At 44.9% G+C, this 72,089-nt stretch overlaps 1 protein-coding gene across 1 annotated transcript; it reads left to right on the top strand.

The window, feature by feature from the left end:
* The first annotated feature begins 43,510 nt into the window (after positions 1-43,510).
* RPL34 (ribosomal protein L34) lies at positions 43,511-50,854 on the top strand. Its single transcript, XM_083178535.1, has 5 exons — positions 43,511-43,594; positions 46,011-46,084; positions 46,165-46,264; positions 47,979-48,082; positions 50,726-50,854. The coding sequence occupies exons 2-5, from the start codon at positions 46,020-46,022 to the stop codon at positions 50,808-50,810; spliced, it is 354 nt and encodes a 117-aa protein (XP_083034661.1). The 5' UTR covers positions 43,511-43,594; positions 46,011-46,019; the 3' UTR covers positions 50,811-50,854.
* The last annotated feature ends 21,235 nt before the right edge of the window (positions 50,855-72,089 follow it).

The raw sequence follows: 72,089 nt of genomic DNA, 5'->3' as shown, positions 1-72,089 counted from the left end.
TGGCATCAAGCATGAAGCCCATAGCAATGAGCATTTAGGTAAGCGCAACTTACAGTATGGGGCATAAAATGGGAGGTATTATATGTAATATACATTGATGTGTGGCATAATCGGCGATGAGCATTACGTTGTGAGGAATAATATGTAATGGGCATTATGGCATGTTGTAAAATATGTAATAGGTATTACGGTGTATGGCACAATGTTTACTGCCCACTATGGTGTGTGGCATAACATGTAATGAGCATTATGGCATGTGGTTTAATATGTAATGGGTGTGTGACATGTGTAATAGGCAAATTTACAAAAATAGGCAAAATTACAAAAATAGGCAAAAATGGATTTTTGTCCCTGTATCCACCTTGGAAGCAGTGGCGTAACAAGAGTCCGCAGAGTGTGCGGGGAGCTCCGTCCGTGGGGGCCTCACAAAATTGTTGTACCGGGGCCCAGGATTTCTCTTGGCGGCCCTGCTGATGCCTGTTGGGGAGGGCAGTGTCTCAGGATGCCAGCGCCCACCATGTCTTTGGCGATTTACGGAGGAAATAAAAGTCAGTTCAGACTCGGCCACATGGTACCGAGGGGATTTGGAGGCAGTGTGTGTGTGTGTGTGTCTGTGTGTGTGTGTGTGTGTGGCGTTTGACCGGGTGGTATTTCAGGGCTTGCTTAGCAGCGTGCAACCTCTTGCTGAATCAGGCCCACAGTGTTATGCTGTTAATATTGAGCAAGTAAACTGGTAAATCTGCTGGTTTTGCATTTGGATGCGTCTTGTGGTGGCAAATAACAGTAGAATGCGTTTTAAGTATTCTTGAGTGCCCTGTCCTGTATATCTATATCATATAGAGATGAGCGTTCGGAATCCGTGGAATCCGAACCGCTCCGAACACTGCCCCGCCCGAGCCTGCCGCGCTCGTGAGTTTCTGGCTTGGCTTGGAAACCCGAGCGCAGCCGAACATCGAAGCCTCGTGTCGGATTCTCACGAGACACAATCTTTAAAGGCTCGGCATCCAGAGAATTCGGTGCCATTTAGTTGCAAGCTTCTAAGCTGTGCAGAGCTCTACTGTGTAGTTAGTCTCTGTGGGGTGTGTTACTTGCCTGGCAGGGGTCTGAATCAGTTGGGGGTGTACTGGGCTGGCAGGGGTCTGTGGCAGAGGGGTCTGTACAGATGCAGAGGCGTGTTGTTGTGCATCTGTAAAGTGGTCAAAATTGTCTGGAAAGGACTGGAAATTAATGTTATTGAGGTTAATATTACTCTAGGGACAAAAAAAAACGCAAAAATTAAGTGATTTAGGAGTTTTTTGACCATTCGAAAAAGATCCAAATCCAAAGCTTTTCACCGCCGCTTGACAAAGCCAGATCCAAATCCCGGCGACGAATCCAAATTCAAATCTTCGGCCCCGGCTACCATCTCTAATATCATATACAGTGTATAACTGCACATAAAAATAAAATGTATATACCCTAAGGACGGTCACTGCACTGACTGTTTGACTGGGCCAGCCTCAGCATATATATAGGCAGAGGATTTTGGGGATTGGCTGTGATGGAGTGATGTCAGAATGAGTAGTTCAGGGTTGGCTGAAAGGAATCTTGTGAATGAAGCCAATATGACTGTGCCCATGCTGGAGACCGAAGGGAAGCTTGGAATCCACATGGAAAGGCCTGAGGCCTGTATAGGAGTGAAGACTGGGCTCTGGACACTGTGGTGCACTAGGCCGTGGATGTGACTTAGCGGCACCTACAGGGATGACATCGCAGGAGATGCTGACTGCACGCACTCGGCGCCAGCTGGACACGAGCATCACAGCGCAGACATGGATAACAGTTTCTGAGCAAGCCTAGAGAAACAGCTAGATTGTAACAAAGAGATATAGATCATGGTAGAGCGTTATCAGAGCATAGAGAGATACTTTAGAAAGAAAGTACTAATCAATATAGCTTCTAACAGTAATTTTACAGGCCCTGGGGCAGATATATTACGCCTTAAACAGAGATGAACGCGAGGCTGATAAAGATTGATAAAAGTCCAGTCAGTCAGCTCTATTTTTCAAACACAGCCTATAACATGACAATTAGAAGCTGATTGGTCTGATATTTATCACTCTTTATAACCCTGGCGTTTATCTCTTTTTGGGGCAGATGTATAAAGCCCAGAGAAGAGTTAAAAACTAAGGTAATAATGCAATAGCCAATCAGTACCTAAGAGACACACCCTGAGGGGTAGATTTATTAAGCTCGGAGAAGTGATAAAGTGTCTGGTTTTTAGCACCGGCCAATCAGCTCCTACTTGTCATTTTTCAAACCAAGCCTGTAATTTTACAGTTAGGAGCTAATTGGCCGGTGATAAAAAAAAACATCCACTTTATCACTTCACCGAGCTTAATAAATCTACCCCTGAGTTTGAAAAATGACAGTTAGCAGATGTATTAAGCCCAGAGAAGAGATAAAATTGGTACTTGTTTCCTAGAACGGCCACAATCGGGGGTAATCGTGTACCCTGATGGACCCGATTTCCTTTGAAATCAGGTCCATTTTGCCGGCAAAGGCAAAATCGGGTCCATCGCGTCGGTCGGGTGCATTAACATGGCACGCGACGTGACCGACGCGATGCACCCGATTTTGCCATAGGGTTCAATGTTAAAATATTTTTAACATTGTAATTGGGAAAAAAATGGGAATTGGGCCAATATGGCCCATTTCTCATTGTATATGCCCCCCCCCCCCCCCCATTGGGAACGTCACCCCACGATTGACGCCAACCCGAAGCGTGGCGAGCGTAGCGAGCCCGCGTGTGGATGGCGGTACGCATCCTCCGACCTTTTCATACCCCTACTATCCACGTCGGCGTGGAGAATATAAAGTGGGGCGAGCGCAGCGAGCCACCGAGCCCGAAGCGTGGCGAGCGCAGCGTGCCCCGCGAGGGGATGCGTATACCTGTGAAGTTATACGCGTCCCCTCGCGGGGCTCGCTGCGCTCGCCACGATTCGGGCTCGGTGGCTCGCTGCGCTCGCCACACTTTATATTCTCAACTCCACGCCGAAGTGGATAGTAGGGGTATAAAAAGATCGGAGGACGCGTACCGCCACCCCTCGCGGGCTCGCTACGCTCGCCACGCTTCGGGTTGGCGTCAATCGTGGGGTGCCGTTGAGGGAGTTAAAATTGGGGTCTGGGGAGACTTTTACATTGAATCCAATGTAAAATAGGGTCCCAGGGACCCTATTCACATTTCAATCAATGTAAAAATCGGGACCATCGCGTCGGTCGCATCGCATGCGATTTGTTTGCATGCGATGTGATCGATGCGATGCGGCCGTTCTAGGAAACAAGTACCATAAAATTGAAGGTGATAATGCACCATCCAACCAGCCCAGTTGTCTGGTGTGTTATCACCTTCAATTTTATATTTTCTTTGGGCTTAATACATCTGCCCCTTTAAGGCTTAATACCTCTGCCCCTGTGTTTGAATGGTTACTGTATAAATGGTAGAGAATGTCTAAGTCGAAAAGGTCGACCCCTAATGGTCAACAGTGACTAGGACAACAACTTGAAATTTTTGACATACCCAAGGTCAACATTGAGCAAAGGTTATGTTCAACATAGACATGGTCGATATGAATAAGGTCGACATGAGTCTTTAAAATATTTGGTGTCTATGTCCACATATGTCGACATGGACACTGTATAAGTGTACCGCAACCCCTTGCGCTGCGCTTGCCATGCTTCCCACTCTATGGGGGTTATTCTGATTCACTCAGAAAGGCACTATAACTCTCTAATAGACAAAACCATGTGCGCTGCAGGTGGGGCTGATGTAACACGTGCAGAGAAAGTTAGATTTGGGTGTTTTATTGTTTCTGTGCAGAGTAAATATTGACTACTTTATTTTTACACCGCAATATAGATATCAGTTTGAAGTACACCCCCCACCCAAATCCCACCTACAGTGCATATGGTTTTGTCCATTAGAGAGTGATTGTGCCTTTCCGAGTGCATCAGAATAATCCCCTATGCCCACTTGCATAGTAAAGTATGAAAAACCACCTTTTTTGAAAAAAGTGAAAAACTCATGTTGACCTTTTTTTCAATGCTGACCTTCGGTAAGCTGACCATTTCAAGGTGTTGACCTAGTCCCTGTCACCAGTAGTGGTGGACCTAGTGACTGTCTACATTGTCTACCCAGTGACCACATACGGTGTTTAAATAAGACAATATTTATAGGTAATGTTGAGTTTTGCTAAAAATGTATGTAAGAAAGAACAACATAAGAACAGCAATGAAATATGACAACATCCATAAATAACTGATCTGGAAAATATGCATATCATTCAGGTGTGATGTTAGATTCTCAGCTTTGATAAAATACACTGAATGTAACTACCAAATACGGTCAATTTTCATAATATCCTTCATATTTCAAATAACATTAATATTAATATCTAAGCATTGGTACAAATGTAATATTATTACTCTGTATTTTGTTAATTGTGATAATGCTGTTGAACTTGTAACTGTTTCATATGTCATTTTATTGAAATTCATATTTACAATCATTTTCCATGATTTCTTACTATTCAACTTCCATTAGCTGCATTCTGTTTCATATATATTTCTTCTATTCTTTTTCTTAAAATAAATTTTCCCTAAGAGAAAAAAATTATAGATAACTACAGAAATGTACCAAGCAATTTGTTGTACAAGAGATGTAATTTGTTCAATAAGGGATGGCACAATTTCAGCATGCAAATACCTCAGACTTAAGATGAAAGAGTGACGTTCAAAGAAAATAAAATTAGTTAACCGGGATCAAAAACAGTGAAATACATGAGAAGTATGTCACATGCACTACTGCCATCTTGTGGTAAGTTTCAGAACTGCAATTATTATTACTATGATGATGATAATGATGAGATAGAGGTTGACACAATTATTATTTATTTATTAACAGTTTCTTATATAGCGCACGCATATTCTGCAGCACTTTACAGAGAATATTTGAACATTCACATCAGTTTCTGCCCCAGTGGGGTTTACAATCTATACTCCCTACCACATGCGCACACAGACATTCTAGGGTTAATCTGTTGGGAGCCAATTAGCCTACAAGTATATTTTTGGATTGTGGGAGAAAACCGGAGTACCCTGAGGAAACCCACGCAAGATTATACAAACTCCGCACAGTTAGGGCCATGGTGGGAATCAAACCCATGACCTCAGTGCTGTGAGGCAGTAATGCTAACCATTACACTGTCCGTTCTGCCCATGAAATACACAGACACATGAAATAGGTAGACATGCCTAAGGATGACATGTATGAAAGTTTGACAGGCATTAGGATGCCGGGGCCTAGGTTGACAGTCAAAATATCAACATGGGTTTTCACTTTTTTTGTCTCGAATGTCGACATAGTTGACAAGGACACTGTCTAAGTGTACTGCGATGTTGCCTCGCTGTGCGCGACACAATATTTTATTCTCCTTCCACGCCCTATTGGATGGTAGGGCATGAAATGTCAGCTAAAATATAGAGAAAAACCCAAGTCGACCTTTTGACTGTCGACCTAGCAATTATGTCGACCTTTCATTCACGTCAACCTTAGGCATTTCAACCTATTTCATGTATCGACCTAAGCCATGTCGACTTTCAGTGGTCGACCCAATGCATGTCAGCCTTTGCTGTGTCGATTATTGGAAATGCATGCACACTTCAAGACAATAGCTAATCCGTTTTGACAAGTATCAAGCATTAGGTCAGATCTGATCATGATCACCACTATAATTGCCATGGGTGCTGTGCGAACACACTCCGAGATGATCAGACTGAGCAACTGAATATAGGGGGGTTATTCTGATTCACTCGGAAAGGCACAATCACTCTCTAATGGTCAAAACCATATGCACTGCAGGTGGGGCTGATGTAATGTGCAGAGAGAGTTAGATTTGGGTGTTTTATTGTTTCTGTGCAGGGTAAATACTGACTACTTTATTTTTACACTGCAATATAGATATCAGTTTGAATTACACCCGCCCCCCCACCCAAATCGAACTCTCTCTGCACATGTTACATCAGCCCCGCCTGCAGTGCATATGGTTTTGTCCATTAGAGAGTGATTGTGCCTTTCCGAGTGAATCAGAATAACCCCCATAGTTTGTTTGGTTTTATTATTGCATAGTGTGCATTTACAGTATGGGTACAGTCTTGGTCTTAAGATATTAAAAGCAGATTCATCCAGATTTCTGGAACTTTATTTTAACTTTACAGTAATTGTATCCTACTTCAAATCATAAATTCACCATCGGTACTCTCATGCTTAAAACCCTTAACACTTAACTTACTAAACTTATCTAAAATAACGACACGGACACAAGTGCTGGCGTTTCAAATAATGAATGTCAAATTTATTTTGACAACATACTATGACTATAATATTGGTGGCGGAACTAAAGAACGGTCAGAGTAAAGAAAAAGGGGGGGGGGGGGTAGGATCCCCTTAGCATTCGCACACCGCTGGTGACCAACTCTCCCAGCCAACCACCCGGGTCGGTGGTGGCAGCCATCTTCCGTGCAAAGAAGTATGGCTCGTGGCAATCGATGTCTGGAGATCGCACCCACTAATCTACACACATTCCATCTACACAATTGACCGTTCTTTACCGCCACCTAAAGGAAGAAAATTGAGACAGAAAAATAGGGATGGGAGGGTGGGGAAAAACTTCCAGGGAGGAAGTAACTTCCTGATCACAAGACTCCTCTCTCCTCCCAACTCCTCCCTTTGCACCCATTGGCTGCCAGACACAGCACACTGTCTAACCTAACAATCTGTTAACTCCTGCAGCATGATCCCCCTTCGGTGATTTATGTCACCTCCAGCTTAATCAGCCCTCTGTGTTACTGTGGCGTAAGTTTGTCCCAGTTGCCCAGAGGCAAGATGAATATTGGTGCCCCCCCCACACACACACACACGTTATTCAAAATATATATAGCCTGTTATGAAATATATATTGTATACTGTATGTATATACAGAAAGAGAGGGAGAACACATATATATTTCAGAACTCAGCCACAGAAGAGATTTTGATGGCTTTCAATAAATAGATTTAAACTGGCAGTGGAGGAGAGGTGCCCCCTTGAGGGCAGGAGCCCGGCGGCAGATGACTCCATTGCCTCCCAGAGTTCTGCCTCTGCTTCAAATCCTAAATCACCTACATAATTTCAAATGCAGAGGATTTTGTATCAGGATAAAAGGCTGTAGGCAAATGTTTTTCGTTTGATGTCCGTACCTTAGTCCCTCCAGCAATGAAGGAGCAAGATACACATTTTCAAACACTAAGCATCCCTTTGGCTTTGAATTGATCAACAACGTTGAGATGTAAGCAATGTGTACGCCGTGAATAACAATGTAGATGGGTGTATACATCAGTATACAGGTAAACATAAAGTACCAGACAGAGAAACCTCTTTCCTTCACAGGTAGGTTAAACTTTAATCCTATAAATGTGCCTTTAACTGTTGCTTAAATATTGACAAATAGCCTCTCTCCATGCTGTGCCAGATCCCATGCTTCCTGGCTGTTCTGAGAGTCTTTGTTATTTGCATAAAAGATCTAGTAGTGACAAAACATCATTGCTAGCACACTGACCAATTGGATGTGTGACATTTGTAAATCTGTGTGTGACTGGTCTGAATCTGCGTAAAAAGATTTCTGATGAGAATGACTGCGGGTTTTCAACATGCAGAGTTCCGTAGTGCTTCATCATCAACTTTGTATCATTGTACCAATTTCTTTAAGATTAAAGCGGCAGCCCAGTGTGCACTTTGATTGGTTTTTGATACTTCCAGAACACGACTAAGATACAAAAGGAAAATGTGGTATGCTTCTCCACTCACACCATCTCAATAGCCCTAAAGCCTTGTGCCCTATGGCACACGGACAACCAATAATTGAGGAGACATCTTTATTTTTGTTAAAATTGGCACTTGGCGCACCACAGACTTTGTGAATTAGCCATGCCAGGTGACATGCCAGAGACTTCTTCTAAAATATTTATCTTATTCACATAACTAACAAAGAAAGCAAGATGTTGAGTGCTGATTGCTAATTTATTCTGCACTGCAGCTGTTACCCAGAAGGGGATTTACCAATACCCCTTATTGGTAGATAGAAACAGCAAAAAACAGATTGGGACAGCGCTGTGCAAATTAATCTATTTATTAAAAATCAATTACCGTATATACTCGAGTATAAGTCAACCCGAATATAAGCCGAGGCACCTAATTTTACAACAAAAAAAACTGGGAAAACTTATCAGGGCTGTCTTAACAGCAGTGTGGGCCCCTGGGCAAAGCAATGCACTGGGGCCCTTACCCATTCTCCCCTCCTAGGGGTGGGGGGTTCTATCAGCAGCAGCTTTGATGTCCCACGGGTGGCAGGGGGTGCTCTATCTTCCATTCGACATGTAGGACCTGGAGCAGTAACTCCTGCTAATTTACTGCACAGGTGGTGGGAGGGAGAACACTAATGTGTGGCAGGTGAATGAAGGGTCCCTTGTAAATGACTTCCAGGGAGGTAGGGGGTGTTTTATACGCAGAGGAGGGTTGGATGATGGAGTGGGCTTAATATCCGTCATATTCCGGTGGAAGGGCAGCTTGTTTGACTGAAGATATCGCCATTATCTGGAACTAGATTTCTTAGCCTTCAATAGTATAAAAGCCTAGAGTCCCAACTTTCAGGAGGTGCTGGGGACTTGGGGATCAGAGATAAGGAGCCAGAGCAATCCATTGACAAAAATATAAAACTGTACACCAGATGTTTGGAGCTGGAGCAGGGACCGGCTGCTGGAAGGCTGATATCTCTGGTTCTGGGCATGATAGAGACAATCCGCTACTGTCCACAGAAAGGGGAGAGCCCCAGCTTTTGGAATATACTCTCAGAAAAACTCTAAGTCAGAGAGAACCTGAGAAATATGACTGGGAAGTGCAATTAACAGGTCGGATGTGGACGGCTGCTTTGAAGTTGGGTATCTCCAGTTTCCCAGGGCCGGTTTTCAAAATTCTGGTATCCCTGGAAAAAGGGGATACTCAGCTATCAGAATAGGGCCCTTATACACCTGGGGACCCTGGGCAAGTGCCCATTAAGCCCATACGAAAAGACGGCCCTGAAACTTATTGACTCAAGTGGGACCCTCACTCGAGTATAAGCCAAGGGGGGCTTTTTCAGCATAAAAAATGTTCTGAAAATTAGGCTTATACTCGAGTATATATGGTATATACTGGCCAACAACACAGACAAGACAAACACACATAAAAACTGAGTACATAGGTGGGGGTCTTGCAATTAAAATACTAATCATTGGATGGACTTGCATGCATATTAATTGTCCTAATTGTAGCTATTAACCTGTCTGAGTATTTACTCAGTTTTTATGTGTGTTTGTCTTGTCTGTGTTGTTGGCCAGTATATAATTCATTTTTAATAAATAGATTATTTTGCACAGCGCTGTCCCAATCTGTTTTTTGCTGTTTTTATTCACATAACTAATGCAAAAATGCCAAACAGCCATTTCAGAATTTTGTTCCAGTGGCTTTGAGGTAGCACAGATTATGTGCCATTGAAAAAATTTGGAGCCATCCTTCAGTCGCTAGGTGTTGCCATAAATTAATCCATTAACAGACCAATAAACAACATATAATGGCCCAGGTAAATGACTTACAGTAGACATGCCTTTTAAAGATATGCCATATTCTTTTGGGAGGTATGCAATATTTTATTGTTAATATTGATTGTTGTACAGCATACTTTCCTACCCTTCCATACACTTTAGAAAAAACATGATAGTCCTGTCCAGTATAAAGTTATATTTGTATAATTCAATTACACCTGATACCTAGAGGAGAGGGGGAGACAGTGAGGCCCACCAGGGGTTTCCCCTGTACTCTTGTAGGTTTGTCCAACCCTGGGTGGGGACTAATGACACAAGAGCACACCCCCTTTACACACACACCCCACCCCAGCTAGCAGCATCTCCTCTCCAGGATTCTCTTATATTCCTCGGGTTATTGCCGGTTTGGTGATGTATGGACCAGTTATGGTATACTAGATCTAGGTCTACAGTCATATGGTCAACCACTTTTGGTCGACAGTCAAAAGGTCAACAGTGTCAAAATGTCGACAGGGTCAAAATGTCAACTGTCAAAAGGTTGACAGGGTCAAAAGGTTGACGGACAAAAGATCGACAGTCAAAAGGTCGACATGGTCAAAAGGTTGACATGTGTTTTCATGTGTTGTTGGTGTCTATGTCGACATAGGTTGGTATAGACAAGTGCGGAGTTTGGGCACAGTATTGTTTTAAAACTCTTTGGACTACTACTGGACAAGGGCACCGACCTGCGGGAGAGCATGTGGCAAGGTAAGTATGCATGTTTGCATGTTTGCATGCGTGTATGATGTATGTTATTAAACCTGTATTTTTCAGGGTGTCAGTGTCTATTTATTTTAACATTGGTCATGCTGTCAGACTTCAAGTCCCAGCGGGCCATTTAATGCCCCGCATGCTGGGACTTGTGGTTTTCCAAGTCCCTGTATGAAGGGGAGACTTGCTGGGGCTTGTAGTTCAACAGCACAACCCAATGCTATTTTTTAAGTCTATTTTTGACACACACAAAATCAGCCTGGCACCCACCACCTAGGGGTGCTGGGGACAGTCCTTGGCTTAAGACCAGGACAGGTGAAGCCTGGGTGGACCCCTTTATTGGGGGGTCCCCACACCCCCAGGAACCCCATCCAAGGCTGACCAGCCAGGGGGGTGATATTTTGGCTGGGGGAACTTATATAAAAAGTCTCCCTAGTATGTGGCATCACCCTGCTGGCTGCTGGAGCCCGGTGCTGGTTTCTTAAAGACTGGGGTACCCCACCAAAATTTCCCCTGTATTTGGGAAGCCAGGGCTGGCTCAATGAGCCCAGGACTGGTTAGGCTCGGGAGATGGATGGACCCCACAACATTTTTTCCCTTTAATTTTTAAATTTTTACACTTTATTTTGACAGAACCATGCACAGATTTCACTGATCTGTGCATGGTTCTGTCAAACTCACCTGCCAGAAGCAGGTCTATTTTTCTTGAGATTTCTGGTCATGTTTTAGGGATGTGATTTTTAATTACAATTTCTATGTTTTCAATAAGAAAACATCTGGGTGCAATTTTAGAACTGCAAATTTTTGGGCTGTTTTTGACCAAAAAAAATCGCATATTCTAAAAAATTGCAGTCTATAACATCTCAACAGTTTTATATTAATATTAATTCTGAATATTTCCCAAGCACTTTGATGAATATGGACATTTTTCAGCTATGAGTCTGACAATGACATTATTTAAATCCATAATATTAGGGGGATTAATGCCTGTCTGCTGTGGAGCAATAAGTCCATTCCCACCCTTATTCATTTGGAAGAAGATGGCTTAGCGCATTATGGAGGAGATGGTGTAATGTAAAAGACCTGTGGCTTCTTATCTCCTGGTTTATTGGCATGAATATCAGCAAGCAGCTAGTAGATACTATATATACGAAGCCCATTTCTGCATCTGTTCTAATCTGCAAATTTAAGCAAAAGCAGAACTCTCATTAGAAAAGATAAAATAAACAGCCGAGCAATGCGATTCATTTACACTTCAAATAGACTTTCAGTTGGTTATTGCTCAAATAATCAAATAGCTGGTGTGTCCCTAAAGTAGTGTAAAGTGACACGCTGTGTGAAATCAATTTTCCCTTCCAAAATCATTAAATTCAGATGCTAGAGCCTCCATCCCAGCTAATTCTGGGAGTCAGGCTTTTCATCCACCATTAACTTACTGAGCCTAACAAACTGTCAGATATAATTTCCCAGGACGTAAATAATTTAGAAATTAAAAATTAATAAATAATAACAGTGTGCTCCTGGGAGAGAGAGTGGGTCAATTAGGCGGCTCTGCATTCTGTTTCTTCGCAGCAGGGGGGGGCAGCCATGTTCCTTGCTAGACTCTCTCCCTCCATTCCAGGCACTGATCTGCGGCTCTTCATTACTGGTTTCAGTCAGGCACAATTACCTCCATCACATTCTCCATTGCTAACTTCAAAGAAACACACATTTTCCTAGTCTGCTTTTTTCCTCTTCTCCCTCTCTCTTGCAGAAGCCACAGCTTGATGTCCCAGAAAATTTCTTCCACGCGGACTAATTAAATAATAAGACTTTGAGTTATCATATTCGTTTCTGCTCTTTGATCTGCTACCTTTGTCAATCATCCTCTTTAATTAGAATTCCGATGATAACTTCACTTATCTTGTAGCAAGATGTAAATTATAATTTCCTGACAAAGATGATGCAGGAGTTACAGTCCCGTTCGCATTGATAGGATTAAGAAATAAGGAAATGGATTATTTTGTTTTCATTGTGAAGGAACATAAATAAGATGATATAATCAACATAAGCAGCTAAGTAATGGTATGTGCTGACTTAATTGACAGTTACTGACACGTACTTAATTAGCCCCGTAAACCATAATTGAGATGTACAAATCCACCCTTTCCCCTTTGTACATATATTAGAATTGGCATAATGTGTAGTGATAATTTTATGCATTAAACTAATTGGATGTTGCTTACTTAAAGCAGCAGGCTTCCTAAGACTTAAATGTGTTTAAGAAATGCAAAAACCCAATGGATTTCATTTTTCGAGCAATCTCATTTCTTGTTTTCTTTTAGAATGGTCCATCTCTGTACACATCAGGAGATGAATACAGGGAACGCTATATTAAACATGTTAGAATAACATTATCATAGTAGATGCAATAAATAACTAGGAATCTGAGAAATACATAACACCCAGAAATTGAATATTTTAGAGCATATGCTCTAAGAACAGGTATTTTACATACTGGGGGTTATTCTAAATAACCCCAGCCCACAGCGCTCACACAGAAGTCCGGGTGGGGGAGCGCGGAGGGTGGCAGACCCGGGGAATTTGCATATGGGAACGGCCAGCATTGCATGGGCGTTCCCATGAGAATGCTGGGCGTTCCCATGGTAATTCCTTGATGACGTGGGTGCTGGGGGAGGGGCAGCTAACGTCAGCAGATGTCAGTTGCCCTCCCTGTCCTCGCACAGGGCAGACGCAGGTCTGAGACACCATAGAGGTGTCTCAGATCTGCGAGCACTGAAGAAATTTCTCCCCTGCACCCAAGGCTGTGAATGGATGATTATGCAAATCATATACATTGGTCAGTCTGGGAGAAAGGCAAAGTATGCCGAAACGGATACTTGTCGTATTCCACGGTTTGTATGAGCAGCCATGCTTTTGATCAGAATCAGCATAATTGGCCAGGTATACTTGCATATACTAGGAATTTGTTTTCGGTTTGCTGTGCAGCAGCCAGGTGGGTAACAAGTAAACAGTATACAGTATACATAATATAAACAGGTGGGTGAACATGTACAGTCATACAGAAAGTTATTCCGAGGGGACACCGTGTTAAATTATGTGCAAAGGGTTATGGCACGACTGGGCAGTGAAGTGTTCATGAGTTCACGTGTCAACAGGTGAACCGCTTGTGTCCCACCTTGTATTGGCTGCATTTGCTGAATTGCACTGTTGGCTCATTAAGCATTAAATGCATTCAATTTCAATTTGAAAAAAGAGTGCTGCCCATTTTGTACCGTTAAGGATATCCGATGGACAGTGGCGGAACAATACATTTTTGTCCCCACCCCAGTTAAAACACCCCCCTGGGGAGCGGGCAGGGGGGTCCGTGCGGCGCGGGTGTACCTGCGGCACTGTGTAGAAGCTGCGGTAAGAGGGTTTCCTGCGGCACTGTGTAGTGAGTTGGCGCCGGGTCCCTGCAGTGTCTTGGAAATAACCGGGCGGCGGCGTGGGAAACGCTTCTGATTTTGAAAACACTGGGCGCACGCTAATTGGCTGAATCTCAGCCAATCAGCGTGCCGCCAGTGTTTTCAAAATCAGAAGCGCTTCCTGCGCCGCCGCCCAGTTATTTCCAAGACACTGCAGGGACCCGGCGCCTACTCACTACACAGCGCCGCAGGGAACCCTCTCACCGCGGCTTCTAGACAGTGCCGCACGGACCCCACTGCCCGCACCCCGCTGCACCTGCAAGGAGGGTGAGCTGGGGGCGTAACAATAGCGCCCGCAGTGCCCCAGGCGCCCACACTTAGTCAGCGCCTCCCCGCCATCGCCGGGGCTGTGGCGCTATAGTTACGCCACTGACAATGGATGACATGGGTCCAATTTAAGGGCACTCACCAAACTCGAAGAAAAGATAAACTTGTTTATTACATCACCATTTTAAAGAGAGTGGTCTTCTTACATACAGGTAAGTGATTTGGTCAACATTTTGGCCACAAATGGCCTTTGCCAGGACAAGACAACTTGTACATCCATTCAGTGCCAGAGACCAAGGTGCCACGTAATTATAGATGATCTGATAGTAGAAAAGCCAAAGCTATTACGTGGATTAATAAATTCAGCACTTCCAGTGATCGTAATAATAAATATCTTAAGAAATTCTGGCCAATTATTAATTCTGATCGGGATCTGCCAGCTTTGACCGATACCCATTTAATGCAGGCTTGTTCCCGTGGATCTAACCTCTGTGATCTGATCACTTGGTTAAATTGGATGTTACTGACTTAAAGAAGATACCAGGTTAATTTCCTTACTAAAGCCAATGGGTACTACTGATGCACCGGTTGTACCATCTGTGGTTCACTATTAATGGGTGATCACTTTATGCACCCATATAGTGGAAAGAAATATGCCATTAACCATGTCATCACCTGTAATACAAAATTTGTCTATTTGATATACTACCCATGTGGGTATCTATATGTGGGCAAAATTGAAACCACATTATGGGAAGATATAGCCAGGGGCGGATCCAGGATAAAATGACAGGGGGGGCACCATGATAAAAAAGGGTTTGGGTGGGTGAGGGGCGGTGTTAGTGGTGCCAGTGTACATGCTAAGAGAGCGGCATGAGAGGGTGGGAATGGAATTAAAAATAGGCCCTGGCATTTAAAGTACGCAGGCCCACCATGGCGACAAAAGTGAAGGATGTAGTTGTGCGCGCGCCAAAGGCGCGCTCCAGAAAAGGGTGTGTGGCCACTCAACAGGGGGCGTGTCAACACCATATACAACTTCTACACATTATGCAACAAAATACTAGACCCCATTATACTTGCCCCTTACACATGATGCCAAATGGAATGAGCCAAAATTGACATAATGCCACATGGATTGAGCCAAAATTCAAATAATGCCACATGGATTGTGTCAAAATTCACATAATGCCACATGGATTGAGCCAAAATTTACATAATAACACACACGGATTGAGCCAAAATTCACATAATGCCAAATGGATTGTGTCAAAATTCACATAATGCCACACGGATTGAGCCAAATGCATAAAATGCCATACGGATTGAGCCAAAATTCACATAATGCCACATGGATTGAGCCAAAATTTACATAATGCTACACGGATTGGGAAAAAATTCACACAATGCCACATGGATTGAGCCAGAATTCACATAATGTTACACAGATTAAGCCAAAATTCACAATACACTTCATAAACAGGGACATTGTCCACCAAAGGCGCGCATTAAACATTTACACCATAATGTCCATTACACGTTAAGTTACACGCCATTATGTCCATTATGTGTTATGCCAAACACCATAATGCCTATTAAAAATTATGCTACATAAGTGCTGCTTCTCTACATGCTCATTGCCAAGGGTTCCATGCTCATTGCCAGAGGTTCCATGCTCGTTGCCATGTGGGATTACATGCTCATTGCCAAGGGGGAATACATGCTCGTGGTAAATGGGGGACAGCCGCCACCAGGCAGAAGTGATAGCCACTGACAGTGGCAGAGCCTGGCTGTATTCAGAGCACTGCAGGTCCCGGCTATTTGAAATAATACCCCTTTCACACCAGAAAATGCATTCCCAGGTTGGCCCCTTTTACACCAGCCTAGTCCCTGCATTTTCTAGTGTGAGGGGGAGAGAAAACCACCCCTCCCCTCTTTAACCAGTTATCTCATTTAACCGGCTATATCTTCGGAACCAACTGACCCATTTACATGAGACAAGTATTATATTGAAGAACTTTTGAGTGGGCTTTGAATGAGTTTGGTCCAGTGAAACTGGAACGTTTGGTTCCAGAGTAATCTGCCCTCAAAATCATGAATAGCCATGAAATTACATTTCAAAAATAAAAAAATCTGTTTACACGCAATATCTCTGGAACCGATTGACCAATTTGGACCAGCCTGATATCATATTGAAGGCCCAGCGATTTGGAATTGAATGATATCAACCACAAGCTTCTGTGATGCCAGGGCGGGAACTGGCAGCCGTCGGAACCGGGTGGGGGTCAGAATTGACGGGTCCCATATTATCCTATGGGGAAAAAACGTTAGAGGTTTGCCAGGCGATATCGCCGGTTCCCGGGGGGCTAGAGACACGGGGCTGGGCTCGTTGGAAAGCCCTGGTCCTCAGCTTCAAAATAAATGACAGGGGGGGCACGTGCCCAGGTGCCCCCCCCCTGAATCCGCCACTGCATATAGCTAATCATAGGACTGCGGTATGGGCAGCCATTGCGGCTGGGACTAGTGACCAGCCGGTGGCCCGCCACTGTGCGATGGCTGGGCACACAGTGGCCAGCCTGCACACTAAATGAATGGGTGTGGATTGTATGGTTGACTTAAAGATGGTCGACAGTCATTAGGTCGACACCACTAGGTCGACATACTGGAAGGTTGACAGGGGTCTAGGTCAACATGGCACAAGGTCAACAGGTCGTTAGGTCAACACAAGCATTAGGGCGACATGGTCTAGGTCTACAGTCAAAAGGTCGACATGGGGTTTTCACTGTTTTTTTACCCGAATGTCGACACTGTCGACATGGACACAGTTTTAAGTGCAACATGTCCACAAAAAAATATCCTCAAAACACCACCACACACATAAGGGTATATTGCACAGGATCCATGATGGTCTATACTATTTGTCACACACGGGCCGACATTCAGGCATTTTCTGAGCGATTTTACTAAATCACTCAGAAAATGCCTGAAAAGGCATGTAAATTGGTGTGTGTGTAGAGCAAACAGTGATTTCAATGTGCGGCCCCGCCGGTCTGAATTCATCGGCAATAAATAACCTGCACGCAGGTTACTCATTGGTCGGGCCAGTGTTATCAATGGAGAACACTGAACCTGACACCTCGCTCAGCACACAGCGCTCTGCAGCACTCTGCAGCGTGTCAGATTTGAAATGGCAGATTTGAAATGGCTGAGGGCCGCTGCAGGCCCTGTAGCTGAAGCGCCATTGTGGCAGGGAGGAAGAGCCGGCCCTAGGCATAGGCAAACTAGGCAAATGCCTAGGGCGTATGGAATGCATATGGACACCAACAGCTTCTGCTGATTAAAATGATATGCAACATGCCTATATTCTGTGTGTGAGTGAGGCTGTATCTGCATATGAAATAGTGTATTCATGGAAATCACTGTAACATAGCATTCCTTATGCAGGTACAGCCACAGTCGCACACAGAATATAGGCACGCCGCATATAATTTGAATCATCGGAAGCTCCTTGGGTGTCCTGGTCACCCAATGTTAGCAGAACTGGCCAAGAGCTGCATGGCCTTTTGAGGCAAGATGTAAGCATCTGTATCCAAGCAGAGGAAGAGGTCACAGTGTATGTGGCTGTGCGAGTGCTGTCTAGGGGTGGGTTGGTTGTGCAATAGTGTTCAGCATATGTGTAAGGGGCATTATGTGTGTCATCTTATAAATGCATTAAATAATGTGCGACATATGTGTAACAGGCATTATGTGTGTCATGTGTATAAGGGCATTAATAATGTGCAACATATATGTAATGGGCATTATGTGTGTCATTATGTGTATGAATTGCATTAATAAAGGTTGGCATAATGTTTAAGGGGCATTATGTTTATAAGGACAATAATGTGTGTCATGTGTAAGGGGCATTAATGTGTGGTATTATTAGGGGTGCTGAGAGAAGGGGGTATGGGGTACAAATTACCCAGACCAAAGTCTGATGAAAGGGCCCAGTGGGGGCCCCGGGCCCCCTCCCCTTAAGTGACAGCAGCAGCTACAGCTCTTCTCCTCTGCCCAGCTCACACTGCTTTGTGCTGGGTTTGCAGTGTGGCCATGGAGGTGCTTGAAATACCTTATTTTCTCAGGATTTTATAAGGGTATAATGTGAATAATGTGAGTAGTAATGTATATAAGGTAAAGTGGTACTACTGTGTGATGTAACGTGAATAGGGGACACCATTGCATGATATAATGTAAATAAATTTGCACTACTGTCTGGCCTAATTTGAATTGGGGGTACTATTGTGTGGCCATGGCCATTCCCAGCAAGAACACACCCTTGTTTGGGCTGCGCAACAAATGTGTGTACTGCTTCTATTTAAAATATTGCGGGTAGGAGCACCAAAATGATGACTGCTATAATGAGGGTTGATGGTGCTGGGAAAGGTGGAGCAGGGTCAGAGGCAGAACTAGTGGCGGTGCTAGGGGGCACCAGCCAAAATCTTGCCTAGGGCATAATTTAGGCTAAGGCCGGCTCTGCAGGGAGGTGTTCATTAAGGTGTGCACTGCATTTGGGTGTGCCTGCACACACCTAACACTCAGGGCCTTATTCTGGTTGAAGCGGTCCGTTCCAAATTCTTTTGGACGGCAACTTTTAGCTAACTGCGCATGCGTAAGCAACGCAATGCACATGTGCAATGCTGTGTCTCCGCACTTGTTCTCAACAATACAGTCTACAAATGTCCACCGAAAACTCTCGGGAAATATGGGCGTAATATGGGCGTCATGTGGGCGTGTATAAGGGCACGGTTTCAAAGTGGGCGAAACTGGGCATTAATGTGGGCGTAGATGTGGGAGTGCACGAACAGTGGTAGGCGTGCATTCGGACCAGACACCGAGCGCAAGCGAACCAACACAGCAGAAATCTTTGGTGAAAACAAGCAGCTTTCACTTCTCGGAAGGCAATGGTTCATGCGCTAGGCATTCGGATTGCCCAATTAGTACGGCCGCACCTTAAATACTCGCAGCTGAGCACAATACAATCCAGTCCTCTGGTCATTAGTGATTAATTAAACACTTTCCACAGGTTCAATTGGAACCACTAAGTCATTGCTGGCTAAATGGGGCAATACAAAATAGTTGAATATATGGTGCAAACACATTTACATTATTGTTGGTATCTGGCCCACATTTACACTGCACTCAATGGACATAACTGTGTTACCCAAATCTATATGCAAATCTGGCGATTACATTTATGTGAAACAGTACAAACAGATTTGTGAGGTGGGCGCAAAAACGCCAACTCGGTGCGTATGGTCAGCTTCCCGTCCGTCCGGACGCAGTAGGACCGTGCAGAATCTTTGAGTTCCGACCGCACACGGATGTGTGGATGCATTCCGAAGACACTCCCTCTTCTTTGAAAGTCCGTCCGAACGGATGCGGATGACATGTAGGCATGTGTTCTTTGCAGGTCCGACGTGCGTTGCGCATACCCTCCAACTGTACCAATTTGGCCGGTACAGTACTGTTTTTTAACAGTCTATACCGGCTAAAAACGGATGTACCGATTTTCAGCCGGAGGCAATGGAGTCGCCACTCCTCCATTGTCTCCAGCTCCATGTGTTTGGAGTAAAAGTAAGGAGGAGCGGAGCGCTTAACAGCGTGCGCTGTTACCCCACTCCGTGGCTCAACCTGTAGGTGTCGGTGCTCTAGTTATAGGTCGCCGGCGTGATGTGTCATCCGCCCGCGACCACAGAGGGGCTGGGTGGCAGTCACGCTGCCTGTGAGGGCTCTAGTTTCTGGTCACGGACGTGACATGTCACCCGTCCGCGACCACAGAAGGGCCCGGGTGGCGGGAGCCTTGTTCCAGAAGGAGTCCACCTATGAGTTGCAGTGCACTCCTCCAGAGTCCAGACATCCACCGGTAAGCAGTGGAAGGTGGGGAGTGCCCACAAGGCAATTACACATTTCGAAAGGGAAAGTGGCCACACCCACCTTCATGTGGCCACACCCCTTTACCAGTGACCACTCCCCCTTCCCCGAATATGTACCGATTTATACCCTACAAATGTTGGAGGGAATGGCGTTGCGTTCGGTCATTTCCGAACGAACGCGCATCCGAAAGAGTGAACTAGAATAAGGGCCTCAATGTGTGCACACCTCTGGATCTAGCATGCACAAGAAATATGCCTTAAAGATCGCCAGTGGAAAGGGTTGACATGTTCTTTCACTTTCTTGTGTCGACTTGGACACTGAATGAGTGTACCACGTCCCCATGCTTCCATTATTTTCTTAACCCTCTATGCCCACTGGGATGGTAAAGTATGAACAAGTCGGTTTTAAAAAAAAATCATGGAAAACTCATGTCAACCTTTTTCCATGTTAAGCTTTTGCTCGTGTTGACATTTTGATCATGTCGACTTAATGCATGTCGACTTTTTACGTGTTGCCCTTTTGGCTGTTGAACAATAGTGGTTGACCTTTTGACCTTTGACCTAGACAAGGCATGTCCAACTCAAAATCCCAACAGGGAATCTGGCTGAAAGCAGATCCATCTGTATATGCAACTTTCAAAGGGTTATTCGAAAAACTAGAAAACACATTTTTTTTACTGTTTTCTTCCCGATACTTGACATCTCTTTTACCGCTTTCACACTGCCAAAACGTTTTAAAAAAAACGGTATTTTTAAATGGTATTTAAAACGGGTCTGAGCCTTCACATTGCAGTAGATTACCGTTTTAAATACCGTTTAAGTACCATTCACAGCAATCAATCCGTTTAATCCCCTGAACACGTTTCAAGGCAGAATGCAGGGGACAGCCTATCACAGGTCTGTAATCTGTTGTTTTTACTAAATACCGTTTCAGAGCCATTCTCACTGCATTAAAAACGGCTCTGAAACGTGTAGGACTCTGATTTTTAACCCCTTCCCGACATTTGACGTATATATACGTCATGGCCGGGATGTACTTCCCGACACATGACGTATATATACGTCATGACTTTAAACTGTCACCGTGTCTAGGGACGCGGTAACAGAGGGACGATGTCTGCTGTCCCTGACAGCAGACATGTCCCTGCATGCCCAGGGGGGGCGGCGATGCCTCCCCCCGTCGGCGATCGCTGTGATTGGCTGTTCAATGTGAACAGCCAGTCGCAGCGTTTTCCTGTGTTACCGGCGAATCAGACGCTCGGTAACACAGGGATCAATCACCGCCGGGTGGGAGGGGGCGTGAGGGGGTCACCGGTGATGACCACACCTCACCCCACCTCACCCCACCTGCCCCCAAGGCTGTGATTGGTCCGTCGGACCGACGGACCAATCACAGCCATGGCGCGTGATTTAAACTAACGGTGACTGCGCTGCAGACGCCATTCCGGTCTGGAATTGCGTGCAGAGCGGTCACCGTGCCAATCTGTCGTGATATACTGACCTGATCCTTGCCTGATACTTACCTGATCACCGCTGGTAGGGTGCTGCCAGCAGCTGGATGCTTCCTGGATCTTGTGACTTCCTGTGTGCTGCTGCTGCAGTGTCATAGAGTCACAGATAGTGAGAGATAGTGAGAGATAGTGAGAGATAGTGAGAGATAGTGACAGAGAGTGATAGAGAGTGCTATATTTTGTGTCTGCTGCCCCCCCTTTTGTGCTGATCAGTATATCTGTGCTGATCAGCAACTTTTTGGGGGTGCAGGTTTTTTTTTTAATATATATACCTGTCAGTTGCACCAAAGGTTGTGCTGCCTGTGCAACTGACTGCTGCCCCCCCTGCTGCCCCCCCTTTTGTGCTGATCAGTATAAACTAAGTGATCAGCGCCTTTTTTGGGGTCCAGGTTTTTTTTTTTTATATATATACCCTGTCAGGTTGCACCCACAGTTGTGTGCCTGCTGCCCCTCACTGCTAATCAGTGTTGCATCACTGCATCACTGATCTGCAGTTTTTTTTTTTTGGAGAGTGCAGTGGGGTTTTGTTTTTACACCCACGTTGCTTTTGTGGGTGTCCTGTGGCCGCTGAGCGCTGATCAGTGACATACATCACTGAACAGCATTTTTGGCACAGGGTTGATATATTTTTTTTTCTGCAGTTTTTTTAAATTGTTTTTTTTTTGGAGAGTGCAGTGGGGTTTTGTTTTTACACCCACGTTGCTTTTGTGGGTGTCCTGTGGCCGCTGAGCGCTGATCAGTGACATACATCACTGAACAGCATTTTTGGCACAGGGTTGATATAATTTTTTTTCTGCAGTTTTTTTAAATTGTTTTTTTTTGGAGAGTGCTGTGGCTTATTTTTTTTAAATAGTTTTTACACCCACGTTGCTTTTGTGGGTGTCCTGTGGCCGCTGAGCGCTGATCAGTGACGTACATCACTGAACAGCATTTTTGGCACAGGGTTGATATATTTTTTTTTTTTTTATTGGGATCAAATTCCTGTATAAAGTATTTTTTTTCTGCACTACATACACACTACACACTACATACCCCCCGTGTTGAAATAAAGTTTGTACCCCCCCTACACTATACACGTGTTGAAACATTACACTTACAGAAACACAAAAATAAAAATGGCATCCCAAATGTCATCCCAAATGTCATCCCAGTCATCCAGAAGAATGTATTCAGCGGAGGAGGCATATGCCATGCTTGCCTCTGACTCTGACACAGTCATTGATGCAATCGGGGAATTTGAAGGATTCGTCTTAACCTCATCTTCCTCCTCTAGTGATGAGGGACCCCCTCAAAGACGCCCCCGTAGAGCAGCTGAGACCCCCCCCCCAAATGATTGATCCCGTATGGACCCCACCACCAGACAATTTTGAGCCCCAGGTTCCTGAGTTTTTGGCCATCCCAGGAATCCAATTTGATTCAACAGGTCTCAGAGAAATTGACTTTTTCAAATTATTTTTCTCTGATGATTTTATAAATTTAATGGTGGACCAAAGTAATTTATATGCCCAGCAGTTTATTGCTCAAAACCCCACGTCATCATTTGCTAGGTGGACCCCTGTAGATGCAGTAGAGATGATGACGTTTTGGGGTCTGGTGTTACATATGGGCATAGTAAAAAAGCCAGAAATTAGGCAATATTGGAGTACAGATGTTCTGTACAGCACCCCACTTTACTGTATGGCCATGACTCGGACTCGTTTTGAGATAATCCTTAAATTTTTACATTACACCGATAATGCACAGTGCCCACCCAGAGATGATCCCACCTTTGACCGGCTATTCAAAGTCAGGCCGGTCATTGATCATTTCAGTGCCAAATTTGCAGAGTTGTACATCCCTGAAAAATTTATTTGTATCGACGAGTCCCTTATACATTTTAAAGGAAGGGTTAAATTCCGCCAGTACCTTCCCAGTAAGAGGGCAAGGTATGGCATAAAAATGTATAAACTGTGTGAAAGCACCTCAGGGTACACCCACAGGTTTAGGGTATATGAAGGGAAGGATTCAAGAATTGAACCGCCAGAATGCCCCCCCTCCCTCGTAGGTGTTAGTGGAAAAATTGTCTGGGATTTAGTGCACCCCTTCCTGGATAAAGGTTATCACCTCTATGTGGATAACTTTTACACTAGCATCCCCCTGTTTAAGGCCCTTGGTTCAAGAGGTACAGCAGCTTGCGGTACTGTGCGCAAGAACCAAAGAGGCCTCCCAAAAACGCACATTGCCCAAGTACTGAGAAGGGGTGAAAGCAGGGGAATATGCACCGAAAATATGTTGTTGGTCAAATATAAGGACAAGAGGGATGTCCTTATACTGACAACAATTCACGGAGACAGTACCACCTCCGTCCCTGTACGAGGTACCAGTACCCACACCTCAAAACCTATTTGTATCCTTGATTACAATAAGTACATGGGCGGAGTGGATCTTTCAGATCAGGTACTGAAGCCGTACAGTGCCCTGCGGAAAACAAAAATCTGGTACAAGAAGCTGGCCGTGTATATCATCCAGATGGCACTGTATAACGCTTACGTGCTATTCCGTTCTACCAGCCAGAGGGGGACATTTATGCACTTTCAAGAGGAAGTCATAAAGGGCCTAATATTTGGGAACCAGCAGGCAGAGGGCCCCAGTACTTCTAGTACTGGCCCCCGTATTGTACCAGGGCAGCATTTTCCTAACGAAATCCCCTCCACTGCAAAAAAGGGCAGGACACAAAAAAGGTGCAAAGTTTGCTATAAAAAGGGAATAAGAAAGGATACTATTTTCCACTGTGAAACTTGCCCCGACAAACCCGGCCTATGTATAAAGGAGTGTTTTAAAATATACCACACATCTATGGATTATTAGGTTCATCATTTCACCGTGCTTCGGGGGTCTTGCTAATGCCACATAGCACCCACCATTCATTCCACCAGAATCTGTGCTGCCAAATCCAAAAATCACTCCTTCCCTTCTGAGTCCTGCCATGCACCCAACTGGTATTTTTTGGTCACATATGAGGCATTGCCATACTCGGGAGAAATTGGGGCACAGATTTTGGGGTGCTTTTTCTCCTTCATACCTTATGAAAATGAAACATTTTGAGCCAGAACTGCATTTTTGTGTAAAAAAATGTAATTTTTCATTTGCACAGCCCAGTTGTATCAAAATTGGTGAAATCCCTTGGGGTTTGAAATGTACACTATAGCCCTAGATGAATTCCCTGAGGGGTGCAGTTTGCAAAATGGGGTCACTTGTGGGGGAGTTCCACTGTATTGGTGCTTCGGGGGTCTTGCTAATGCGACATAGCACCCACCAACATTCCACCAGAATCTGTGCTGCAAAATCCAAATATCACTCCTTCCCTTCTGAGTCCTGCCATTTTTTGGTCACACATGAGGCATTGCCGTACTCGGGAGAAATTGGGGCACAGGTTTTGGGGTGCTTTGTCTCCTTCATTCCTTGTGAAAATGAAAAATTTTGAGCCAGAACTGCATTTTTGTGTAAAAAATTTAATTTTTCATTTTCACTGCCCAGTTGTACCACAATTGGTGAAACCCCTGGGGGTTTGAAATGTACACTATACCCCTAGCTGAATTCCCTGAGGGGTGTAGTTTGCAAAATGGGGTCACTTGTGGGGGGGTTCCACTGTATTGGTGCTTCGGGGGTCTTGCTAATGCGACATAGCACCCACCAACATTCCACCAGAATCTGTGCTGCAAAATCCAAATATCACTCCTTCCCTTCTGAGTCCTGCCATTTTTTGGTCACACATGAGGCATTGCCGTACTCGGGAGAAATTGGGGCACAGATTTTGGGGTGCTTTGTTTCCTTCATTCCTTGTGAAAATGAAAAATTTTGAGCCAGAACTGCATTTTTGTGTTAAAAATTTAATTTTTCATTTTCACTGCCCAGTTGTACCACAATTGGTGAAACCCCTGGGGGTTTGAAATGTACACTATACCCCTAGTTGAATTCCTTGAGGGGTGTAGTTTGCAAAATTGGGTCACTTGTGGGGGGGTTCCACTGTATTGGTGCTTCGGGGGTCTTGCTAATGCGACATAGCACCCACCAACATTCCACCAGAATCTGTGCTGCAAAATCCAAATATCACTCCTTCCCTTCTGAGTCCTGCCATGCACCCAAATGGTATTTTTTGGTCACATGTGAGGCATTGCCGTACTCGGGAGAAATTGGGGCACAGATTTTGGGGTGCTTTGTCTCCTTCATTCCCTGTGAAAATGAAAAATTTTGAGCCAGAACTGCATTTTTGTGTAAAAAATGTAATTTTTCATTTTCACTGCCCAGTTGTACCACAATTGGTGAAACCCCTGGGGGTTTGAAATGTACACTATACCCCTAGTTGAATTCCCTGAGGGGTGTAGTTTGCAAAATGGGGTCACTTGTGGGGGGGTTCCACTGTATTGGTGCTTCGGGGGTCTAGCTAATGCGACATAGCACCCACCAACATTCCACCAGAATCTGTGCTGCAAAATCCAAATATCACTCCTTCCCTTCTGAGTCCTGCCATGCACCCAAATGGTATTTTTTGGTCACATGTGAGGCATTGCCGTACTCGGGAGAAATTGGGGCACAGATTTTGGGGTGCTTTGTCTCCTTCATTCCTTGTGAAAATGAAAAATTTTGAGCCAGAACTGCATTTTTGTGTAAAAAATGTAATTTTTCATTTTCACTGCCCAGTTGTACCACAATTGGTGAAACCCCTGGGGGTTTGAAATGTACACTATAGCCCTAGATGAATTCCCTGAGGGGTGTAGTTTGCAAAATGGGGTCACTTGTGGGGGGGTTCCACTGTATTGGTGCTTCGGGGGTCTTGCTAATGCGACATAGCACCCACCAACATTCCACCAGAATCTGTGCTGCAAAATCCAAATATCACTCCTTCCCTTCTGAGTCCTGCCATGCACCCAAATGGTATTTTTTGGTCACATGTGAGGCATTGCCGTACTCGGGAGAAATTGGGGCACAGATTTTGGGGTGCTTTGTCTCCTTCATTCCTTGTGAAAATGAAAAATTTTGAGCCAGAACTGCATTTTTGTGTAAAAAATTTAATTTTTCATTTTCACTGCCCAGTTGTACCACAATTGGTGAAACCCCTGGGGGTTTGAAATGTACACTATACCCCTAGTTGAATTCCCTGAGGGGTGTAGTTTGCAAAATGGGGTCACTTGTGGGGGGTTCCACTGTATTGGTGCGTCGGGGGTCTTGCTAATGCGACATAGCACCCACCAACATTCCACCAGAATCTGTGCTGCAAAATCCAAATATCACTCCTTCCCTTCTGAGTCCTGCCATGCACCCAAATGGTATTTTTTGGTCACATGTGAGGCATTGCCGTACTCGGGAGAAATTGGGGCACAGATTTTGGGGTGCTTTGTCTCCTTCATTCCTTGTGAAAATGAAAAATTTTGAGCCAGAACTGCATTTTTGTGTAAAAAATGTAATTTTTCATTTTCACAGCCCAGTTGTACAACAATTGGTGAAACCCCTGGGGGTTTGAAATGTACACTATACCCCTAGATGAATTCCCTGAGGGGTGTAGTTTGCAAAATGGGGTCACTTGTGGGGGGGTTCCTAACTTTTAGCATCTTATGGTGCCTAGAAACCTACATGGTGCCTAAAAAATATTCTCATAAAAAGGAGGCTCCAAAATCAAGTACAGTAGGTGCTCCTTCTATTATGAAGCCTATGGTTTGGTCAACGTGCACACTAGGGCCACATATAGGATATTTATGAAAACAAAAGAATTGGGGGAATCAATTTTTAGTCACATTTCTCTAGTAAAATCTACTGTGTTCCTTAGAAAAATGTATTAAAATTGAAAATCTGCAAAAAAAATGAAATTTTGAAATTTCACCTACACTTTGTTTTAATTCCTGTGAAACACCTAAAGGGTTAACAAACTTCCAAAATGCTGTTTTGAATACTGTGAGGGGTGCAGTTTTTGAAATGGCATCATTTATGGGGGTGTCTCACATACAGAATTTGAGAATTTGCTATTCATATTTTAAGCCTCCTAGTGTCCAAAAAAATTAAAAGGAGGTTGAAATAATGATGGAAACATAAAGTAGACATATGGTCTATGTTAGTTATTAACTATTTTGAGTGGTATGATTATTTGTCTCACAAGCAGAAAATTTAACATTTTGAAAATTGCTAAATTTTCCATTTTTTTACGACATTTTGGTATTTTTCACAAAAAAACACAGACTGTATCGACCCAAATTTACCACTAACTTGAAGTACAATGTGTCACGAGAAAACAATCTCAAAATCACTGGGATAAGTAAAAGCAAAAAAAAGTTATCCCCACTTAAGTGATACATGTCAGATTTGAAAAAAAGGGCTCTGTCAGGAAGGCAAAAACAGGCTGCGGCGGGAAGGGGTTAAACATGTTGAATTACCGGTTATCTTTAACTGGTAAATCAACTCTGGTGCTTTCCCACTGCAGCCTTAAACGTTTTTGATGGAAAAAAAAACGTAAATATACCGTTTAACAAGTGCAGTGTGGAAGGGGTATTTGTAGTCACCAACTTTCAAGAGAAATCTTATTGGATGTTATAACTTTTAAAATTGAACCAAGATGAAAGTCTGTCAATCTGGACCTAGCAGGAGACTTATTTCCTTTCATTAATGAGAATAATTGTTCACACTGGTAGGTATTTACGAACATGGAAATAATTTCACACGTGAACTTGCGAGTTTCTACATATTGTGCAGGCACATACTTACAGATATAAAAGTCAGGTACACCAACTTCATTGAATTTCAGCTTTAAATTTGAATCACACTGAATCTCAATTACTGCCATTTGCATATGAGCTGGCACTTTTTCTATTTCAAATTGAAAAAATAGCTGAAAACAGATAAAACTTGGATTCAAATAATTTTAAATCTTCAAACTTTTCTTCAAATTCATTGTTAAGACATTGAATTTTTTCTGCAAACTTTTTGTACGAAACAGGTTCACTGGTTTTGTAAGACTTGCAGGTTGGAAAGTGTGTTAAGTTGTCATTTTCTGTTTTTGCCCAAAAAAGTAACATCTGAATGCTTCAGGGCTGCCACTAGAAATTGTGGGGCCCGGGACTAATTTATAGTCCCCCCCCCCCCCCCCCTTCCCCAACCTCTTATTTATCGCCCAGCTCTGCACATATATACAGGTATTGGAAGTCCAACCGCGCACAGTCACCCAGATTCACATGCGTCCGTGTAGATGAGGGTATGTCTGCAGCCTTTTTTCCTAAAGAGCCCGACCACGGCTCAGGAGTCCCCCAGGAATATACAAGGAAAAGGAAAATAGCGCACCAAATGAGCATTAAAATGAAAGTATTTTTACTATAAAATCAAGCTCACATACATGTAAGTTAACAGCAAACAGCTTGCCAAGCATATGAAATCTGCAACCGCAGTAGGCAGGAGACCGGGACTCGTCACCACCATCAATGCGTCTAGGCGGACCAGGAACGTTCTGCACAATGATGTTGGAAGGAGACCACGCCCAACGCGTTTCGTCACTCAAAGACTCAATAAATCACCAGCCGCTGGATGGCAAAATGAGGGGGAGTGGGGTGGCTCAGCGCTGGGATAGAGCTGCCCAGGCCCTAACCTGAATGTCAGAGCGGCGGGGCCCGGGACTCAAGTACTCCCCAGACTCCCCCTGTCGGTGGCCCTGGAATGCTTGGTTATTCATGTTTATCATAATTTGATCTTTTTCTTGCAATTACGGATTTAAATCTGACAAGTGTTTTGTTATATCGACCATGAAGGATAGATAAAAAAATAAATGTTTCCGCTTTTGACCACTTTTTAAAACACCAAAAATCTATCAAATTTGAAGTGTCAGAACCAGTTCAAACTGGGAGATTTATTTCAGTCCCTATATTCTGTTACAGATTTTGTTAGTAAGTATTCTTATTTTACAAAAAATAATAGATTAGCCACTTATGTTTAAATAAATATTTTTTCTACATAGGGGCCGATTCTGTTTGTGAGTGAAACAAATTCGGCCCCTGCCCCTATGGCCTCAGTGATTTATACTGTCACCGGGCCTTCCACGGAGGGGAGGAATGGAGGCGGACAGGGGTGGTGGTGGCACTGGGACATGGAAACGCCCAGTGTTTCATGGGCCTCCCCATGAAAATGCTTGTCGTTCCCATGGGTACGTGGGCAGGCCAATGACGTCAGCCGCCTGCCATGTCTTCGTCCCAGTGGCCACATATATAGGTCATTTGAGGCTGAATTATATCTGCGAAGGTAGGAGAAATCATTCGATGGTCGTCGAACATCGAATAATTTCTCCTGCTGTGGGCACATGTGAGGGGATGAATCTTCGTAAGGGGAAATAGGGGCGGCGGGGGGGGGGGGGGGGATTCACATGGACTTGGTAAGCTGCAAGCTTTGCAGCTTCCTGAGTCAATTGGAATGACCCCATAGACCAATACTGTGTTACGCTAAAAAAGATACATAAAAATTGTGCAGCAAATGAAAAAAACACTACAGTGCAAAAGAATTAAAGCACAGTGAGAGATGTCATTGATTATCACACATCTTCCTAGTGACCCTGCTGTGAGTACACCTACTAAAAGAGATGAAAGGAAACATCTTGACAGGTGAGTATGTGAAATCTTCTAGCTGCTCCCAGAAAATAATTAATTGAGAGGTAAAGGAAAACTTGGACAAAAAGACAGAAGGAAATAACAGAAACAGACAGGTTCTAAGAAGAATGAATAGACTGTGTATATATGTATGTATGTATATATATATATATATATATATATATATATATATGTTTTCACATTGAAAACAGCCATTAACGATGCACAGAAGAGAAATAGTTCTGTAACATTCATCACAATACTTGGGATAATAACAGTCCTTTGCATCCTCCATCAAATCTAAACATTTTAAATAATGACGTATCTCTGCTCTTTTCTGATAAATAGCAGCATCTGATTCAAAGGGACTAATTTACAAAGATGGGAGTTCTATTGAAGATGGGATGTTGCTATGGGCAACCAATCAGATTCTAACTACTATCTTCTAGACCAGGGGTGGGCAATTATTATTTCAACTGGGGGGCCACTTAATACTTGCAGCAGATATTCTAGGGCCGCACTCCAGAAATAGGGGGTGTGGTCACTCAAAAGGGGGTGTGTCTTTGAATGTATTGTAGCACACCATATACACTTTTACACATCATGCAACACAATAGTAGGCCCATTATACTTGCCCCTTACATTAGTAATTCCACACACCAGCTCCCCCTTAGTAATGCCACACACCTGTCCCCATTAGTAATGCCACACACCTGCCCCTCTTTAGATATTCCAAACACCTGTGTGCCAGCCTTGAAAAATGGCGCTGATTGCAGCTCCATGCAGTCACGGCGACTCACCCATCCTCTGTGGTGGCACTGCGGCTGTAGTGACATGCGGGGGGCGGGCAATTCGGTGTTGCTGTATGTGTGCCTGTGCCTGATGGCGGCTGTGTGGGCTACGCACAGGCTAAATATTGGCTACACAGGACTACGCTGCACGCACATTCAGCCGCCATCGGGAACACATACAGCAGCACCAAGCGGTGGATGAGTCAGGAGCTGTTCGCGGGCCACATGTGCCCACTGTTGGTCACCCCTGTTCTAGACAGTGCTAAATAAATATGTAGATTCTGATTGGTCGCTATGGGCAACATCCCATCTTCAATAGAACATCCCATCTTAGTAAATAAACCCCAAAGAATACATCGAGGGCAGAATTTAGAGTCTGTTTATAATTGTTAAAATGAGCCTCTTGCTGAGAATCCTACAACTTCTGTAAACACTACTGATACTTATATCAATGGAGTGGTTTATTGATAAAGGCTGTTGAGACTTTGGAGGCCATTTAAGTTGATTTGCAAAGCTGTGAAAATAGCAGCTTTGCGAGTGAACCAATTGCGCCCCCCCCCCCCCCCTCGCATGCCGACCATCAAATTAATTCTAAGATGTTCGTAAATCTAAGGCACTCTCTGGTGTCTTAGATTTGTGGCTACCTTGTATGGGAAGAGGGCCGGCAGCTGACATCTGCTGACATAAGCTGCCTGTCCCCACATCATGGCCACATCACCATGGGAATGCCCAGTGTTTTCATCGGAACGCCCATGAAACGCTAGGTGTTCCCATGGGCACGTCCACGCCCTGCCACCCCAGACCCGCACTGCTGTGTTTGAGTGGCTGGCGAATAATCAATTCACCGTGGCCACTTGCACCAATCGACTGCACATGCGTATGCGCAGTTGCAAAACATCACTCCCCTGTGCGAACGTGAAAGTGAACTCCCTTGTTTGGGGGAAGGTGGAAGCCCCATATTAGACATCGTATCCTCTTTAAATGCAGACCCTTGGCCGATGATAAAGTACCAGCCATTTTATCATCTCATTGGGCTGGCTGGTGGTTTATCGCTTTCCACTCATTTTTTTAAGCTTAGTGCATCTGGCCCTAAGAATGAAACCTACACATCAAGCAAGAACTGATTGACATATAAAAAAATTCAAACCACTTCCTGCTGCTGAAAATTTAAATGTAAGGTGATCTGTACATGCTGTCGATGCCCTAGTGTGCATGTTAAATGTATCCAATATACTTTACTTAGTTCTAATGGTGTGTGCACACGGTGAGATTCGTTTGCTATTTGACTAATGCTGGGTACACATCAGCACGATGCAGCATGTGTGCGGGTTGTTACAGGAACGTAGGACCCGCTCACAAGCTGACGGAGCCTGCGACCCACCAACGACCCGCTCAGAAAATGGACCTGATGTGATCGCGATCCGATCGCGACCTGCACCCACTTCAATGGTCGTTTCTCAGATCCTTGATAAAGCCACTATATGGGAGAAACGCGTTGGGGGAGGAGAGGGACCTTTCTACTGCACCTTGCCACAAGCACCTCTAAAACATTTCTGGAGACCAAAACAGCCTTTGGTACTAACCTTTTGCATATTCCACTTTGCCACGGCTGCACTTTGCCACGGAGAAGCCGGCCCACCTACCCAGTGGTCATTCACCTTGCCAATTCTGGGGAGTGCATTCCCCTAAGTGAAAATACTCCACGTAAGGAAAGTTACCAAGCAAGTGGACCCCCACATTTCCATTTGGATCCAATATAAGGATACAAAACAAAGGCACCATAGGAACGGACGATATTTCCCTACAGAGGCCAACACGGTACCGTATGAACTGGCATAACATTTGCAATTCCCTCTCAGATGTCCAATTTAGCAGCACCTACCATTTTTGTGTTCTATTTTTAAAAAACAAACATTTTTTCTTTGTTTTTAATTTGTATGTATTAATTTATATTGGCAATAATATTAAATACTATAATCATTTAACTGAATTCAATTGGCACCATATATTTATTAATATTGTGTTGAAATTAGATTGAATATTGTAGTGCGGTGTACACCCTTCTTTTGTTTTTCTGTTTCTCAGATCCTACCTGCAGGTAGGATCTCAGAAAAGACCTAACGACCCGCGGGGCCGCGCATCGGATCGGGATAGCATCAGAACGGCAGTGAATTGGCCCAAAACATGGCCAATTTACATACAATCGGTCGAGATTGTAGCTAAATTGGCTAATTTTGGGCCAAATCGTCCTGGTGTGTACCCCACATTAAGATTTGAGTGCTATGTAATCTTTGCTATCTCTGTACTATTTACATACAATTCATACAATCTGCATTAGATTTGCACTATATATTTATCCAGTGTCACCCTATCACCATTAAAGGAATTGGCAGTGAAGTTTGCACAGCTACAAAACTTGAAACAATTAAATCTCACTTATAAATTGCTGTTGTTCTTTAAGTGAACTGTGGCCTCTATGGTCTAAGTCCATAGAGGCCACAATTCACTTAAAGAACAACAGCAATTTATAAGTGAGCTTTAATTGTTTCAAGTTTTGTAGCTGTGCGAACTTGACTGCCAATTCCTTTAATGGTGATAGGGTGACATTCGATAAATATAGGAAAACCATTCCTTATTGCAGCTGAAATGCTTTGTTGCACCTGAATCACTGTACCAACAAACAAGACAGCTTCATATGACTTACCCATGTCGACCTAATGACCCTGTCAACCTAATGACCCTGTCAACTTAACCCATGTCAACCTTTAGTCATGTTGATCTTCCTCCATGTCAACCTAAGGTCATGTCGACCTTACTGTATGTCGACCCAGTGGTGTCGACCTAATGTTTGTCGACCTACTTGCTGGTGACCTAGTGATCCATACCCCTTTCAGCACCCACGACAATTGATAAAAATTATATCTACCTATTCTCTCCAGACTTATGACTATCTATGCTGCTCCATATTACTGTATTTCTGTAATTAACCTACTGTATAAGATATTATCTTGGAACCTCAACCTTTAAAACGAATTAATACTGATTAATCTGGTCAATAGCAGTATCCACTCAGATATCTCTATCACTGTTAATAACAAGAATATCAACACTACTCCTCAAACTTCTTTGCATATATATGTGTTATCCTTGACTATGAATTCTTCTTTATTCCTCACATTCAATATGTTTAAAAAATACTGTCCATACATCTAAAAACATATAGGTAACCAATGGAGGGGTCAGAGAGGAGCAGCAGACAATAAGGGGAAATTTACTAAGATGGGAGTTCTATTTCACATGGGATGTTGCTATGGGCAGCCAATCAAGATCTACTTATTTATTTAGCACCCTCTATAACAGTGTTTCTCAACCTCGGTCCTCGGGACCCCCCAACAGTGCACGTTTCCAGGTCTCCTCACAGAATCGCATGTGAAATAATTAGCTCCACCTGTGATCTTTTAAAATTTGAATTGAATCACACTTTATTTTTCTTGCACAATTCTTTACTTTGAACATATTTCACTAAAGTAAAAAAAAGCATTTGATTAAAATCTATTAAAAGTTAAATATTACAGTACTTTCTGGTGCACCACCAACGGACATCTTTCTGTTCTTCCTTCTTGCATGTTATTACCCCAAAAGTCTGAGGCTGCACCCCCTTAATAAGAGCATCAACTAAAGCCAAGTAAACACAAAAGAGGGGCCTTTCTATATCTCCTAAAATTCATGAAAGATAATTAGACCTAGTGCGATAGCTCTATCTCTGGCGTTCATACTTCTTCTTGTGTATCAGTGATTATTTCCCTATAGATTGTAAGCTTGTGAGCAGAGTACTCTTACCTACTCAGCCATGTTTTATTACTGTTCCATTATTGTATTGATCCCAAAAGCATAACAAAATATACTGGCATTATAAAATTAAATGTTAATAAATAAAATTAATAATACATAATTGAAGACACAACTGTAGCACAGGAGGAAGCCATGCTGATCATGACACAATTGAAGCTGTCAGTGTAATAAGATCAATAAGCCTGTATAACGTTATAAACACCATTCAAATATATCAGGGTCGCCTACCCTCCCAGCCCCCCGGAAGGGTGGGCAACCCTCCCTGATACTGCCCCCCCCCCCCATTTCCCTCACGGCAGCGTTCATTTCCTGCGTTTTGAGGCCTTTCGGGGAGGGGCGGGCTAAAGATGGATGCAAATCGGGCCATTTAGCCCCGCCCCCTACTTGAAGACCCGCAATTGTGGGATTTGCAGTACTGGGGGGTGGGGCTTGATGACGTCTACATCAGGACCCACCCCCAAAGTGCTGCTGACAGTCAGTCTCCTTTCTGGGCTTCTCCTGTAGAGGAGACTTTAAAAGTAGGCAACCCTGAAATATATTGTTTTGCTTGACTTTTATACTGTCCTTTAAGGCTGCACTGCAGCTACCTAGCACTTCCTCAATACTCTCCCCACCCAATCACCTTATAGAGCCCATCACAGCTGGCCTCCCTGATGGGATGGACTATTGGTTTGGAAAAAGCGATTAGATTATAATGCAAAGTGGCTGGAGCTTGATCGATAGGAAATCAGCATTTTGGGTGGTAACTGGCAGTTTTCTGTGAGTGTCCAAAAACTGCAGGCATGCCCAGGCATTTCAAGGGAGGGTCAGTGCCGTCAGCGCCAGCCTTAATCAGCCTCTATCTGTTACAGAGTTGCAGATGGGTCAGACTAATAATTTAAAGGCTTGTGAAAATATGGATCTGCAATCCATTCGCAATTCATTTTCGAATTTACGCAAAGCGTGTTTTCTTTCTATCTGGGTGGCGATCTACTCGCAGTCATCTGCAACTTTGCAGATCAGCCATCGAGTCAGAATGAGGCCCAGAGTTGGAGGTAAGCAAAATCTAAGTTTTGTCTGCTCAGCAAAACCCTATAATTTACAAGGAACATTTACTAAACTCCATGTTAAAATGTCTGCTCTTCCTCAAACCATCACCCTTTGCCATAGCACTATTATTTTAGTTAAAATACTGAATCAAAAGCACATTAAGACATAAGATGAACACTTTGCACCAGTACGGATGGTGTAATGGTTAGCATTACTGCCTCACAGCGCTGAGGTCATGGGTTCAATACCCACCATGGCCCTAACTGTGCGGAGTTTGTATATTCTCCCCGTACTTGCGTGGGTTTCCTCCGGGTACTCCGGTTTCCTCCCACAATCCAAAAATATACTGCTAGGCTAATTTGGCTCCCAACAAAAATTAACCCTAGAATGTCTGTGTGTGCGTGTACATGTGTTAGGGAATATAGATTGTAAGCTCCACTGGGGCAGGGACTGATGTGAATGGTCAAAATATTCTCTGTAAAGCGCTGCGGAATCTGTGTGCGCTATATAAGAAACTGCTAATAAATAAATAAATAAACATTTAATCAAGGGATGATCTATATTCATATCCAATTTGAGAACAGTGTTAGTTATTCAGAATTTCAGTATAAAAGCAATGTAGCAGATGTATGACTATGTACTGCCTCCAAGTGACAGTCACTGGTATAATGTGTGGTATATTACAGATACTGTAACAGATTTTCCTGAAATTTTAAAATGTCTTGCAAATCATGTATATAACAATCTGTGAAAATCAAGTTCCAAATTATATGCATAATAATATAATATAAAAGCTGAAAAGCTCTTCAAAAAGTTAACTTTATCATACCTTCCAACTTCCAAAGTCCCAAGAGCAGAGAAAGGGGCGAGGGAAGCAGATGGAGGGGGCAGGGCAGGGACGTGCAGTCAGGGGAGGCAGGGGAGGCAGTGCATCACCTGTCATAATTGAGGAACAAAAATACAAAGATATTTATAACACATATACTGTGTAATAAATATCTTATTTGTATTTTTTTTTCTATAAAATATTAGGTGGGACACTGTTGTGAGGGTGGGAGGCTGCCGGAGCTGTGCCTCCCGCTGACAATTGCAAACGATCAGCAGCGGGGGGGCGGGGCTAATCACGGGCAGAGAAAGAGGCTGTAAAGCCCATTGAAAAACAATGGGGAAGCGGCACCTAGACATCTGCATCAGTGACAGGGATGTGCCTTCAGCCCATATACAAGGCACACCCCTGTCACTGTGACAGATGTGATAGGACAGCGGATCAGGCTGTCACACACTGACAGCCTGTATCCGCTGTCATGGTTGCGGGCAGGGGCGGGCTAAGGAGATCACCTCTGAAACATACTACAGCTCCTAAGTACCATGTGCTGCCTCGGTGTGCCGAAGTCGGAGTCCAGTAATCTCAATCAATCCCTCCCACAACAGTGAAGTCACCGCTGGGTCAGACAGACAGGAGTGAGACAGCAGCACAGTGCACTGCAGTTCAGAGGTAGGAGAGCTCTCCCGAGTCCCGGCTAATAAAATCCACTCTGCCCCCGTCTGCTCCTCCTCTCTCTGTGCACTGGCTTTCCCCCTCTTCTGTGAGCCAGCCTTGGTTCCTGCAAGCAAAGTATTTCAGCTGTGTCCTGCTCCGTGAAGACTGATCAGTAGCACAGTCTGTCTCTGTCCGTGGTGATTCTGACTGCACTAAACAGGACAAGGTCAGCCCCTACCCCGTCCCTTATCTCTACAACCTCAGCAGCATGTCTAGGATTGTTCACACATAGGTATATAATGATTGATGGGGCTATGCTGTGATCTGAGGTCTGTGTGTTGGGGCAGAAGGAATGGGTTCCAGAGGGAGCTGCACTATCTGGAAAGTTTTTAGTGAATCCCTTATGCAGCCATCTTTCACAGATTAGGGGGGGGGGGGGGGGGGTGATTTTCTTTCATTCTATCACACCATCTGAATATAAAATACAATGTATATATATAGAAGCAGTCCATTTCATCACTGCTTCTATATAATATATACCCTGTATTTTACATACTTAGGGGGTAGTCGTCAAAGCTCTCACAATTGGGCATTGTGGGGATACTGTCGCTGGAGTTGCTGTATCGTGCTTTGGTGGTGGGACTCAATCCCATTTAAAAAATGGGGCCACAGTGCCTCGCCAATCTCTCACCTCACCGCACGTCACTGGGGCAGGGCCTCAGATACAGGGGTTGGATGCAAGCACCACAACCCCCCTTTGCATCATTTGGGGGGACAGCGCTCCCTGAGCAGCTGGACAAACCCCCAGCTCCCTCCCTGCACTGAATTCAGTGAACACCAGCGGTGATCGCAGGATCCTCCAACCTGCCTTCCCACCTATGGAATGCTGCGACCCTTGGAAGAGGCTGCGGGACAGTTTGCAATTAGGAGGACTCTCCCGCTGTAATTGAAATTTTACTAAAAACCAGGATTGGAGAAAGAGAAATAATGGTCAGGATAATTGGAGAGAAAATAACCAGAATAGGTATCCAAGGAAACATACTGTAAATTGACTATCAAGAAAACAATAGATATGAAAGAGAAGAACATTTAATAAAGAAAGAACTCCTTTTTTTCATTCCCCAAGACCCAGTAGAATAAATTAACATTTATATATAAAAAGAAAAAAAGAGGAACGAGAGGAGGGAAAAATATATATAAAAATATATATAAAAAAATATCTCTGGGGAGAAAGAAAAATCAATAATAGAGATAACCAAAATCTTTAATCTTAGTAGTAGGATATTAACCACGGATGAAGAAAAAGTTTTAGGGGGTATTCAATCTTCCGCCGCTATTCCTGCCGAAAACATGGAACAGGGATCTCAGCAGAACGGGCTCAACTTTAGAAGCAGTCTGGTCCGTTCTGCCAAAAATGGCCGTGGATTGTCGAGCTGATGGCAGCAGCTCGACGATACACTGCTGTATCTCATGGCCATCCCCCTTTTTGGTGTTCGGCAGGCAGGACATTGAATCCTGCCTGCAGAATCACCGTCGAGCCAGCCAAGAATGGGACAGAATCATGGCTGTCGGGCCAGCCTTATAGTCGTGACCCAGGATTGACTATACCCTATAAAAGAGGATTAAAGTTTGCCCCAACAGGAAGGGTAGAAAATACGAAAAACTCGAAACGGGTTTTTTTCCAGCAAGATGGAGCAGGCTTTACCGGGGTTACCCACATGTATCTCCTCCAAACTGAATGTCATCTGCATAGAGAGTACTGAGTCTGTGGAGGAACCCCTCACAGGGGAAGATGGAGTCTCTAGAAGACTAGATGAGCCAGAGAGTAACTGGTAATTATGGATAGGCTCAGTTTGAATAGAACAATGATGAGGACTGCTGAGTAAGGTCACTGCAGGTAAGTATGCACTGGGTATCACTATGGCCATCAGAGGAGAGGTTCACCGATGATTATAATGGCAACAGCAGGTATCTGTATTTAGTACAGATTTTGATGTTAGTCTTTGTAACTGGTGACTTGACAGCTGTAGTGAGAATGAAGCAATGCAGGTACTAATAGCAGGTAGACAGACCAGAAGGTGTAGAAGGCAATCTGAAAACAAGTATTCTGATAGTGGATGCAATGTCCTGGACTGGACACTAGAGGGAGTCAGGTTGCAGGCAGACTGGAATGCTGCAGGCACTGAATAAGCAGAAGTACTAGAGAGCTTGGAAAACTGCTACTCCTAGGACACCCTTGTACTGACTGACTTCTGGCTCCAGTCTCAGGCATACTTGCCTACTTTTGCAAACTAGTTTCAGGGAGACTATAGTTGGTGCTAGAATTCTGCACAGCGCACCATTGAGGGGGCGTGTCATGCTCCACCCAAAGGGCGTGTCTAGTTCCATATATGGAGAGTTTGTGAAAAAAGATTGTGATTATGGCACCTGGAAGCGTGGGTGTGTACTGCTACATCTGAGAGGAATCTTGTAAAATTATTTATATCCAAATGTAGATGAGCCCCAAAGCAGTTAGTGAGAGCTACTATACTTGCTAAAGTGCTGGGAAATGGTGCTGATGATTAGATGTAAATGTATCTGTCTCTCATTCCTTTTTTCCACAAAAATAAGTAACAGTGTAATGTGGGCTAGGGGAAATGAGGGAGATTGCTAGACAAATGAGGGAGAGAGGGAGATTGCTGCTATTTCAGGGAGTCTCCTGCAGAATGCAGGAGGTTAGGCAACTATGGTCTCAGGGTATATATATATGATGTCAGAATAACCATTACTGAATTGGCAAACTCTTGTGAATCAAACCAATATGGCCATTCCCATGTTGGAGATACAAACGATGTTTGATGTGCATGTGGAAAGGCCTGAGGCCTGTAACAGAAAAGGCCCAGTGCTGGGAGTTAGTGACTCCTAGGACATTGGCTGTCTTTAGCGGCGCCCACTGAGATGACATCGTGGGAGATGCTGACCACATGCACCCACGACCACACGCACCCTGGATGTAACTGGATGGGTGATATGCTTTTATATGTTTTACATTACATTTTATATGTTTCATCGTGTAATAAATCTGTTTATTGAAAAAACGATATTGCACTATTCAATCAATCTTTGAGATCTAGGATTTCAATAGGATCAGAGAGAGGCTGCCATTTCAAATGAATATATATATATATATATAAATAATATGCGCAATAAGTATTACAAAACGTGTGTGCGATTGGAGAAATGAAAATAGCCATTTTTGTATGGACAATATTGCACTATACTGTATGCTTTTTCTTTTAAATCTCGTTCACTAAAAGAAATTGGAATTTAAAAGGAACTCCCAAAAAGAGAATGTTCTTTGAGGAGTATTAATTTAAATCTGAATAGCACCACTGTGGTACACCATTGTTTCTTTTGTTTAATGTATAGTGTTTACTCATCATATAGTGTGTATGTTCAAATAGCATTGAGATTGCCTAAAGGCTAAAATGGCAGACTAGATGGTTCTTATCTGCCATCAAATTCTATGTTTCTATGTAACAATATGTTCTAATAACATTTAGGTTACAATCAACTTCCCATACACTGTTAGAATTGATACTAACAGAAACAGATAATGACTGACGTTCTATACAAAGCAATGACTTTTAAGGCCCATACAAACTGGGCGACTTTGAGCTGAAAGACGCTCAAAACACCAAGTTTCAGCTCAAAACCGGTGCTGAGCGCTGCTGCGCACTCTCGCATCATCGCCGGGAAAGCCATTCATCTGCTGGTATTATCAGCAGAGGAGCAGCTTTGAGGACGGTTTTGTATAACGCAGCACTATGCAATGACCAGTGGCGTCGCTGATGGCTGCCCTGGCACCACTGGTCATTGTATATTGTTCCCTTTGTGATACTGTACTGTCTCTGGCTGTTGCGGCGACCAGTGGTGCCGCTGATGGCTGACTAGGTGCTGTGCAGCTCAGCGGGTATGTGTTCCCTGTGTGATAACTGTACTGTCTCTGCTTATATTGTTTCCCACCTGGCTGCTGCAACAACCAATAGTGCCGCTGATGGCTGCCTACGCGGTGTGCAGCTCGGTGGGTATGTGTTCCCTGTGTGATAACTATACCATACTTGCCTACTTTCAAATTCCCCTCTCCAGGAGAAGCCCGGAGAGGCAACACGTCAGGGGGGCGGGAGCAAGGCTGACATCACTTGACCCCCCTCCCCCCCCCCCGGAAAACTCTGTGATTCGCGGGCCACGGAGAGGGGACGGGGCTTAAATTACACAAAATGCCGTGATCGCATCATTTTAGCCCCGCCCCCTCTCCACAGACCCACGGTTTCAGGTAATTCAACCAGCGGGCAAGGGGGGAGAGGGGGCTATCTCCAGAAAGCGGGAGACTTGCCCACCTTCCCGGGGGAACGGGAGAAGGACCCGATTTCCGGGAGGCTCCCAGCCATTCCGGGAGGGTAGGCAAGCCTGAACTGTATTGTCTCTGCATGTATTTTTACCTACCTGGCTGTGGCGCTGCTGATGGCTGCCTAGGCGCTATGCTGCTCAGTGAATATATGTCCCCTGTGTCTTTTATCCCCAGGGCACATCTAGCTTATAAATGTATGTGTTATGTATATTTGTACTGTCATTGTTGAACTGTTACCTAATCCAACTGTTGCACAGCAATCCAAATCTAACTTAGGGATGGCCATCGACCATCGATGATCCAAAATCATTGATGGTTCATGGCCGATGTTGAATACTTTTGCCATCAATGGGGGAGAACCAGATGGTTTCCCTCCATCAATGGAATAGCAAAACAATGTTTTGCTTTTTTTTTTCTTCAACATGCTGGGACACTGAGCATAGCTCCGCCCACGACACCCGCGAAGCCCCGCCCCCATGTTTTCATTGGTCCACAGGCCAATCAAAGACAATGGATGACCATCGATATGTAAAAATATCGATGGTCGTCCATTGCATAGTTAAGCACTATCGATGGCCAGTTGCAGAATTGCCATCGATAGGAATGGCAACAATGGCCATCCCTAATATAATTCCTAGTATACTTAAGTATACCTGGCCAATAAAGCTGATTCTGATATTGTTTAGGATGCATGCACCCTGCATCATCTGTACTGCATGGCCAATGTTGACCATATAGTCAAGAAGATATGCTAGCAGCATGGGCATGTGATGTCACTGAAGGATATAATTAACAATATCATTCAGTGTGAGTACACTAGGGACCGTATTTAGGTCCGTTCACATTAGCGCGTGCAAACCAATGTTTGCGCTTTGCACATTTCTGCGCATGCACTGGCGACGTGCACCCAAGGCAAACAAACTGTTCGCTGAGTGCACGCACCCAGGGGGTGGGGCTGGCCCACTAGCATATAGGATCTCCCAGCGGTTCGTGGGCGTTCCCATGAGAACTCTGGGCGTTCTCATGCTAATGTGGCCGTGACAGACATGCAGGGCGGACAGCTGACATCACCAGATGTCAGCTGCTCATCTACTTTTCCCCGAGCGTACATGCATATGTAAGGTTGCTCAGTGCACCTTCCACATATTTCGATGGTCAGCGACCATTAAAAGATGTGGGAGGGTCCCAGTGGCATGCGACTGGATGTTTATGTAAAACATCCATTCGCAGCCAATGCGAATGTATGCACCATGCAAATGGTAGCCGGTGTACCAAAATGCACAAGGCGGGAACTGGTTCACTCAAAAGGATGCAAATTTGCATCTGAGCAAACAAACCAGTATAACCCCCATTATCGTTTGCCCAGCGCACCTCCAATATAGTTAACGATATCAGTGGTGTCGCGTATCGGCTGGTGTGTATAGAACATTATTGTCTGTCAACCTTACAAATATTGATCCATAAATTCTGGGGAGTTCAAAGGAAATCATTAACGATATTGTTGAAGGTGCATATGGTACAGTATGTACCCAACTATAGTTGGACGAATTCCTCAAGAAAAATAAGCTGCTATGTTGACCAATATGTTTATATGGAGGCGCGTACCCAACCTAGATGGCTGCAACGTCTGCTAGTGCTTTTTATATTATTTCCTGTACTGTAGCATCTAGTGTATTTGCGTCTAGAAGCGCAGCAGCAACAGTAGTTATGTGTTTAGAATAGATATACTGCATGAAGCTGGAACACACATTATTTCCGCCCGCAGTACGAGGGGGCCTGTAATGTCACTTCCGCCCCTACTACGGAGCCTCTAAACGGGCAAAGTAGGCGGTGAGCAGCGTTCTTGTGTTTGGCTCCTTCTCGACCTCCTTCCTTCCTCTTCCGGTGACGGCGGCACCAGGTATGGCCGATGATTTGTGTGTCGCAGCTGCATCTTGTTTCGCGAATCCGTCTCCATCCCGCTATGTGTGGTCTCCCGGGTTACGGGCGGCAGCGGAGCAGTGACCGGGGCGCTCGCCGAGCTGCCGAATGTTATATTAGCTGTATAGGCGGCGCAGCAGTGGCTGTGGGCCGCACACCGGCAACTGCCCATAGGCAGAGAGAAGGAGTCGTCCTCCCGGAGCCGCACTATGCCGGGAGTGGCCTGTGCTGCTGCGGGGAATGCTAGCGGCATAAGGAGAGGGGGTCACCGGTGCCTCTCCCAGTGCACGGAGGTCCGTAACTAATGTTACTATAGGGAAGGAGAAGCAGCGCATAGCCTCATCCCAGTGCCGGCACACTGAGCTCATTCCCTTACTGCCTGACCTATTACGTGATGTTAGATCTTTGGGTGGATTATATCCCTCACGTGCTCTGCCCATCTATTTGCCACCTCAAATCATTCGGTGTGTATACATACACTGGAGTACTTACAGTAGCCGGAATGGTAATGCTGGCTCTAGCTGCCCAAATTACTTATACTGGGGTAAATGTATGAAGCAGTAGAGAAGTTGCCCATGGCAACCTCTATAATTTTTATAGCGTGCAAAGTGTAATTGTTATGTCTCTGCTGATTGGTTGGCACTGGAAACTTCTCCATTGGCTCACTCCACTCTTATCACTGCTTCATTTATTTATTAACCATTTCTTATATAGTGCACACATATTCCGCAGCGCTTTACAGAGAATATTTGGACATTCACATCAGTCCCAGCCCCAGTGGAGCTTACAATCTATATTCCCTACCACATATACAAGCACACACAGACATTCTAGGGTTAATTTTGTTGGGAGCCAATTAACCTACCTGTATAATTTGGTTTTGTGGGAGGAAACCAGAGTATGCGGAGGAAACCCAAGCGAGTCCGGGGAGAATATACAAACTCAGCACAGTTAGGGCCATGGTGGGAATTGAACCCATGAACTCAGTGCTATGAGGCAGTAATGCTAACCGTTACACCATCTATTCTGCTTCATACATGTACTCCACTGTTTTTAAAGGTCCATACAAACTGGGTGATTTTTGCCCAGCGTGTAAGGACAACTGAGTGATTTCCGCCCTTCTGGTCAATTTTCCGGGGGAGTGTGATTTTTCGATAGCAGGATGCTATGGAAGGCCATCCATCCCATCTCTCATCTGCTGGTAATATCAGTGGGTGAGCGGTGGCTGCCAGCAATGATGCGGGAGCACGCATCAATGCTCACTGCTGCAGTGTACACTCTGGCTGGCTTTTGAGTTTAAAACAGCTCAAATGGCGAAGCTGCTTTCAGCTCAGTCACCCAATGTGAATGGTCCTTAAGTGTTGGATGGGCTAATCTGTATGGTATGTTGCACTTGTCTGTCAGAGATATGAGGGCTTAGGCTGATGACTAAGAACAGTATTCAATGCTATGATTGCGAGCAGTGCCGATAGGTCGCCGCCAGATTATTCAACTGCCTCCCCTTCACTCGCCATTTCCATCTTGCTGGATCTTTACAGTGAGTTGGAAACAGCGAGTAACCACTTGAGTGGTATGCCCGGAAAATTTCTGGCCATACCACAATGTAGTAGGTGCGCACCAGCGAAGCACCACCTCTAGCCCCCCCCATACATCCTTTTAGCAGATTTTGCATAACACTATGAATACAAATTGTGTCAAAAGAAACACTTTAATATTTGATACAACTGGGGTCATGATTGTTATTCATAATCTGCTTCTAAAGGATCTTAGTTTGACCAATAATATTAATGATTGTGTAGGACTATTTTTGAAATTCTCTTGTGTTTGCATAATGTGCTGTGTAGAACCTGTACGTTTGACTTAATTATTTAGGGTCAAAGGGTGAATTTTGTGCACCAGCATCTATGCAGTGTGCCTTTATGGCATGTTACATCTACTGTCATTGCAAGGTTTTCCTTACACACCATAGCGGGCGATTCAGTTTCTCAGTTGCTGACACTGCTGCCTCCTGAGGGGGTGAGAACTCTGTGGTTTAACTGCCATTTGTGACTAAACCTGGAGTAATTGGGTATGGTAATAATTGGGAGCCAGTTAATAATTGGGAGCCAGTATCAATTGAATTGCTCTGTCGGGCTCCCATAACAACTGAATCGCCCTCCATAGAGGTTATGTGGGCAGCATAATACATGGAAATAATTTTACCTAAAAACGGTAACTGATGCAGTGGAATATGAATTGGATGCACAACAAACTGCCATGGTTTATGATTCTCTATCAGATCAGTTATTGCAGCACCTGGTCACCTAAATTTTTCGGAAGGTATATTTCTAGGTGTAAAAAAAAAAATAAGTATAGCATGATGAACACTACCCTATTTTTACTTTATTCCACAATAGATCTAAAAAATGGTCCAGCGCCTGACATACCGTCGTAGGCTGTCCTACAATACAGCTTCTAACAAAACCCGTCTGTAAGTATATTCTTACATGTTACTTTATAATGTGTTTTCATAGAGCGTACAGAGGACTTTACGAAGTGTCTTGTTTCTAGGTCTCGAACACCAGGAAACAGAATCGTTTACCTGTACACCAAGAAAGTTGGCAAGGCCCCTAAATCAGCATGTGGCATCTGCCCAGGAAGACTCCGTGGTGTAAGTGAAACATTTGCATTCAGAACATTGCCATTTTATTGAATTTCCAATCAGTAATATTTCTAGATAAGATTAAATATTTGAGGCTCTATTTAGTAAACTAAAAAAGCCTTGCTCCAGCTTTTTTAGCTTGAGAAACTCTAAAATGTTTCAATTTAATCAAGTGAAATGGATTTCTCTCCCTTTTCGGTTTGCACAGTCAAAAATCCTCCATGGGCTTTAGGACCTTATTCTGGTGATTCGCAAGGCTGCGAATGGATGGTGTCTCAGATCTGTGAGCGCAAAGTGGGCGGGCAGCTGACGTCCGCTACCTGCATCACTGGGCCATTACCATGGGAACGCCAAGCGTTTTCATGGTAACATTCCCATGGGCTATGCCTGATTACCCCTGGCCGCTCGCACCAAGCGTCTACACATGCGCAGATACTAAAAATTGTTTTGCTGTTCGGGGGACCGATTCATTCAGTATAATCCCTTAGTGCAGTGTTTTTCAACCACTGTGCCGTGGCACACTAGTGTGCCTTGAGCTGTTCTCAAGTGTGCCCCCAGATCTAGAGATGCCCAAACCAGTTTACAGCCACTTTTCATTTAAAGGGCCAATGTATTTTATTTGTGTTACCTGTGGGGACCAGTGTGATTGTTTTTTATATGGGGGGCAATAGGTTTGGTTTTTTCCTGTGGGGGCCAATGTGTTTTGCCCTGTGGGGATCTCATGGTGTGCCTTGACAATTTTAAAATCTTATTTAGTGTGCCGCAAGTTAAAAGGTTGAAAATCACTGCCTTAGTGTGTGCTGAATGGTTATCTAGACCAGAAAATATGACCATTTTGTAACATACTAATGATTACTGCAGAAGCTTTTATTGGATCTGTTACTAATATTAAATTTAGAAATTTGGACTATTGCAGGGGTTCCCAATCTTTTTCTAATCACGGCACCCTAGAGTATCAGAATTTTTACAAGGCACCCCTAGGCCCCCAAAAATATATATCAAATTAAGTAGGTTGTGTTTATATGTGCTTCTAATGCCTGGTACACACCAGGATGACTAGGGCCCGATCCCATCAATCTAGATCCAATTCCGACCATAGGAATCCAATTCCGACCAATAGGTTGTGTGGTGATTGGGCACTTTTCTGTCCTGGTGTGGACCGATCCGATGCGCAGTCCCGCAGGTCGGTCGGTCATTATTCAGATCCTACCTGCAGCAGGGAGGGTTTGAAGAACGACCATACAGCCGGGTGTGGGTCGCCATCGGATCGGACCTGCTCACAGTGCACATTGTGAGCGGGTCGTACCCCCCCCCGCATCATCGTGAGCGGGTCTGAAGAAACACTGACGACCCGCTCACAATGTGCATCATGAGGTCGTGGTGTGTACCCCACAGCATTTGGTTCTGATTGTACACATTTTATGATTGGCAGGCACCAGCATTGGTTTTGTCCAGAAATTATTGATCATAAAAAATTTGAATTGGTCCTGAAGGACCAACCCGAGGCACCCCTGCAAGTGTCCTGAGGCACCCCAGGGAGCCTAGGCGCACAGTTTGGGAACCACTGGACTATTGGTTATTATTACATTAGTGGTCTCTTAACCCATCCAAAAATAAGTGTGTAAAAATATCTAGCTGTGTAATATTTTGTATATATGTGTATGTCTTAATTCAATCTTATGTAAATTGCATTTATTTTTCTTCCTCTCTCATATCTCTACAGATTCGGGCAGTTAGACCCAAGGTCCTCATGAGGCTGTCCAAGACAAAGAAACATGTCAGCAGAGCATATGGTGGCTCCATGTGTGCAAAATGTGTTCGTGACAGGTAATGTCTGTTCTAGTTTTTGGTCTGGACATCTTTATCATTGACTCTTGCAGTGTAACATTAAAGGGAAATTATTTTGTTTTTATTATACTGGGGAAAGCATTATTGTGAAAATATTTACAGTAATTATACAGCACTCTTATGCCACCCATACATGGAGCGACGGACAGATGCAATGCACGCTCCTACGCACTGCACATACTGTATCTGCAGCCTGTACTTTTCTTTTTAAACTAGATTGCATCGCATCTAGTTCAAAATCCACAATTCTTTAGCTTATTGCTCTGTTTATAGGCGCCTTAAAAAGATGTGCTTGGCAACAAAACCCACCAAATAACATTCTACTTCTTTTTGGTGCTGGCTAAAGAAAAGTGTCCTTCCTTTTTTTTTTTTTTTTTTTTTTTTTTTTTTTTTTTCTATGTAATTCTAAACATGTTCTGGTGTCTGATCATAACTTTTTAGACTTTGTTAATAATGATGGAAGTACAGTTTTTGGGTGTTGGCAAAGATGTGCCCTAAACTAGAATTTCCCCAAAATCGTGATGTCATGGGGGAGGTGGGGTTCTTTGGTTCTGTGCTATATAGCAGTTTTATAGTGGTGCTTACCCAAAGCCGTGGCTGGCTAGCCTTAATACGCATGTGGGTTTTGTCATGGAGAGAGAAGAGGGGCGTGATGGTTACATATAAATGTTAAATCAGTAGTCACGGTCTTCTATTATACAAAAATGTTCCTTCCCTTTTGATCTCCTTTAGTATATGGTTATTTTGTGTGTGGGTACTGTGATGTCTGTTTAGAATATGTAACATTATTAATGTTCACCTGGTATTATGTACGGTTTTCAGGAAACGCACCAGACCATATCTACAAAAGTATAATTGAATGATGTGTATGGATGTTCCACGATAACTCTCGAACGCTTTAACTAAATATCTTCAAACTTTGCACGCTACCTTATTATCTTAAGGGACAATATAAGTTTGAAGATGGGGTTTGTTTGGATGACCGCAACACGACTTGCAGGGGTTCCGGCTGTATCCCAGCGCACAGGCTGCTGCCCCTCTCTGGGGGAGAGAGGACTGCAGCGGTCTCTACTCCCACTGCCCAGCCTCTGCAGTTGGAGAGATGGTGCAGGACCCAGGCCCCCTCCCGTAAGACCTAGGCCTTGGTTCAGAAGTACCAGCTCTCCTCCCCCCCCCTCTGGGGTTAAAGGCCTATAGGGTCAATTAAATTAAAAATATTTTCACTTTACAAAGCTTTTCAGAATTGCATAAATTTGTGCCTGTCTGTTGGACAAGCCTTAAAGGCCCATACACACTGGGCGGTTTTCAGCTCAAAGCTGCCCCGTGTGTACGGCCCGGCGGTGATGCGTGCTCCCGCATCATCGTCAGGAAAGCCGCTCATCTGCTTGTATTACCAGGCTTTGTGAATGGCTTTGCATTACAGCACCGGACAGGGCGAAAGCAGCTCAGTGTGTGGGCACGGAGCCGCTTTCCCCCCAGCGGTCATTGCTGGGCAGAATCGCCCAGTGTGTATGGACCTTAAGACTAGTAGGAAATATAATTTAAGTAGTACATTTTCCCTCAGTCCCTAGAAAAACCTACTTCAATACAAAATGTATCCATACTAATTTGTAACAGAAGTCCAGAACCAATTTCGGTCTGCATGTTTTTTTCGGTGCAGCACTCAACTGTATGGGGGGCAAACTCCAATTGTTTTATGGGCATGCAAAGTAATGGCCACTCATGGCCAACTATTCAGTTGTTCCTCAGATTACGTGTCCATTATGGCTAATGGATGCCCTACAAGAACAACAATTCAAGTGCTTAATCAGGCACCCATTGGTTAAGTGAAACATTTGAATCTCCTCCTTTATGTGGTAAAATATGTCTTAATTGTGCACTTTGTCCTGTTTGCTTCTAGTAAAAGTCAAATGTAGAATGTGAGATGAGACCATTGTCTATTTGGGTAGTTTCCCCATATCCAAAGTGTGTTTTTTTTTTTTTTTTTTTTTTTTTTTACCACAGTATGGAATATAGAAACGGCAAAAGGGCTGGCGTAAGGGTGTTTTTTTAAGGTCCATGTCATCACCACAGTATGTGGGCCCCCAATTAGTGTAGTCTGTACCCTCACATGGCTGAATAGAACAATTTGAATAGCTGTCTGGTGCAGTCTAATAGTTGCCGTGGATGAAACAATTGAGTTACCCTGAATGTTGTGCCCTTCTTCTTTTTTTTTTAATCTCCTTTTGTCAACTCCTTAATATGCTTCCATTTGTATGGGTTATCGACTTACATTCTGAGGCAGTTTAGAAAACCCCACCCACTCTGCAGGTCAAGCTGTAACAGTAAGATCAAAATGAATCGTACTGTACTGTTGTATGTGTGTGCTGCACAAATGGGATCTGTATAATTGACATGCACTAGGTCAACATAAGCAATAGGTCAATGTGCGTTTTTCTATGTGTTCTTGGACATGCTTTTTAAAAAGTGGTGTATTTATTAGATTTTTTTTCTTTTAAGGGAAAGATCATGGTACTTCATAAATTGTACTTCAAAATGAAATAGAAGAAACGCTGTAGTCCTTTTGTGATCAGGAACAAATGCTCAGGATTCAGAGACTAACATTCCATTTCTTATTTGCAGGATCAAGCGGGCATTCCTAATTGAGGAGCAAAAAATTGTCATTAAGGTGCTGAAGGCTCAAGCACAGAGCCAGAAGACAAAGTAACCTGTTTGTATTACTCACATCAAAATAAATATTTGTTGTATCTAGTTTTGTGTCTAGCTTACTTACAAAACACCAGCAATCCAATGATGGGCACACACTCACCGCTATGATTTGTACAGCCAACAGGGGCCATTGTCCAGTGTGTGTGGACACATATCTTTGAATCACGTCTGTCATGCATGACCTATATAGTTACGTGGGTGTGTACAGGTATCCAAACTATACATAAAGGCCACATAATCTGTTAGTTTTCATGTTCCAACTGAGCAGGCATATTCAAATAGGGTCTTTGTCAGTATACCCACTGTGGCATCACAACAGCCATCAGAAGACTGGGGCTGGAACATCGAATAAATCACAATGCCAAAATGCCTACAGCTGGCATCCTGATTCACAAGTAAATGAGGCCAGCGTGGGGGATATATTTGCACTACTGGGGGTATTAAAGTTTTTTGGGGGGTGTTTAGGATATGGTGGTGGGCACTAGCTCGGAGGATTAAGGGTAGGTGTGAAGGTTATGGTACCTAGGGAGCCCCTGTCTGGATTCTTCATATCAGGATGCTGGGGTTGGTCTTGACTGATGGCACCCTAAGTGCTCGGATATCATATGTATCTTGGTCAGACATACAGGGTGGACAAATTGAGGACTCTATTGCTCAATGTGTATGCCAGGGGTCAGACCTGTGTTTTATTTGCTACATCATTTTGTATCCTAATTGCACACTGAGTGAGAAATTACATAATAATCAGATAATACAGAGATCTTTGGTTGCATATATTTGCTGTACATCATGGCGTCTGTCACTGGGGGGTCCCTAATACTGGGTATAGGTGTGGGTCCCCAACATGCCTGCACAGCCCGACCACTCCAGGGCAGCACACAAATGAAAATTAGTAGGGGGTTAATAATGGGCCCCACACACAGCACAATTTCCAGGCATTTTCTGAGCGATTTTACTAAATCACTCAGAAAATGCCTGAAAATGCATGTAAATCGCTGTGTGTATGGCCCACACAGCGATTTGCATGCGCGCCCCCGCCGTTCTGAATCTGCACAAGATTCAGAACGGACCTGCCCGTCAATCAAGAGCAGTCGCTCAGAAGCTCCTGCTCATATGTGGCCTCGGATGTGAGCAGGAGTTTCTGAGCGACGCTGAACGCCGCCCTGATGTCCCCTGCTCACCGCCCCCTTGACACGCCGGACGCCGCCTCCCCCTGCCCGCCGCACGAAGATCCTGCAAAGACCCGCCGCCCCACCGCCGCCTCCTGCTCCCTCCCCCCTCCCCCTGCTCGCCGCACGGAGACGGAGCAGGGGGAAAAAGCCACTCACCCACTTGCCGGCAAATCTGCTGCCATATATGGCAGCATTATCCTGCATTATGCACTATGTCCTAAAACCGCTGGATCCTGAAAACTTGCAATGCAGACGTCCGGGGCCTGCGACCCAACCTGCAGCGTTTATACATTGCTGACCTGGCGTGAAGAGACTGCTGTAAGGAGTCAGGTGTGGACAGAATGGGATGAGACCGTTCTGCATTTGTTACGTTCTGTGTTCATTCAGCACAAACAGCTCGGAAGCTATTTATTCACAAACATCTCCCAGGCTTTATGTGTGTCCTGTGTACACAAACAGTGTCATTATCTCATCACTGAAATAACAAACAGCTGGGACTGTGCGGCACCGACTGTAAATTATATTACCTGCCTCAACCAAGCAAGCGTTTCCACCCATTACCGGCCTCGTCCTCACTCTATCATGGCCAAAAGGAGAATTATATGTACAAATAACAGCCCTCCTCACATGCACACGAATGCCCATTACTGCTACATAAACAGCCATCACACAGTGCGTACAACCCAAAGGTCACCCAGTACCGGCCTCCTCCTCATGGTCTAACGTAGAGCAAAGGGAGAATTATATGTACAAATAACAGCCCTCCTTACATGCACACTAATGCCCTTTACTGCTAAATAAACAGCCATCACACAGTGTGTACAACGCAAAGGTCACCCAGTACCGGCCTCGAATATATATATATATAGCGTCACAGGATTTCGCACACCCGGCGGGCAGAGAATCAGCAGTGCCGTGCTGATTCTCTGCCCGCCGGGTGTGTGAAATCCTGTGACGCTATTACATTGTGCAGGGGCATGCAGCTCATCATCCCTATCGGAGAGTGCCGGGCCGTGAACTGACTATATATATATATGTGTGTGTGTGTGTGTGTGTATATATATATATATATATTAGTGCAGTTTGATGGCATGTGCGGCTGTGACAGTCGTGACAGATTTGAAATCTCCCGTGCTGAATCTCCCATTATGAATCTCTGACACAAATCTCTCTGTATGTGGCTCATTGTCTGAAATGAGCCAGAAGAGTGAAATCTCTTGTGCTGAATCTCCTGTTATGTATCTCTGGCACACATCTCTGCGTATGTAGGGCCCTTAAGAAGCACATAAGCAATCTAGGTAGATTAGAGAAATGGTCAAGAGAATGGCAACTACAGTTTAATGCCAAAAAATGCAAAATCATGCACTTGGGTCTCAGAAATCCAAAGACTAAATATAGTATTAATGGCACTATAATGGAAACTACTGAGGAAGAGAGGGATCTAGGTGTCACTATTTCAGGGGACTTAAAAGCAGGTAGGCAATGTAACAAAGCAATGAAGAAGGCAAGTCAGATGCTTGGTTGCATAGGGAGAGGTATCAGCAGTAGAAAGAAAGTAATAATGCCACTGTATAGGTCATTGGTACGACCTCACCTAGAGAATTGTGTTCAGTTCTGGAGGCCATATCTCCAGAAGGATATAAATACATTAGAGCTGGGGTAGCCAACCCTAGTCCTCGAGAGCTACCAACAGTGCATGTTTTGCAGGTCTCCTCACAGAATCACAAGTGAGCTAATTAGCTCCATCTATGGATCTTTTAAAATGTGTCAGTGATTAATGAGTGCAGCAGCTAGGTTGTCTGGAAAATGTGAACTGTTGGTAGCTCTCGAGGGCTAGGGTTGGCTACCACTGCATTAGAGACTGTACAAAGAAGAGCAACTAAAATGGTGCATGGCCTACATCACAAAACGTACCAGGAAAGACTAAAAGATCTTAATATGTATACTTTAGAGCAGAGAAGGGAAAGGGGGGACATGATAGAAACTTTCAAATACAGTATATCAAGGGTTTTAACAAGGTACAGGTGGGAGACATTCTTCACAGGAAGAGGAGCAACAGAACACGAGGACATGCACTGAAACTAGAGGGAGGAAGATTCAGGGGAAATGTGAGGAAGAATTACTTCACAGAAAGAGTAGTAGATAAGTGGAATAGCCTACCATCATAGGTGGTAGACGCAAATACAGTAGTACAATTTAAACATGCTTGGGATAAGCCTATTGATATCCTTACAAAAAAATAAGGATCAAATATGGTTTGAGGTAACATGTTTAAAAAAGGAGCAGACTAGATGGGCCAAGTGGTTTTTATCTGCCGTCAAATTCTATGTTTCTATAAGTGCTATGTAAGAAAGTGAAAGGGGTGATTAAAATAATACATAATATATACAATGTGATAGGGATAACTTAAGTGTTAATAAAGTGTTAGGGTGTGCTGACATGAAGCAGCTCAGCCATACCAACACAGGGGGCACCACACCCCCAAATCCATCCCATAAACAGTAACAAATATGTTTGGGTCTAATAGCCCAATGTAAGGCCACATGATAATGGCAGCCATATACTATTCAAACTGCATGTATTGTAGCAGTGGTGGCTGGGCATTACTGTCTGTGGTTGTCATACAGTCTGGTTGGGATATTTTTAAGAGGTCAACTCTTGCTGGTGATGCCCACAGTCTAGTGTATGCATAACTGTACTTACAGAAGTCCCCAAGTTTACATTTATATTGTCAATAAAATAAACAGCTTCGTTGTGAGTTGTCATTTTGGTTTGCTGTTGCTGGCATTACAAAAAATACATTGCCCACAATTGAGTTTTACCTCAGAGGTTGTCATACCCCAGGCAATGTAATCATAATCCAACATGGTTTATAAAAGTAAAACCAAACAACTGAAGCAGTACAATTGTTTGACATTGTTAACACAGGCTAGACAGTCAGGGTGCAGGCTGCAGCTCCACGTTCAGAAGTCAGTCGTTACAGCCAGTGCTGGCTCTTCAGTGGCTGTGATGGCTGTCACACGAGGGAGAGCAGTGCTGCGGATCGGCTCAGTGACCCGATCTATGATGGCTGGTGCTGGGCCCAGAGGTGCTGACCCTCCCCTTTAATCCGGCTCTGGGGGCACATGATAGAGATTTGGGACACAGAGAAATATCATCCACTAGCTTGAGGGGGTACAAACAAACTGCCTTGTCCTGGGTGACGGAAAGCCTGCCTACAGTGCAGTTCAAACATCTCACTAATACCACTCTTTCAACAAAACATCGTGTCTCACCTGGGTTTGTCCCCTTTTACACCAGCATTTCGTGCGCTCTCTTTCGCACGTCCATCCGTTCTCTTCTTTCTCCCCCCTCCCCAAAATAAAGAAACAAACAAAAAAAAAACATCGCCCGGCGGAGGCAGGTCTTGAGCCGGTACTTGGAGATTACATCGTCTCCAAGCGCCGGGAAACCTGCCAAATACCCACAACATTCATTGTCTGTCTGTAACTACCCAGCTTTTTTTTTTTTTTAACCAATGTTTTGAATTGTAAAGTGCAAAAGAATTTGCTGCGCTATATAAGAACATTGGTTTGCATTTCAGATACAAAATATCCTGGCCCTGGCAGCATGAATTCCCCGGCCGGGATTGGCTGCTGCGCACAAGCCCCAATCTTTTAAAATACCCCTGCCTAGAATTCCTACCAAAACCCAATAATGTTCAACAATCTTATGAACACTCTTTAAAATAGCCTTAAAGCCCATACACACTAGAAGATATTTGCACCAATCTTGTTCAGAAAGGGTCTTTTGAACAATATTGTTGAGGATATCTTCTAGTGTGTATGCAGAATATCGTTAACGACCTTTGTCTTTTGAACCTGCAGCTCAATATTGTTAATATCATTCGGCACATCATTCTTTGTGTGTGCATCGCTGAACGATATTTATGATATTGGGCTGTAGCTGCCTCCCCAAACACCTCTTCTTCTCCTGGCCACCAATGATAACATTTTTTATTCCCCCTGCCCACCAATGTTTTTAAAAAGTATTCTCCCCACTAATCAATATTTTTAATATTCTATCCCCCACTGCCAACCAATGTTTTAGCATGTATAATGCATGCACACTTTATAGGCCACTGCCCACCAATATTACTAGCATGTATGCACCCCTGTCCACCAATGTGTACCATGTAAGTTACTACCATGCATGCACCCCCTGTCCACCAATGTTGCATGCATACATTTGTAGCATGTACTGTATGTACCCAAATTCCACCAATATATAGCCTACATGTACGGCAGTGTAAAATATAGCGTACATGTATGCTGTATTTTGCACGCTGCCATACAGGTAGGCTTCACATACATGTACATATAAATGGCTTGATTATACCCTGCATTACTGAGACCCACATTCCCTGTATTGCCAGCCTTTTATTTAAATGTTAGGGTTTCAGACCAGCCCATTATATAAATGTACAGTCACTGAAGTTTCCAAGAAAATTGGTGCCAATATCTTTTGTGTATGAATAATATCTTTCATGATCAGCTCAATGGAAACTGTTCACCAATATCTTTTGTCTTTCAGATCTTCTAGTGTGTATAGGCCTTTAGGGAGGGGAGTAGACAACAGCATGATCCTCCTACACACACCCCTTTCTATGTATATTACAAAGGATGTATCATTTTCTTTCTACTAAACCGATAATACTACATGGAGGACAATATAAACACAATTCTTCATTATACTCATTGTTTTCGTTAGACTATGAGTAGCAAAGGTTAGGGTCACGCTGGGGGGGTTAGAGTTAATGCTGCTTGTAGGAAGGCTTAGGGGTTAGTACTTTTATCTCTCTCCTAGTATTGATTGATAGCTGATGGCCGCCTAGGCGCTGTGCAGCTTGGTGGGAATGTGTTCCCTGTGTGATAACTGTACCATCCTTGCCTATATCGTTACCCACCTGGCTGCTGCAATGACCATGGGCGCCGCTGATGGCTGCCTAGGCGCCGCACAGCTCAGCAGCATGTCCCCCCCCCCCCCCTTCATCCCTGCTTGATGCTGCAGTGAAATCCACAATAAATTCCTAGTGTGTGCAAGCATACATGGCCAATAAAGTAGATTCTATTCTAATTCTAAACCCCCCCGCCCTTTACTGAGAGATCTAGCAATGGTCAGACAGACAAGTAATTGGAGGAGTGCAATGAGTGGCGTTATAAAATATATGTGAATTACACCATTTGCTTGAGTTTCCAAGGGCCAATGGAGTCTCTTCCATTACTGCTCAGCCTAACACAGGATGGGAAGAAGTTCATGCTGTAACTACATCTGTGGGGAACTACTACGGCCATTATGGAACACATATAATCTGGGGATTCAGCACATCCATGCAACTCACTTTTTTTTTGTCACCAATTCCTCTGCAATGATCAGCACAGTTATTATACTGCTGGAAAAGTAATTTACTACCAACTGGTATATTCAGAGAAATATACATTACAACAGAGACAGCAGTGCAGTAAAGGAATGTTGGATCCCTTCACTCTCCTAACATAAGTTTGACTGGTTATCTACTGCATACAGTTGTGATAATATAGTGTTTATTCTTGCACCCTGCACCTTTCAAAATCTGTGCCGTTCCTCTTTTCTACCATTAAAGAAGAAACACCACCTTCTAAAGCATAATATGGTACAGACACAATGGTAAGCTTGGCACAACCTCCATATAGATGGATGGGTGCCGGACGCGGCCCCGACAGTCCTTTACCCGACTTAGGGATCCCGACTGTCAAAACACCGACAGATGGGGGCTGCCGGACGGGTTCCCGACAGTCGTTTACCCGACGTCGGGATCCTGACTGTCAAAATGCCGACAGCCGGGTGCCCGACGGCCACGCAGCTGTTTTCCCTCGTGGGGGTCCACGAACCCCATAGAGGGAGAATAGAATAGGTGTTTCGCGTAGCGAGCCACCGTGCCCGCAGCGTGGGGCTTTTTTTGCACTCGCCATGCTGTCTGGTCCGGGCAGTCGGGATCCCTACGTCGGGATAATGACTGTCGGGATCCCGACTGTCGGAGTCCAATACCACACCCCAGATGGGTGCCTGTCGGCCACCGGCTATTCTCCCTCATGGAGGTCCACGACCCCCATAGAGGGAGAAGAGAATAGTTGCGCTCACCATGCTGTCCGGGCAGTCGGGATCCTATATCACACCCAGATGGAATAAGTGATGAAAAAAAAACACAATTTTATTTTAAAATGAATGATACATGAATTACATATGGACCACAGTATTCCTTCCAGAATATCACTGTGACAAATAAGTGAAAAAGATACCTCACTCTATGATGGTGCTGCGGAGGGCTATACCATCGCAGATGGCTTAAGGGGGTGAGTCCTGGATAAAGTGTAAGTGCGTCCAAAAAGCATCCAAATGCATCAAAGGTGCTTCATTTGCAAACTGCAAAAGTTTACACTGACTTTTATTTCTGAAGGGGAGAGAAATCATTCGATGGACAGCGACCAGGAAATCATTTCTCTACCCTTTTTCCGCATGTGAGGGGATGTGTTCTCGTACATCTCCTTCCATGGTACTGAGGGGATTCCGTAGCAGGGGGGTGGCCAAGGGGTGGGCTTTTGGCCGGGTGCCCATTATGCAATACTGTACACAATCGTTACAATTTATTGTATAATGTGTACACACGATGTGTCGTAAGATGCGCACTGGTAAGATATTGGGTGATGCTCTGCACATATTATGATCATATGTCACATAATATTGGGGCTGATTCAGACCCATTCATTATGGCCCAAATCCATCCCCGATGTTTGTGCTTGTGTAAATATACCCATGCTCAAATCCCGGGAGGGAATGGCTTGCCGCGCCGTTCCCTCTGGGAAGGGGTGGACAGGTGACAGCAGGGAAATGCCCAGCGTTTTATGGGCGTCTCCATAAAATCGCTGAGCCTTTCCCTGAGAATTCAGACCCTGACAAAATTATAAGATTTGTTTTAAGAGCATAACATATCACCCAAAACCATCACCTTTTTAGAATTAAACCTGCATGCAGGAGATGAGCAGGAGAATGCATCCTAAGACAGATCATGTGTGCACATAATACAAAATTGTATTGAACTAAAAGGTTACAATCCTGTACAATATTGCATAATTTGTCTAGAGATACACCATAAGAATATGTGTTGTGTACATAGAGGGGATTAAAAATGGCAGGCAGAAACAGATGCCACCAGAGAAGGACATAGCAACACTTCCCATAGCAATGATTGTGGCCATGCCCCCATTGTGACATCACAATGAGCGGGTCTTAGACATAATGGAATGTCTAGTACCTGAACATTCTAAACAGTCCCAGCAGTAGTGAGCAGAGGCAGTAGAGCAGGGATTTTCAACCAGTGTGCCACGGCCAGTTCACAGGTGTGCTGCAGGACAGCGGGTCACGGCGACTCACCAGGACAGGAGAGAAAGGGACGTCTCTGTGAGAAAGGTGAGGTGGCGTGTGAGGAGAGGTGGTGCGGCGGTGAGCAGGCTGTGAGGAGATGCTGAGACACAGAGAGGGGTCGCGGTGGGATGCGGCGTGTGTGGCACCTGTGTGAGGGGATGCGGCGTGAGAAGAGAGGCAGTGCCGTGAGGTGGCGCTGTGAAACCCGGGTTAAGTTAAAGCAGGCAGTTACCTGGGACCGGCAGCCGGCGAGTGAGCAGAAGGGGGTGCAGCAGGGACAGCCGACGCTGGAACTGCACACCTGACAAGAACCAAAGCTAAGTAAAGGTTAGTGTAGGGAGTGAGGGCGCTGGGGTAAAATTGTGAGGGCAGGACAGATAAAAAAAAAGGGGGGCTATAGACTTTGTGGTACATTGTGGGTGAGTGTGTGTAATAAACAATAAACAGGGGCTAAGAGGTAGTGTGTGTGCATTGTTGGGGCGCTGTAGGGTCCAGACTGCTCCGAAAGGCAGTGGTACACTGAGCATTGTGGGCATATAAGCAAATTTTTTCAATAGTTTTTCTCTTGAACACATTGGTGTACCTTAGCAATTTTAAAGTCTTGTCCGGTGTGCCGCGACCTGAAAAAGTTGAAAATCACTGCAGTAGAGAAATGAGAGGCTGGAGGAGAAAAGAGATGGGATAGCTAAAAACTAAAGAAGAAATTAGAGGAGAGAGGTGGGAGTTGAGGAGGAAAGACATCTGAGGGGGAATCAGAGACATTTTCAAAAGCAATGAGAGAAATGGGGGCCAAAGACATCTGCCAGTGAAATATATCTCAGGACAAACAGGAACGCCATCTCAGGACAAACAGGAACTACAAGAAAAAAAATGTAGGAGAAAGCGCTCAAACATAAATCATTACTGGGATGAGAAGAAAGGGGTAAATAGCAATCTGTACATTGCTGGGGTGCCATCAAAGAAGAAATGGGTGGGGGTATAAGTTTGTGAGAGGGTGGGTTTTAAGTTCGTGGGGGGGCTTGTCAAAGAAGAAGAGGGTGGGGTGTAAGTTCTTGGGCGTGCTTTGAAGTAGAGAAGGGTGGGGTGTAAGTTCGTGGGTTGGGCATCAAAGAAGAAGAGGGTGGGGTGTAAATTTGTGGAGGGGCCTGACAAAGAAGAAGAGGGTGGGGTGTAAGTTTGTGGGGACCTGCCAAAGAAGAAGAGGGTGGGGTGTAAGTTCATGGGGGACCTGCCAAAGAAGAAGAGGGTGGGGTGTAAATTCATTGGGGGGCCTGTCAAAGAAGAAGAGGGTGGGGTGTAAGTTTGTTGGTGGGTGTCAAAGAAGAGGGTGGGGTGTAAGTTCGTTGGTGGGCGTTGAAGAAGAGGGTGGGGTGTAAGTTCATGGGGGGCCTGTTAAAGAAGAAGAGGGTGGGGTGTAAGTTTGTGGGTGGGGCCTGGCAAAGAAGAAGAGGGTGGGGTGTAAGTTTGTGGGTAGACATCGAAGAAGAGGAGGGTGGGGTTTAAGTTCATGGGTTGGGCATGACAAAGAGGAAGAGGGTGGGGTGTAAGTTCGTGGGTGGGCGTCGAAGAAGAAGACGGTGGGATGTAAGTTCGTTGGGGGGGCCTGTCAAAGAAGAAGAGGGTGGGGTGTAAGTTCGTGGGTGGGGCCTGACAAGAAGAGGGTGGGGTATAAGTTTTTGAGATGGGCCTGTCAAAAAAAGGGTGGGGTGTAAGTTTGTATGTGGGCGCCAGGGCCGGCGCTACCCACTCAGCAGCTCCTGCGCTGCAGGTAGGCGCCGGGCTTAAGAGGCGCACTCCGTACACTGCCACTCTGCTGCTGTTGGTTGCCGGCTGATCCTGTAGCCAGAGAGCTTCAGGGAGGAGGAAGCGGGAATGCGGTGCGCTGCGGAGGTCAGGAGGAATCGGGACATGTCAGAAGGAAGCGGGGCTGTGGAGAAATTGTGCCTGCGGACTGTTCACAGGGGTGTCGGAATGGGTGTTTTAACTTCTGCAGCCTGTCATACTGTATGACACTGCAGGCAGCAGCAGCGCTGGTAGCACTATCTCCTGTGAGTGTGTGAGGAGTCTCCCCCTTCCCTCTCCTCCGCGCTGCCCTGTCATGCAACCAGCTAGATATATTAAAGACAGTCAGCAGCGTCTCCGTCCCCTGGTCCCTCCTCCTCCCTCCCATCAGTGTAAACAACAGAGAATGCCACCTGACCTCTCCAGATCCTGAACAGGAAGTCACATGGTAAGGTGTGCAATGGAGGAGCCCAGCAAGGCCAGCAGTCTCAGAGCAACAGCCACAGCACAGGAGCACACCACAGACTCGGCTCAGGCAAGTCATGCTGAAGATGGAGGGGGGTGCCAGTAATGTTTGCTGGGAGGGAGTGTGTGTGTCATTAATGTTTTGCTGGGGGTGACAGCAATGGTTACAGGGGGGTGTCAGTAATGTTTGATGGGAGGGGGGTTGTCAGTAGATGATGTTTGCTGAGAGGGGGTTGTCATTAATGTTTTGCTGGGGGTGTCAGTAATTTTTGCTGGGAGGGGGGGTGTCAGTAATGTTTGCTGGGAGGGGGGGTGTCAGTAATGTTTACTGGTTGTCTGTGTTTTGCTGTGTGTGTGTTTAAATATGCTGTGTAATATTAATATGGGTCACGATGTGCTGTGTAATGTGACTATGGGTCATTACGCGCCGTGTCATGTGAATATGGGTCACTATGCGCTGTGTCATGTGACTGTGGGCCACTATGCGCTGTGTAATGTGAGTATGGGTAACTACGCACTGTATAATGTGGCTTTGGGTCACTACGGGCTATGCCATGTGATTGGGACACTATACGCTGTGTCATGTGACTGAGGGACACTATGTGCTGTGTAATGCGAGTATGGGTAACTACGCACTGTGTAATGTGACTTTGGATCACTACTGGCTATGTCATGTGATTGGGACACTATACTCTGTGTCATGTGATTGGGACACTATACTCTGTGTCATGTGACTGTGGGACACTGCGCTGTATAATGCGAGTATGGGTAACTATGTACTGCGTAATGTGACTGGGTCACTATGTGTTGTGTCATGTGACTGTGGGACACTATGAGCTGTGTAATGCGAGTATGGGTAACTATGCACTGCGTAATGTGAATATAGATCAATACATGCTTTGTGATATGACTGGGCCACTACGTGTTATGTAATGTGAATATTGGGCAGTATGGATGGTGTAATGGTTAGCATTACTGCCTCACAGCACTGAAGTCATGGGTTCTATCTAGGGAGGCCAATCCCGGGGCCTTTTTTCAATCCCGGGATTCGGGATTGAAAAATGCTCAATCCCGGGATTCCGGGAATCCCGGGATTAGCCTCCCTAATAAAAAAAAAATGACCTGCCCCCCAAATATCAATATAAATGTCCTCTTACTCCACCCCGCCTGCCCGCCCGCCACTCTTCCCCATCCCCCTGCCCTGCACTGTCACTGTCACTACAGAGGTAGTAGTGACAGGCAGCAGCAGGAGCGATGTCCATCCATCCAGCGGCGGGGCGGGAGGGCGGTAGCAGTACAGCGGGCATGTGATTGAGTGACTGTGTGTGCTTGTGCTGTGCAGTACACTGACAGGCATGGCGGCGGACGGGCTGCGCAGTGTGGCGTGATGTCAGTGGTCATGCTGCGCAGCCTGGGCGCCGTCATGCCTGTCATCACAGAGCACCGGCACACAGTGACAGCGGACCAATTGGCCACCGGGGGGTACGCAGCAGACAGCCTGGCAGCATCTGAGCCATTTAAAGTGCTCAGCGCTGCCCGGCTTTGAAAAAAAAAGTACATTTAGCAGTGGGATACTAATCCCAAAATCCCGGGATTGAAAGCTTCAATCCCGGGATTCAAATCCCGACGATTTTAGGCCTAAATCCCGGGATCCCGCCGATCCCAATCCCGGGATTGGCCTCCCTAGTTCTATCCCCACCATGTGTTATATATACGGGGCAGTACGGATGGTGTAATGGTTACATTACTGCCTCACAGCGCTGAGGTCATGGGTTCCATTCCCACTATGACCCTAACTGTGCGGAGTTTGTATATTCTCCCTGTACTTGCGTGGGTTTCCACCGGGTACTCCGGTTTCCTCCCACAATCCAAAAATATACTGGTAGGTTAATTGGCTCCTAACAAATTAACCCTAGAATGTCTGTGTGTGCGTGTACATGTGGTAGGGATTGGGAATATAGATTATAAGCTCTGCTGGGGCAGGGACTGATGTGACTTTTCAAATATTCTCTGTAAAGGAATTTTCCAGGAGGAGTGAACCAGAATAAGGCCCTTACTGCAGGGTATAGAGGGATGTAGTGTAGTAATGTAGTGCAGTGTATAAGGGGACTGTAGTGCAGTGGCGTAGTATGTAATGTAATACAGCATATAATGGGGATGTAGTGCAGTGAGGATGTATATTGGGGAACGTGCTGCTGTGGAGAGAGCATGTTAGTGAGACATTTGGCGAGCATGTGGGGAAATGCTGGGCACTCACTACAATAACTTACTAACAGTCTTGTCTTCTTTAGTGGGGGTGGTGGGAACGCTGGTTGGTGAGGGTCCAAAGCATATGTTTGCACCTGAGTTTACTACTCGCTAGTTCCACCGCTGACACATCAGGAGCTGCGGCACCTCCATGGGACATTGGGCAGTCTAGTGGACATTGGGCAGTCTAGTCCTGAATAACAAGTTCACCCCTATCCCTCATGAGCACACCCATCTCCTACCATGATGCTGAGGTCGGGGGAGGTAATTGTGGGCAGTCTAGTAGACATTGGGCAGTCTAGTCCTGAATAACAAGTTCACCCCTATCCCTCATGAGCACACCCATCTCCTACCATGATGCTGAGTTCGGGGGCGGTGATTGTGTCGCGGATACACTGCTTCAACGCAGATCTCCGTCATAGCAGCGTCCCGTGTACATGCTCAGGTGGGAAGCATTGGCGGCTGTGTGTGTGCGGTAATAACGCACCTGAGCATGCGGGGAGCCGGCGGCCTTATGACTGCCGCTGCACACATATATACTGTACGCTGTTGTTGTTACACTGAGGCACGCAGCCGGCAGCACCAGCTCCCACATGTATGCTGTATGTGAGGCACAGGTGGTGTCATTGTGCTCCTGCTAGCCTCTTGTCTTGCATGTTGTAGTACTGTGGCGCATCCAGGTCAGTGCTTACCGCATACACTAATATCTCATAGGTCTGTGTGTGTCCACTGTCTGTTTTGATCCGATGTGTGTTCATCAGTAATATTATACATACTGATGGGGGTTACTGTGCCAACCAAACACTGTTTGTAGCAGCTGATAGGTTGGTATTTTATCTCTCCAAGATTTGACACCTTTCCCCCTAAGTATGTGGGGGTCCTGTTTTGCAGTATATCATAGGCCAGGAATTGTGGGTGTTCTGATGTAGATGGGTTACAAGCCTAATGCTGCTGGGTACACACTGAAGCGATTTCCACGGCTGTCGATATAGCGCAGTGCCGCAGGAGAACAATATAGTGCGTACACACCCACCGATATCGGTCAGTGACATCACCTGCCCTCTGCCGGGAACCATGCTGCCTCTACCTCAGCAGCTATTGCATAGGCAAGCGCTGTCTCTTAGTAAAGTATGGGAGGGCGCAAATTTTTAGTTTGCAGGGGGGTGCCGAACACCCTAGCACCGGCCCTGGTGGGCGCCGAACATATTGCATAACGTGTCTAGAGATAGACCATAAGAATATGTATTGTGTACATAGAGTGTATTGAAAATGGCAGGCAGAAACAGATGCCATCAGAGCTGCACATAGCAACACTTCCCATAGCAACAATTCTGGCCATGCATCTATTGTGACATCACAATGAAATGGAATGTCTAGTACCTGAACATTCTAAACAGTCCCAGCAATAGTGAGAAACATATGCCATCAGAGCTGCACATAGCAACACTTCCCATAGCAACAATTCTGGCCATGCATCTATTGTGACATCACAATGAAATGGAATGTCTAGTACCTGAACATTCTAAACAGTCCCAGCAATAGTGAGAAACATATGCCATCAGAGCTGCACATAGCAACACTTCCCATAGCAACAATTCTGGCCATGCATCTATTGTGACATCACAATGAAATGGAATGTCTAGTACCTGAACATTCTAAACAGTCCCAGCAATAGTGAGAAACATATGCCATCAGAGCTGCACATAGCAACACTTCCCATAGCAACAATTCTGGCCATGCATCTATTGTGACATCACAATGAAATGGAATGTCTAGTACCTGAACATTCTAAACAGTCCCAGCAATAGTGAGCGGAGGTAGTAGAGAAATGAGAGGCTGGGGGAGAAGAGAGATGGTGTAGCAAGAAGAAAGTAGAGGAGAGAGGTGGGAGTTGAAGAGGAAAGACATCTGAGGGGGACATTTTCAAAAGTAATGAGAGAAATGGGGGCCAAAATACAGCTGCCAGAGAAATATATCTCAGGACAAACAGGAATGCCAAGAAAAAACTGTAAGAGAAATGAGCTCAAACATAAATCATTACTGTAGAAATAGAATTGATGCACTGCGCTCGCTTTCTGTTATGTTGATTTAGGCGCTTCTTAAGCTTTTAAGAGATATCCCGATCTCTCATGGATTAAATGGTATACTGTTGTGGCTTCAGCGCTGCCTATATGTTGTTGTGTATGTAGGTGTGGATTGTATAAAGGATAGAAGATGAGAAAGGTTTGTATAAAATGTGGATTTTATTCTTACGCTAGTGATATATGGGCAAATGATAGGCTGGTAAATTGTCTTTAATTGGTGTTTTGATCACACCTCTTTGGGGTCCCCCCTTTTTTGGGGGGGAAATTTCCACTACCGTGTCACCAGAGTGTGATTCCCGACAGGGATTCAGGTATTCTGGAGTGGAGTAACCTGTGAGGGCTTCAGGCAGTTCTATGAACTCCTTTACAATCCCATAGGTTGTATGCCTAAATCCTCTCCAGCTTCCTTCTCAGTGTTGACACAAGTTTTCACTTTGTGCCTATGGTTCCTAAAGCTGGCCATACATCAGAAAGATCGATCTTAAGATCGATTGCGCTCATGATTGTGTACAATTTCCCTTGAAATCCCCAGCAGTCCTTGGTTGTTTTTGGACACACAATCTACACACAATCGATCATACAATCCATCTACTGCATGATTGTGTACACAAGATGTGCACACAATCTGCATACAATCCATCTTACAATCAGTCATACAATCCATCTGCTGATTGATTGTATGATTATGTACATAAGATGTGCACACAATCTGCATACAATCCATCTTACAATCAGTTGAGATTGTATGATTGGGTACAATATCTTTCTGATGTATGGCCACCTCTAAGGCGTATTTAGTTCGGGTGCTGTTGATGTCTTCTACCGGTGCGTGGGCCTGCAGTGTCCACACAGCCGGCGCTTCTCCGTCTCAGCGTGTCTCTGCCCGGCGCGCGCCTCCTGATTACGTCACCCGGACTGTAGCGCTGTGTACGAAGCTCTGTCTCCGGTGTCGTTGGATGTGGATCTTCTCCCTATATCAGCAGGGGTGATCGGGTTAGTGTAGCAGAGTGATCTCCTATGCGTTTCGGCTTCTGTGAGCCTTTTTCAAGGATGCTCGTTCCTGGATGCAGGGCTGGGTTTTATGAATATGGGTGAGTTCTTCAATCGCCCCCACAGTGGTCGAAAATCAGACATAGATTAACGTGCTCATTACTGGGATGAGGAGAATGGGTTAAATAGCAATCTGTACATTGGTGGGGGTGGTGTTAAAGAAGAAGAGGGTGGGGTGTAAGTTCGTGAGTGGGCGTCGAAGAAGAGGGAGGGGTGTAAGTTCGTGGTTGGGCATTGGAGTAGAAGAGGGTTGGGTGTAAGTTCATGAGGCGGCCTGACAAAGAAGAAGTGTGTAGGGTGCGTGGGTGCGCGTCGAAGGAGAGGGTGGGTTGTAAGTTCTAAAATAGCTGTTAGAAACTCTTTCGCCGACACAACATGGTACATACAAGCAACATTAAACAATGGACCCCCCTTTTTAAGATAACTGATATAAAAAATGAAAGATAAGAAATCAAGACAATCATAAAATAATATCTGGGTAAGATACCGAAGGAAGAGAGAATATAAGCATAAAGAAAATAAGAACGTAGTCTTTGGTTTAAATGTTTATTTTTAAGATATTATTATGTATGTACTGATTGTATATGTGAGCGATAATCGCGATTGTTATATAGTGTAGAGATTAATATCCACAAAGCTTTAGCGAGGGGACACCTTATAGGCTCGTGAACTGTAAAAGGGGGGTGAGACTGACCAAAGATTATGATAAATTAGAAAAAAATTGGATAATTAATATAAAAGAAACCGAGATGACCATAAAATAACATCAGGGTAAGACATCGAAGAAAGATAAAATACACATAACGGAAACAAGAACATAATCTTTGGTCGAAACGTCTACCCTTATATATATAATTTATGTATGTATTGATTGTATAAGCGACCGATAATTGTGATTTTTTTAATACTGTAGAGATTAATGTCTACAACGTTTTGCATAAGGAAATAAAAATGTGTATATATATAAAAAAAAAAAAAAATCGGACGGGCTGATGGTGGTCCGCATTGTGCAGACCCCGGGAGAAAATAGGGAAGTTTCACACTCGCCAAGCCATTCTATCCAGAGGGGGAGGTCAGAAGCGGGTATGGGTGCAGGGGAAAGCGCAGAATTTTATGGGCGTCCCCATGAAAACACAGGGCGTTCCCCTGGGAATGCTGACGGGCCGATGCCTGCTCGAGGTGGGCCGCTGAGGACACATGACGTCAGTGCGTGCCACCTCTTCAGCAGACTCCGACGCAAATAAAAGTCAGTTTACACTGACTTTTATTTCTGAAGGGGAGAGAAATCATTCGATGGACAGCGACCAGGAAATCATTTCTCTACCCTTTTTCCGCATATGAGGGGATGTGTTCTCGTACATCTCCTTCCATGGTACTGAGGGGATTCCGCAGCAGGGGGGTGGCTTTTGGCCGGGTGTCATTTATGGGCTTGCTAGGCAGCGAACGACCGCTGCTTAGCGAGCCTTGCTGAATGAGGCCCATTATGCAATACTGTACACAATCGTTACAATTTATTGTATAATGTGTACACACGATGTGTCGTAAGATGCGCACTGGTAAGATATTGGGTGATGCTCTGCACATATTATGATCATATGTCACATAATATTGGGGCTGATTTAGACCCATTCATTATGGCCCAAATCCGTCCCCGATGTTTGTGCTTGTGTGAATATACCCATGCTCAAATCCCGGGAGGGAATGGCTTGCCGTGCCGTTCCCTCTGGGAAGGGGTGGACAGGTGATAGCAGGGGAATGCCCAGCGTTTTATGGGCGTCTCCATAAAAACGCTGAGCCTTTCCCTGAGAATTCAGACCCTGACAAAATTATAAGATTTGTTTTAAGAGCATAACATATCACCCAAAACCATCACCTTTTTAGAATTAAACCTGCATGCAGGAGATGAGCAGGAGAACGTATCTTAAGACAGATCATGTGTGCACATCATACAAAATTGTATTGAACTAAAAGGTTACAATCCTGTACAATATTGCATAATTTGTCTAGAGATACACCATAAGAATATGTGTTGTGTACATAGAGGGGATTGAAAATGGCAGGCAGAAACAGATGCCACCAGAGAAGGACATAGCAACACTTCCCATAGCAATGATTGTGGCCATGCCCCCATTGTGACATCACAATGAGCGGGTCTTAGACATAATGGAATGTCTAGTACCTGAACATTCTAAACAGTCCCAGCAGTAGTGAGCAGAGGCAGTAGAGCAGGGATTTTCAACCAGTGTGCCACGGCCAGTTCACAGGTGTGCTGCAGGACAGCGGGTCACGGCGACTCACCGGGACAGGAGAGAGAGGGACGCCTCTGTGAGAAAGGTGAGGTGGCGTGTGAGGAGAGGAGGTGCTGCTGTGAGCAGGCTGCGAGGAGACATTCATTACCAACAGTAAGTGTTCCCTGGACTAATGTGCATGTTGTTTTTCATCTAAAGTGCCACTGTAGTTTGTAGTGTGTACTCACCTCTGATATGTGCTAAATGTAGGTGGAACCAGTCCCTCTACTTTAACAGTTTGACATGCGTATTGCTGTTGTCCCACTTACTCATGTTAGCCCAATGCACATACCTTACCATATACTGCACTGACCTCTTCTTTTCTGTAAAGGTGACTCAGGATGGGTGTCTTCCATGGCTCATAACACCTCTGCGATCCCCAGAAGGCCCTGCACAGCACCGCTATAACGATTCACATGTTGCCACCCGCAATGTTGTGGAACGCACCTTTGTGGTGCTGAAAAGTCATTTCAGGTGTTTGGACAGGTCATCAGGAATACTGCTTTACCACCAAGCAAAAGTAGTGATGATCGCCCAGACTTGCGGCATGTCACACAACATAGCCCTCTCACAACCATCGTATGTGGAGGATTACAATGCAGCAGTCGTGCAGGAAGCTGATACTACCACACTTATGGTAGTGAGGGGGAATCTGATGCGTACAGAGATCATCAGGTGCTACTTCTCTGGTAATGACATGTGTACTTTATACTAACATGTACCTTTGATGTAAGTGTCCTCACATACAATATACCAAATACCATATATTTGCTACAATATTTAGGGGAGTAGTCACAGGGCTACAGGTGAAGCTGGTATGTGTCAATACATTTTTACTCGTATATGAAAAACAGGCTCCTTTAAGTGGGCCACACATTTAGCATGGTTGTTAAATTCAAACCAAAAATAACAAGTGGGGGGGGGGGGGGGGGGGTGGTGGTGAAGTGGTTGAGCCACTCACTGGTGTACTGGAGATACTACTTACAGTAGATGTGGCTGCCCCTAATAAATTAAGCTCCATATGATTAATTTGACCCTGCATAGCAATTAACACATTGGTCTGTGCAGTACTGGCTTGATTATGCCCAATAACAGTTTCAGTGAGGGTGGCAATATGACTATTGTGTTCCCGTAGGGCATTACTAATTTCTGCCAAACGGGTGTCCAAGGTAGTAGCCATCCGGACTTGTGTGCCCACAGCAACATGTACACTGGTGGTCATTTTTTTTACTTTCTGAAACAAGTTACGGATGTACCCTTGTATGTTTCCAATTTGTTGTCTTTGCATGGCCATAAACTCTGTCTGCTTACTTTTAAAATTATGCAAAGAGATAGCTATTTCTGCTGCGGTAGTTGGTGTGTGGGGTGATTGTGTGGGTGGGGGTAGGTTGGGTGTCACCACAGTTGCTCACTTAGCAGTATGTGATGTTGTGATGATATCTTCTTCAGGTGTAAAGGACTCCACTGGCTGTAGAATGATTTCCATTTCGTCCGGATTGATTTCTGAAGATTCTGTGGTTTGCAGCAGTAGTTGTGATGTTCCTGTGGACACAGATAAATTGGTAAGTAATGAAGCATACTAGTGCAGTATATGTGCAGTTAGATGTAAATAAGGAGTTTGGAGGGTTATGTCACATAACAATGGGTATAGAAGAAGAGGGTGGGGTGTAAGTTCGTGGGTGGGCATCGAAGAAGAAGAGGAGGGTGGGGTGTAAATCGTGGATGGGCGTAAAATAAGAAGAGGGTGGGGTGTAAGTTCATGGGTGGGCATCACAGAAGAAGAGGGTGGGGTGTAAGTTCGTGGGGGGGCCTGTCAAAGAAGAAGAGGGTGTGGTGAAAGTTCGTGGGGGGGGCTGTCAAAGAATAAGAGGTTGGGGTGTAAGTTCGTGGGTGGGCGTCGAAGAAGAAGAGGGTGGGGTGTAAGTTCGTGGGGGGACTGTCAAAGAAGAAGAGGGTGGGGTGTAAGTTCTTGGGTGGGCGTCGGAGAAGAAGAGGGTGGGGTGTAAGTTCTTGGGTGGGCGTCGAAGAAATAGAGGGTGGGGTGTAAGTTCGTGGGGGGCCTGTCAAAGAAGAAGAGGGTGGGGTGTAAGTTCGTGGGTGGGCATCGAAGAAGAAGAGGAGGGTGGGGTGTAAATCGTGGATGGGCGTAAAATAAGAAGAGGGTGGGGTGTAAGTTCATGGGTGGGCATCACAGAAGAAGAGGGTGGGGTGTAAGTTCGTGGGGGGGCCTGTCAAAGAAGAAGAGGGTGTGGTGAAAGTTCGTGGGGGGGGCTGTCAAAGAATAAGAGGTTGGGGTGTAAGTTCGTGGGTGGGCGTCGAAGAAGAAGAGGGTAGGGTGTAAGTTCGTGGGGGCCTGTCAAAGAAGAAGAGGGTATAAGTACGTGGGTAGGCGTCGAAGAAGAGGGTGGGGTGTAAGTTCGTGGATGGGCGTCGAAGAAGAAGAAGAGGCTGGGGTGTAATTTTGTGGGTGGGCGTTGAAGAAGAAGAGGGTGGGGTGTAAGTTCAGGGGGGAGACTGTCAAAGAAGAAGAGGGTGGGTTGTAAGTTCATGGGTGGGCGTCAAAGAAGAAGAGGGTGGGGTGTAAGTTCGTGGGTGGGCATCACAGAAGAACAGGGTGGGGTGTAAGTTCATGGGGGGCCTGTCAAAGAAGAAGAGGTTGGGGTGTAAGTTCGTGGGTGGGCGTCGAAGAAGAGGAGGGTAGGGTGTAAGTTCGTGGGGGGCCTGTCAAAGAAGAAGAGGGTGTAAGTTC

Source organism: Crinia signifera, chromosome 1 (genome assembly GCF_055691185.1).
Source record: "Crinia signifera chromosome 1, ASM5569118v1, whole genome shotgun sequence".
In the NCBI taxonomy this organism is placed as follows: Eukaryota; Metazoa; Chordata; class Amphibia; order Anura; family Myobatrachidae; genus Crinia; species Crinia signifera.
The sequence above is the reverse complement of the archived record's forward strand: the minus strand, read 5'-3'. Positions and strand labels throughout refer to the sequence as shown.

Excerpts from the sequence above, each read along its gene's own strand:
- RPL34 (XM_083178535.1), top strand. The coding sequence starts at position 46,020 with ATGGTCCAGCGCCTGACATACCGTCGTAGGCTGTCCTACAATACAGCT. Across the intron at positions 46,265-47,978 it reads GCCCAGGAAGACTCCGTGGT|ATTCGGGCAGTTAGACCCAA; the intron begins GTAAGTGAAACA and ends ATATCTCTACAG. Across the intron at positions 48,083-50,725 it reads GCAAAATGTGTTCGTGACAG|GATCAAGCGGGCATTCCTAA; the intron begins GTAATGTCTGTT and ends TCTTATTTGCAG.